A 72,089-nucleotide genomic window follows, 5' to 3' on the forward strand; every position below is an offset into this window, starting at 1 on the left:
ATCAGAAACACCGGAATCGGAAGCTAGAGCTAGAGGTGGAACTGGAATATCAGTTGAAGGGACTGTTGCACCCTCAGTAGGTGTATGGGCAGGTGCGGTCTGATCAGTTGTAGTAGAATCAGGCAGTGCAGTAATTGGGGGAATATCGTCACTCCTTGGGTGCTCACCCGCATTATCAAATATAGAATCAACTGCCACTCCTAGGGTAACATTGGCTCTCTGGCCAGTTCTTTCCTTCTTCTTAGGTGCCATGTACTGAAAATTAGAGCAACGCACGAGTTAAAGAAGGAACAATCTTACAATCAGCTTTATCGCACGATCGAGCACATGAAAGAAGGGTATTATTCCTAAATGCCCAAATAGCATCCAAATTATAGATGTGGTCGACAACACACCGATAAGAAGGACTCTACTAGACATGGCTCCGAGACATCCTAGGACACTTTAAAACCATAGGCTCTGATACAAAATTTGTCATGCCCGAACTCGGGATCCGCGACCGGCGCTCAACCAGTGAACCCGGTCAAGCAAGCTTGTCAGATACTTTCTACCCAAACTCACTTATGAATAAAGAGAATACATATTTTCGTTCATTAGACAATAAAGAGATCATATATACAATATCAAATTATTACCATTAGTTACTTCATTTTAAAGTCTCAAATTTCACACACATTTTTCATCGTCTGAAATGGAACAAGTAATTCAAACATAACATAACATTGTTTGACTTTCCCAACACCAATATACAACCCACACTATGTCTACGGAGCCTCTAATAGATACAGAAGAGTATTATGATAACGCCGGCAACAAGACCCCGGCTATACCTCAAACACAATACACAAGAAACAAATGATACATGACCCCGAAATGAAGTGGTCTCACCAAGTCAGCTGGGAAGAGGGTGTACCGCTATCATTGATCAATTTCTCCTGTCGTGGAACCACCTGCATCCATTGAAGATGCAGTGCCCCGGGCAAAAGGGACGTTAGTACATATGAAATAGTACTACTATGAATGACAAAACACCCTCTCAATAGAATGATAAACAATACAAGTAAGAATAATCATAATATCACTGGAAGCCACAACAACATCAAACCACAAATTAGGATGAAGACAGTGTTCAAATAAATTTACATATCTTAAGTTGGGAGATCTTTAGTACCAATATGCCACCGTTCATAATACCAATACGCCGTACTTTTAGCACGGAGTCCGATCACGATCCGATCGGCTAGGCCATCTCATTCGAGACATCAACCACAATCACAATTTCAATTACAATTTCTAGAACAATCACCACTATATGTGCGGCATGGCATCCGATCATGACCCGATCGGCTAGGCTGTCTCATTCGAGACATAGTCCTTTTATACCAATCATCTCAATTCATACTTCTTTCACGTCTTTTCATTTTATTAGCACTGGTAGCCATAATTATAAAATCATTCTTGGCACGTCGACCGTATTTAGTATTTCATGCTCACCTTTTTCACTTTCAAACATCATCATCATCAACAACAACAAAGCATTACAAATCAAGGTTTCTAGTACAAATGTGAACACTTAAGAATCTTAGACACATAGAGATGTTTCACAAATTTTGGCATAATAGCCTTCGTTTGAACTTGACTTGAAGTTGAAAGATCTTTAATGCACAACCCATACTTGGAACACATTCTCAAATGATAACATAACATGATAAAAGCATTTAGTATACATATTGAACATATATCATCCCAATCACCCATTTTTTTACCCCAAACTCGAAATTGAAGAATTGGGGGAAAACATTCTTACCTCTTTGAAGCCCTAGCAAGATCCTTGTGAAATCTTCAAGCCTTGAGCAAGAATTGATGAACAAATGACTAGGTCTTCTCTTTCTCTCTCTAAGATACTCTTACTTCTCTCTAAAAATATCAGATGAAACCCTTAAAAATGACCCCAATGCCTTTTTATAAAAATGGGATCATGTAAAATTTCCAAAACTTAAACTTGCCGAAATCGGGTCTGCGATCGCAGACCGTACCGCACAATCAGTATGCGGCCTGTATAATGTGTCACGAAAAGGCCCTCCGAAACTGGGCAACACTGCTTCAGTCTGCGGCTGTTATGCGGTCCGTAGACTTATTCTGCAGTCGTATAATGCACCACAGACCTAGTCTGCGATCGCATAATGTACCATATACCTTCCTCCATACTTGCCCAGCATTGCTTCACTCTGCGGCCATTCTTCGGTCCACGGAGTGATTCTGCGGCCGCATAGTGGGCCGCAAAAATGTCTTTTTCTGCCAAAAGTTATCCTTTACTCCCTAGGGCATTGTTCAACCCAAAAAGTCCAAGAAAAATTTCTAAAATCCTCAAACACGTAAGCCTACTTCGGCACCACGAAACCTTAAATTCCTTTACGAACCTTACAACTTTGGACAAGGTTCATCTAAGCGGGTTGATGCGTCAATGACATCTCAATCCATACTCGGTTTAGCATGATGCATGTTTATTTCAAATCAGAGTGTGGTTTCTAGAAGGGTCTAGACCGGTACTCTCAAGTGGACAACTTGAAAGGGAAAGGCACGGGATCATCGACTACACGAATGATCGACTAATCCACCGCTAATAAGCCTTTCCAATTTAAAAGGGTGTTTTTTAGGAAAGCGCGGACACTCATCAAGTATCGCTATGTTGATAATAAGCATGAGTGGAGTATGATGTGGAAAGCATGCTTTATGCAAAAATAGTAACACATTGCCAGATTTTTGCATGATGAAAGTGCGTAAAAATAGTAAATAATATGAACAGGAGAAAAAAAAAAGGAAAGACAAAAGAGAGAAGTCAGTTTTAACTCATGAAAATGTGGGAGAACGTAATTAAATGAAGCAAACAAAGGGATAGGGACGGGAGAGACATGTCATAGCATTTTAAGCAAACGAAGGAAATGGAGAAGGGATGTACAGGTCATAGCCGTTTAAGCAAATGAAGGAAATAGAGAGAGGATGTACATGGCATGGCAGTTTAAGCAAGTAAGGGAAATAGGGAGGGGATGTATATGTCATAGCAATTTAAGCAAATAAAGGAAACTAAGGGAAGGGATGTACATGTTATCAAATAATCCGTTAATCCACATAAGTCGACTTCATAATGGTAATAGTCTAAGTATATCCCCAGTAGAGTCGCCATGTTGTCGCGCCCCTTTTTCCCTCGAAAGCGGGTTTCGACATGTGACAACTCTTTTAAGTGGGTGTTAAAAGAGAAAAGTCGCCTCCTAATAATTTTTAAGGTGTGTTAGGGTACCTATTTGCAAATAACTCGGCTTAAATAGTCTACATCACCAAAGATCGGGTAAGGGCACAAATTACCTCATAGAAAAGGTGTTAAGCACTCTTCGAGGTCCACAACTGTGAGTCCCGACCACAGTTTACACTATGTGGGATTATCGGATTATAATTGTCCTATGTGATCATATAAGTAAGGAAATACAATGAATTTAAAGGTTCTACTATGATGTAAACAAGTGTAAAGAAAATCGCACAAGAATTAAACTATAAAACTAATCAGTATAAGTATTTGGAGGTTATAGGATATAACTTAATTGCTCTAGATTCAAAACATGAAGTGCGAACAATAAATATATAAAGAAAGGGGGGTCCTAAGTTTTTTAGCCTAAAGGATCAACCCGTGCAACATAAATAATACTTCGAAACTCCGTTGAGGTAGGGCTTGCTCATATTATTTAGCGGGCACAGAGTATTACCTCCCGCTACCCGATTACTATGTTAAAGTTGTTTACCTTCAATTCTAGATCGTGTCCTATGTGTGCACTACCCGTCCCATGCCTATGGTCTAGGAGGCTTTGGACCTACTATTTCGGTGTTTCTAGACTTTACTTAGGATGCTAAAAAATGACAAAACTAAGCACACATTCAAAACATATAGGACTACACATAAAGACAATAAATGGCCCAAATTAGCCTCCACACATAAGCAACAAATGCACGCGGATAGATTTTTATATTAGGCAGTCAACAGCTTTAAAATTAAGATGTATTAGAGTCGTTAAGTCCTATAGGCATGGCTTCTATGTGATTCTGATTTCCAGTATCGTACAGGCAGTACCGCAGCTTTAGGCTAATGAATTTGCAGATTAAAGGTATTAGAAACCCTATAGGCATGATCTCTAAATTGTTTGCGCAATGAGGCGGTAAAACAGGTCGAAAAACTCAAAATTATCTGCGTTGATTTTATAGACATGCTTTCTAGGCGAGTGACAGTATCCTATAGGCAGGATTTCTAATAGTTGGTGTTTGAACTTTGAATTTATCACGTTTGTCCCTATATGCACGTCATCTAAGTGGGCAGTATAATGAAAGTAACAGAAGCAGTCAATTAATTAATTAAAACCCTATAGTCATGATATCTAAATGAGCATTAGTGAAGGCATGTATTATTACATCCTATAGGCATGTTGTCTAATAATTAAACAAGTAGTTATCGGCGTTTAATTCCTATAGGCATGTTGTCTATTGGTGCATAGTAGTAGACATGGAAACATGTACAACATTTACTCAAACTAACATGCTTTGGATAGTGTACAGGTATTACACAAGTTAAGTGAAGTGTGAGATTTCCTATAGGCATGATTTCTATGTGTAAGACGTCAAGCGAACAGCAAGCAAGTCAATTAAATCCTATAGACAGGTTGTCTACCCGTTTATGCAAGAATTAGGATACCCAACCCTGTTTTCACTAATTTCCTCATCATTCATTATTACAAATTATTACAGGCCCAAATGGGATAATAAAATAATTACATACTTAATAGGTGACTACAGGCCCAAATACAGGATACCCAGGGCCGCTTTTGGGCCTTCAACTAAGCCTGGAACCTTAGGTGATGAATGGTCTCACACTCCAGGTGGCTATTAATATGGTTCAGTTCTGAGTACCAAACTGGCCCAACGGCTAGGTCCAAACCATAAGATAGTTGCCTTGCTTACCCAGGAAATACTAAATAGCCATAACGACACAAGTGACAAGCTAGGTACTAAGCCAGCCAAACAAACTTCAAGACTTAGGCATTTTATCCCTTAACACCATAACTAACAAAGAGCAGGGATTTCTAGACAAAGACACACAAATAAGGTTACGCAAAATCCCTTACAGGCACATATGGCATAGACAGAAACAGGTTCCCAATAACAGGCTTGAACATCATAGGACAACAAACGCAGAAGTTCAAAGTAGGCATGATTCCAAACTAATCTCAGTAGGACTTTAGACATAGGAGTCTTGACATGGAAGCCCAAAAGTGCCATAATCAGAACAATCAAATAGTGAAACAGTTTCACAAGAAAACTTTGGCAAGAGAGTCTAATGATCACAAAAAACTTGCAGAACATAACATGTGAAATGTTCAGGCAAATATTAGTCACAACACAAAGGTTCTAAATCCAATAGGTATGCATTCATGGAAAATGAGAATAAGCTAACTTCCATATTAATAAGGCAAACAGGAATCACATAAAGAGGGCCAAGACTTATTCCAGTTGACATAGGGAGAATAGGCTAGACATATATTGGAATTTCACCCTAGGAGTCTCAAGAAATCAGTGAGCATACAGCATCAAAGCAGAGAAACAAGTATGCCTCGAAATTGTAACAATATTGGCATATAATCACAGGTTGATTTCAGGGAAGTAGCAGGTTGTACATGAAAGACTTAGCAAAAACACATTTAAATAAATTATGGGCATGCATTAATTCTCTAGGAGAATCTAAGTCATAGATTCATGATAAGCAACAGACCTTAAGTAACCAGTTATACTTAAACATGAAGGTGAGCAATCAATCAGGTTAGACACATATAATGGGCATGCATTAAGGCTAGTAATGTCAGGAAAGCATATTAGGCTAAGTATTTAGACAATGTCATCACATGATTTATAGAGAAACAACAAACTATGCATAAAAGAATCAATAGGGAGACATTTAGGCAATTTTGAGCAAGAACCTAATTTCCTACTAATTTCAATACCAGAAATCAAGACAAGGTGCAATCGATATCAATCAGGTTTTAATTACAAGTCAAGTAGGCATCATGAATCAACTTAGCTAGCCATACATGAGTTAAAATCATGACTTGAATATAATTGATGCTAGTGGAATTACATAGTAGTACTAAACAAGCAGAATTGTATACGAAGTGGCATAATATCGAAATTAACTCAAGAAAATCGAAGTAGCACTAGTGCACATAGCATAAACACAAACAAATGGAATAGAATTGTGAGAGTATAAAGTACTAACCAGTTGCAAACAAAGCGAACAAAGAATGAGAAACTCAAAATCTTAGGAATAGCAGTAATTGCAGGAGAGCAATGAAACCCCAAATCTCCAGCGCTTAAGAGTTCACAAGAGCCTCGAAGTGGGATACGAGCAGTGCTTGCACTGGAGGAGGCTAATGAATAAATTTTGGTGGCCTTGGCTTTCAGCCGGCCAAAATCGAAGTCTCGGAATATAAAATAGGTGAGAGTGAGAGAATTGTGGTAATAACAGTAGTGAAGTAAATAGTCGTTGAGACTTTTAAAGGGGAACGGAAAAGGGGGGTTTATATAATAGTAAAAGTTAAACGAACAAACAGGGAAACATAGTGAATCAATGCAAACAAGGAAATAAAAGCATGCAAAATCAATCCAGAATCAATTTAGGATAAAAATCGGGTAAACCCTAGTTCAAGAAGTAGAACACAATCAGTCAAAGATCTCACTGAATCGGGCCTTTATAGCCTGGTAATGAATATATATATATATATATATATATATAGATGAAACATTGTCTGGATCTTGAATATATGGAGACGATTATACTCGATTCAAGGCCCAGTACTTGCCAAAAATAGGCAAGTACCATGTGATACCATAACTATGTAAGTAACGAAGAGACAGAGCATATATGGAAGGAAAATCACTGAGAGATTCCACATTAGAGTCAGAGTTGGGGAGAATAAGGGAGGCGGCTGCTAGGGTTTGAGAGGAGGAGAAGAGGATAAGGAGTGTTTGGAGGTGGCGTCTCAGGTAAAACAGGCGTTAGGGTTTGGGGTGGGTTAATTAAAGATGGGATATGGTTTGTCGGTCGTTGATCTCTAAGATCAAAGGCTGAGATAGAGCAAAAGAGTGGGGTGGGTCATTTAAATGGGTGTCGATCGAGCTCATTAAAAGGGTTTTCTAGTTTGGTCTTGGGTCTATTGGGCTAGGTTTTGGGGGTCTGGGCTAGTGTATTGGGTCCGAATTTAACTCAAAGATTGGGCCATAGTTTAAATACACAAAAATTATAAAAATAATTTATTAAAAAGTAATTAATAAATAATAAAATATTATTTATGCATTAAAATGCTTGAAAATAATAGCTTAATATTATAAAAATATAAAATGCTATTTTAGCATAAGTAATGTAATAAATATAATTATATATAGAATATAGGCTATAATTGCAAAAATTATGTAAATAGCTCAAGAATACAAATGTAATTATATGAAATGAAGTAAAATATTTTAAAACATACTCGTGGGTGTAAATAATAAATTTGGATGATCAAGTCATCACAAAATAATTTGAAAGAATAATTAATAAATATTTGAACAATTTAAATGTAAGAAAATCAATTTTAAAGTTTTAAAAATTATGGAAAATTATAGAAAATACTTATACAACTCTAGTAAATTGGGTAATAATACAAAATGATATTCTGAAAGTATATATACTATTTTATAAAATACGAGGGCAAAATTGGGTGTCAACAAACGTTTCGGCGCTTATTATCGGAAGTTGGCATTTTGAAGGTTTTAGAGTTTTCTATGTTTGACTTGAAGTAGACTTTGGTGATATCGGATCTTGGCTGGTATTCCGAGCATGGGAGTAGGTTCGTATTGTCATATCAGACTTATGTGTGAAATTTAGGGTCATTCCGAGCCTCTTTACCTTGAGTTTTGGCAGGATATTTAATTGTCAGTAACCATTATGCTTTATCTTGTATTCCTATCCTCGCGTTGTGTTTATGTGATTGGTAGTTATTTGTCTCCTTGACCCGCATGTATATTCACGGGGGAGAAATTTTATCTATTTATATGTATCGGGTCGTATGCCTTGGCAGTGGTATGAAATAGCATTATGGATCGGGTCGTACGACCTCGACAGTATTATGAGATGCATCCACAGATCGGGCCACCTGACCTCAGCAATGTACGCTATTATTATGGATCGGGATGTATGACCTTGGCAGAATTCGTACGTAATATTCTATAAGAGTCAGAATACACATGATTTTTTCTTGACTTGATTTGACATTGTCTTGATTATCTTTGTTCTTTCAAGATAGCATATGATATTTGATGCTTTCATAACTATCTTTATGTTGAAAATCATGTTATTTATATTTATCTATTTCGTTGCTACTTGTTAGGCTTCATACATGTGTACTTTCATATACTTGTTATTGGACCTCTAGTAAGTGTCAATGTCGACCCCTCGTCACTACTTCTTCGAGGTTAGACTAGACACTTACTCGGTACGCATTGATTTACATACTCATACTATACTTCTACACTAATTGTGCAGGTACTGAGGTAGGTACTTTAGGTGGTCACTCGGGCATGTAGATGCACTATCGGAGACTTAGTGGTGAGCTATTTTTCATGCTTCGATCCGCAGCACCCGGCGTCTCTTTTCCCCATGTTTATTTTGTACTTTCTATTTTCATTCCAGATAGTAGTTATAGTGGTTTTGTATATTCTACTATATGCTCATGCACTTGTGACACCGGATTTTGGGAATTTCTAGTAGACGTTCATAGTTATACCTAATATTATCATCATTTCGCTTTATGTTTTATTCATACTTTGTGACTTAGTAAGAATGAAAGTATGTTTCTATGGTTTTAAAATTTAATTGCACTTACTTAATGAAATTCTTGATGTTAAAAGTTTAATAATGGATAACTATGTTGGTAGTTCATTGTTGGTTTGCCTAACAACAGCGTTGGGCGCCATCACGGCCTATGGTGAATTGGATCATGATAGCTTGGTATCGGAGCAATAGGTTCACATAGGTTTCATGAGTCATGAGCATACCTAGTAGAGACTTGAGAATCAGTGCGGAGTCGTCTGTACTTATCCTTAAAAAGGCATAGGGTGTTAGGAAACTTCTCTTTCTTCATATCCTATTGTACATCTGATGTTGCGCTAAGTATGATTCTCTAATAGATGGTGAGAACCTGCATGACGACATTACATAGTTGTAGAGGGGATGCTCCCCCGGTCGTCAGAGGTGGAGGTAGAGGCCGAGGGACGGTCAGAGCTCCAGTTCGAGGGCGAGGGCATCCTAGAGTTGCCCAAAGGTACCGCCAGTGGATCCGGTGGAGGATCCTGTTATGGAGGAGTAGGATGAGGTACCTGCAGCCGAGCAGGCCCCAAAACATTTTATGATAGCACCAGACTTTCAGGAGGTCATGGGCCGTATGCTGCGGTTTATGGATTCTACGCCTCAGGCTAGACTATTTCTAGCAGACCCGGCCACATCTCAGGCAAAAAGGGAGGCACAGACCCCGACCACCTATGCGCCGGGGTATGCTAGCGCTATTTATCAAACCCTAGGTGCAGTATCTGCTGGTGGGGCTCAGCCAGTTACAGCTGCTAAGGCAGAGACCAGACTGGTCGTGACCGTTGAGGAGCAGAAGCGGCTGGACAGATTTACTAGGTTTCATCCTCCCATCTTTGGCGGTGAGCAATTAGAGGACCCACATAATTTCATTGACCGTTGCAGGGAGAGGCTGCATGGTTTGGGACTAGTAGAGTGCAACGTGGTGGACTTGACCATATTTTAGATAGAATGGAAGGACCGTAGATGGTTGCAGTCTTATCTCCTGAGTAGACCAGCAAGTTCACCTACCTTGACTTGGGATCAGTTCATACACCTCTTCTTGGAGAAGTATATTCAAGCTTCTCAGTGGGAGGAGCTCAATTCGAGCGGCTCTAGCATGGTCAGATGTCTATGACTGACTATGAGGTGAGATTCACTAAGTTGTATCGTCATGCATCTATCATACTCCCTGCAGATGCAAAGTGTGTGTGGAGGTTCATTGCGGGCTTGCACTATGGGATTCAGGTTTTTATGGCTCGAGAGGCAGCAATGAAGACTCCTTTCTATCAGGTTTCAGAGATAGCTTGGAGGATCGAGTGTATCTACAACCAGGGCAGAGAGTTCAGGTCGAGGGATAAGCGGCCTCAGCATTCTAGTTGATTCAGTGGTGCCCCATCTACGGGCAGAGGCCAGTTCATGAAGGGCCATCCTACCATGCCCATGTATTCAGCACCACAGCCTATTCGAGGTGCACCAGCGCAGCCTTACTTCAGTGCTATTCCAAAGAGCACCTACCATCTACCAGTTATTCAGGGTTCCTCCAATGGGCACTCAGCTATCCAAGCCAGACCTAGGATCAGTAGTTTTTCACAACGAGAAGTTTCTTCGAGTGCGGGGAGCTTGGTCATGTGAGGAGGTTTTGTCCCAGAATTCGGGGCAAGGCAGTGCAATAGAGCCATCAGCCCACTATTTTTCCCTAAAGGTGGAGGCTGGTCAGGTGGCACTCCAACTAGATTCTATGCCTTTCCAGGCAGACCTGAGATAGTAGCCTCTGACGCCGTGGTCAAAAGTATTATTTTTGTCTGCCATAAAGATGCTTGGGTACTATTTGATCTAGGGTATACCTATTCCTATGTCTATTCTCTCTTTTCTCCTTATCTAGGTGTATCTCGTGAGTCCTTGGGTGTTCCTGTATATGTGTCTATGCAAGTGGGTGATTTTGTTGTTGTGGATAGGGTTTACCGATCTTGTGTAGTGACTTTCTGTGGGTATGAGACCATAGAGGATCTTCTATTACTCGGTATGATTAACTTTGAGGTTATCCTGGACTGGTTATCTCCGTACCATACCATTCTCGATTGCCATGCCGAGACGATTACATTGGCGATGCTAGAGTTTCCTAGGCTGGAGTGGAGAGGTTCATCTATAGTGCATCCAATCAGGTTATTTCTTTCTTGAAGGCTTAACATTTGGTAGAGAAATGTTGTTTTGCCTATCTGGACTTTGTCCGAGATACTGCTATGGAGACTTCCATGATTCTGTACCTGAGTGAGTTTTTCGACGTATTTCTTATTGATTTACCAGGCATGCCACCGGATCGTGATATTGCTTTCAACATTGGTTTGGCACCAGACACCTAGACTATCTCTCTTTCTCCTTATCGTATGGCTCCAGCGGAGTTGAGAGAGTTGAAGGAGCAGCTTTAGGAGTTTCTCGAGAAAGGATTTATCAGGCCGAGTGTGTCGCCTTAGGGTGCACCAGTATTATTTGTGAAGAAGAAGGATGGGAGTATACGGATGTGCATTGATTATCGCCAGCTGAATAAGGTTACCATTAAGAACAAGTATTTGTTGTTGCACATTGATGATTTATTTGATCAGTTTTAGGGTGCTAGAGTGTTATCGAAGATCGACTTGAGATCTGGTATCATTAGTTGAGGATTCGTGCTTCTAATAATCTGAAGATGGATTTTTGGACTAGATATGGTCACTACGAGTTTCTAGTGATGTCCTTCGACTTGACTAATGCCCCTACAGCTTTATGGATTTGATGAATCGGGTGTTCAAGCCATATCATGACGCGTTTGTCATTATCTTTATTGATGATATATTGATCTACTCGCGTAGCATGGAGGAGCACGAGCAGCATTTGAGGATAGTGTTTCAGGATTTGAGAGAACAAAAGTTATAGGCTAAGTTATCCACGTGCGAATTTTGGTTAGATTCTATGGCTTTCTTGGGCCGTGTTGTTCCAAGTGAGGGTATTAAGGTGGATCTCAGGAAGATCGAGGCAGTCCAGAGTTGGCCTCATCCTACCACAGCTTCTGAGATCAGATGTTTCTTAGGGCTAGTAGGTTATTATCATCGGTTTGTGGAGGGCTTCTCGTCTATTGCAGCTCCTTTGATGAGATTGACCCAGATGGGTGCTCATTTCAGATGATTCGATGATTGTATGGCGAGCATTCAGAAGCTCAAGACCTCATTGACTACAACACCAGTATTGGTTTTTCCTTTCGGTTTAGAGATGTACACTGTGTATTGCGATGCTTCACGTGTTGGGTTGGGTTGTGTATTGATGCAGAAGGGGCGCGTAATTACATATGCTTTATGTCAACTGAACCCATGAGAAGAATTACCATGTGCACTATTTGGAGTTGGTTGTGATAGTTCATGCTCTCAAGATCTGGAGGCATTATCTTTATGGAGTGTCCTGTAAGGTTTACACCGATCACCGTATTTTACAATATTTGGTTAAGCAGGGGGATCTTAATATGAGGTAACGCATGTGATTTGAGTTACTGAAGGACTATGATATTACCATCCTTTATCATCCAGGCAATGCGAATATGGTCGCGGATGCCTTGAGCAGAAAGGCCGAGAGTATGGGTAGTTTGGCATTTATTTTAGTAGAGGAGGGGCCATTGGCTTTGGACATTAGCTAACCGACTTGTGAGATTGGATATTTCTGAGCCTAGTCGAGTTCTTGCATGTGTGGTGGATCAGTCTTCTTTATTCGAGCAGATTAAGGCTTGTCAGTTTGATGATCCATACTTGCTGGTTCTTAAAGAGATGGTACTACGAGGTGATGCCAAGGAGGTTACTATTGGGGATGATGGTGTTCTGTGACTCCACGGCCGCTTATGTGTTCCTAATGTTGATGGCCTGAGGAAGTCGATACTTGAAGAGGCACACAGTTTGTGTTATACCATTCATCTAGGTGCCACGATGATGTATCGTGACCTGAGGCAACATTACTGGTGGTGGCGGATGAAGAAGAACATAGTGGAGTATGTGGCGAGATGTTTGAATTGCTAGCAGGTTAAGTACGAATACCACAAGCCAAGTGGCTTACTTCATCAGATGGTTATACCGGAGTGGACATAGGAGTGCATCACTATGGATTTCGTGGTTGGTTTGCCGCAAAGGTTGAGGAAATTTGATGTCATTTGGGTCATTTTCGACAGACTGACCAAGTCTGTGCTCATTATTCCGGTGATGACTACATATATTTTGGAGAGGTTGGCCCAGATTTATATCCTGGAGATTGTATGGTTGCATGGCATGCCTATTTCCATTATTTCAGACCAAGGTACTCAGTTTACTTTGTATTTTTGGAAAGCAGTACAGAGTGACTTGGGTACCCGAGTAGAGCTCAGCACGACCTTTCATTTGCAGATCGACGGGCAGCCGGAGCGGATAGTACTGATTCTGGAAGATAAGCTCATAGCATGCGTGATTGACTTCGGAGGGTAGTGGGATCGATTCTTACCTTTGGTCGAGTTTGCCTATGACAACAGCTATCAGTCCAGCATCGATATGGCTCCATTTGAGTCCATGTATAGTCGACGATGTAGTTCCCTTCTCGGTTGGTTTGAGCCCGGCGAGGTGATAAGTGGGAATTTTGACTACTTATTAGTGCCTTTTAGCTTTTGTTTTAGTCCAAAAGTGTTTAATTGTATTCCAAAAAACTGATGAAATATGCTCACCTGCAGGAGTATTGGAAAATGAGCCACTACGATGAAATCCAACTCAAGGAGGAGTAATCTGAACAAGGACAAAAATCAGGCACAGAAGCTCAAGTGCGGACCGTAGATTTCTATCTGCGGCCGCAGAATGTGAAGAAAATCAACAGAGCCCCAGTCTAAAGTGCAGACCGCACAATTATTGTGCGGCCGCAGAAGCTAAGTAAGAGCCAAGGTTCAAAGAGTTTCATTTCAAGCTCAAGAAGAAATGCGAACCGCACAATAATTGTGCGGCCGCAGAAACAACTATGCGACCGCACTCAGAAAATGTGCGGTCCGCAGAAGAGCCCAGTGCAGCCGCACCGAGAACTGTGCGAATCGTAGAACATGAGAGATGCGGCCGCAATCAAGAATTGTGCGGCCGCAAAATCAACTCATGTCAAGATCTGAAGAGAAGTGCGGACCGCACATATAATTGTGCGGCCGCAGAACCTCTGAAAGGGAAACTTTGTCCGAAACTTCCAGCTTTGTATAAATAGACTACTTTCATGAAATTAGGTCAAGTTTTGAATATTGAAAGTCCTGTAGTAGTTTTTCTTTACCCCTTTAGGCAACTTCAACTTACTTTGGTGATTTAACATTGGATTTTTATCTTTTAATCTTGCAATATGAGTTTTATCATCTTTTCTTCTCTATTTTCTTCTATACCCATTATGAGTGGCTAGATTTTTATCTAGGGTTGTGACCCAATCCTAGTGTGTGAACATAATGGGTGTTTGATTTATGGCTCGTTTATGGTTGGATGTTTATTATTTATCCTTGTTCTTGCCTTTAATTGTAGAATTAATGGTTGTAAACTTTAGTTTATGCCTATTTGACTTGGTCTCTACTTGAGAAAGAGAGACTTAGTTTAGGAAAACTTAGCTAACAAGAATTTGGGATAAAATCAAGAGATTAATAGTCCCAATTAAAGGGTTGAACCTAGAGATAGTAAAACCCGACTTGAGCATTTTATCAATTGTTTTGTTCAATACCCATTTGGACTTGAGAAAGCCATATTGGGCGAAATCAATCTCTTACCAAGAGGTATTGAGTGGGTATTTAAGTGTTGATTGCTATAATACACCCCGACCAACAAAACAAGCTTTAAAGTTTACAACCCGTTAGGCAAACACCTAGGTGAAGGTCATACCCCTAGGACTTTTTATATATTTGAAAACCATTGAAATAATAATATTCTCTAGTTTTATATCTTTAGAATTGTAATCCTTAACGTAATTTTATAAGTAAAAACAAAACCCTATTTGAGAAGTGCAACCAAGATACTTCACGTGCTTTATCCAAATATATACCACTAATCCCATCTAAGCTCCATGTGGATTCTATCCCGACTCCTTGTTGGGTATTATTATTGCAATCGACCGTTTCACAACCCCGAATAGAGGTGTGACTTGGACGAGATCAATTTTTGGCACCGTTGTCGGGGAGCATAAAAACGGATTTAGCTATATATTTGGTTTTGTGTGTGAATTGTCTTCTTTTCCTTTCGTATTACTAATCTTTTTGGTTAAACAATTGTAGGTGAAACAATGGCTCTCAACAACAATGATCCTCTCGGAAACATGCCTTTGGTAGATATAGACGTGGAAGATGACCAAGTTGAAGAGGTTCCTCTTGAACCTCAAGCAAATAGATGAGGCCAACCTCCTCAAGACAATATTCCCGTTCCACCCTCACCTCCACCAAGAGTGGCTCCACACCCGGTGTTGCCGAATGAAGGGTATGCAAGTGTCATAGTCCCGCCCCGCATTAGGGCGGGTAACTTTCAAATCACAAATGTTATGCTCACATTGCTAGAGCAACGGGGATTCTTCATCGAGGCTCCGAATCAAAATGCGTATAAATACTTAAAAGGGTTTGTGGACACTTGCTGGGGGAGTAAACAAACAAACGTCTCCGAGGATGCTTTAAGGTTGAGGCTATTTCTTTTCTATCTACGGGGGAAAGCTTTGGATTGGTTAGAAAGGTTTCCAAACCATTCCATACATACATGGAATGAATTGGCGAAGAAATTTATTTCCAAGCTCTTTTCTCCCGGGCCTATGGCTACTCTCAAAGACGAGATTCTAGCATTCAAACAAAAACCCTATGACCCTTTGCATGAGATATGGGAGAGGTACCGAACTATGGTGAAAGAGTGCCCAAACAATGACATGACAGAGGCTATGATTCAACAAACTTTCTATAGGGGGATCAATACTACCAATCAATGCATGGTCAACCAACTTGCCGGTGGAAATTTCATGACAACACCATATGCAGAAGCTTGTGAGATCTTAGATAAAATGGCAGATACTTCATCGGCATGGAAAAGTAGAGCAAATGTTCCTCAAGTTGATCCAAACGCGATTCACCTACATAAAGAATTGTATGATCATGGGCAAGCAATTGCCGAGTTGACCACCACAATGAATCAATTAGCCAAGGCTCAACTTCAACAAGTGCAAGGTCCTAAGCAAGTAAATGCAATGGAGGGAGTTAATATGATGGTAAACAAGAGAAGGCAAAAGGGTCCTCAAATGCAAAATCGTGTGGAACATTATGTGCAAGAAGATAGTGGGTTTGATCAAGATGAATCTTACAATGACCAAGAGGAGGAAGTACAATATATGAACAACTTCCAAGGGCAAAGAAACAACTCTCAAGGCCCGAATCAACAACAATGGCGACCTCATGGTAATCAAGGGAATTGGAACAATCAAAACAACTAAGGGAATTAGAATGGTCAAAATAACCAAGGAAATTGGAGTGGCAATAGTCAAGGATATTAGGGAGGCAACAACCAAGGGGGATGGAACAATAACCAAGGAAATCGGGGGTCGGGCTTTCAAAGGCCCCTGGTATATCAATAACCGAGCAACCACCTCATTATCCTTCCCATGGTCCAAGCTCTTCCAACAGTGAGATGGGACGAATTGAGAACATGTTCAAACAAATGATGGAGAAGAATGCCGACTATGATGCTCAACTAACCTCTCACAACACTTCAATTCGCAATTTGGAAGTTCAATTGGGTCAAATTTCGCAAGCTTTAAACAATCATCCTAAGGGTGCCCTCCCAAGTGACACGGTGGTGAACCTAAAGGGTGGGAACAACACGGGACACACCATGGACGTGACTACAAAGAGTGGAAAAGGTGGGGATGCACCCACCTCAAGTCAAAGGAAAATTATGGATGATGAGCAAGTGGTACAAAAATATGAGATCCCGAACAATGTGGTGCAATAAAATGATGAAGTAAGAATTGATATTGATGACAATGTGGAGGAGACTCAAGAGGAAGTGAACCCGTCTAGGGAACACATTGTTGACATACCGGAATCGGTAGTTCCAAAGTCTAAGGCACCAATGTTAAGGCCTCCTCCTCCATACCCTCAAAGGCTTGCCAAGCAAAATTATGAGAATCAATTCAAAAAGTTTATTGACATGATGAAGAGTCTATCTATTAATGTACCATTGGTTGAGGCTTTGGAGAAAATGTCCGGTTATGCAAAGTTCATGAAGGACTTGGTGACAAAGAAGCGGTCGATGAATTGTGAAACTATAAAGATGACTCATTAAGTGAGTGTTATTGTGCACTCAATGGCTCCTAAATTGGAATATCCTGGCGCTTTCACAATCCCTTGTACCATTGGAAGTGCTGACTTTGCTAAAGCTCTTTGTGATCTTGGGGCAAGTATCAATTTGATGCCTTATTTGGTTTTCAAGACTTTGGGAATTGGGAAACCAAGACCCACATCTATGAGATTACAAATGGTGGATCGTACCATGAAGAGACCGTTGGTTATAATTGATGATGTGTTAGTTCGTGTTGATAAATTCATTCTCCCAGCGGATTTTGTGATTCTTGATTGTGAAGTGGACTATAAGGTGCCGATTATTCTGGGTAGACCTTTTCTTGCTACGGGGAAGGCTCTTGTTGATGTGGAAGCCGGTGAACTCACTTTCCAGGTGGGTGATGAAAAGGTGGTTTTCCATGTGTGCAAATCTATGAGGCAACCGAACAGAAATGAAATGTGTTCGTTTGTGGACTTGATGACCGATGTGATTATTGATGATACTAGTGCCATGATGAATGTTGATGATACTTTGGAGGCTATTTTGCTTAACCTTGATGATGACGAGACGTGTGGCTATGTGAAATGTGTGAACGCATTTCAAGGAATGGGGTCGTACACTTATGGACCCCGCAAATTGTCCTTGGATCTTGAAAATTGGAAGACTCCTACAACAAAGCCCTCAATCGAGGAGCCTCCCACTTTGGAGTTAAAGCCATTGCCTCTGCATCTCAGGTATGAATTCCTTGTCCCTTGTTCTATTTTACCGGTTATTCTTTCCTCTTCTTTGTCTAACGTGCAGGTAGACTCCACATTGGCGGTGCTACAAAAGAGGAAGAAAGCTATTGGATGGATATTGGCGGATATTTGGGGAATAAGCCCCGCATTTTGCATGCACAAGATTAATTTGGAGGAAGATTCCAAACCCTCCATAGAACATCAAAGGAGGCTAAATGAAGCAATGCAAGAGGTGGTCAAAAAGGAGATCATCAAGTGGTTAGATACAGGGGTTATTTACCCCATTTTCGATAGTTTGTGGACCTCTCCAGTGCAATGTGTCCCAAAGAAAGGGGGCATGACGGTGGCTACCAATGACAAGAACGAGTTGATTCCTACAAGAACGGTGACCGGGTGGAGAGTGTGTATAAACTATCGCAAGCTCAACAAAGTCACAAGGAAGGATCATTTCCCACTTCCCTTCCTAGATCAAATGCTTGATAGGTTGGCCGGCCGTGCTTTCTATTGTTTTCTTGATGGGTATTTCGGCTACAATCAAATTCTTATTGCTCCGTAGGATCAAGAGAAGACTACTTTCACATATCCTTATGGTACTTTCGCATTATTGCGGATGCCATTTGGGTTATGCAATGCACTGGCGACTTTTCAAAGGTGTATAATGGCTATCTTTACGGACATGGTGGAGGATTTCCTTGAAGTCTTCATGGATGACTTATCGGTGGTCGGGAATTCTTTTGATGATTTCTTGAAAATTTTGGATAAGATCTTGGCAAGATGTGAAGAGACAAACTTGGTGTTGAATTGGGAGAAATGTTATTTCATGGTTGAGGAAGGCATTGTCCTTGGCCACAAAATTTCAAAGAATGTCATTGAGGTCGACAAGGCAAAAATAGAGGTAATTTCTATACTTACACCTCAAACATCCATGAAGGGAGTGAGGAGTTTCTTTGGTCATGCGGGGTTCTACCGGCATTTCATCAAGGATTTCTCCAAAATGGTGAACCCCTTGTGTAAGCTTTTGTAGAAAGATGCCAAATTCCATTTCAATGAGGATTGCATGAAGGCATTTGAATTGATCAAGTTCAAATTGACAATGCCCTGAATTGGAGCTTGCCTTTTTGAGCTCATATGTGACGCTAGTGATGTGGCAGTCGGAGCAATTTTGGGGCAACGTGTCAACAAGATCTTTCATCCAGTCTACTATGCTAGTAAGACTATGAATGATGCCCAATTCAATTACACTGTGACCGAAAAAGAGCTCCTTGCTATTGTTTTTGCTATGGAGAAGTTATGCCCATACTTGATGGGTACAAAGGTGATTATCCACACGGATCATGCGGTACTTCGGTACCTTAAGAGCAAGAAAGATTCAAAGGCTCGGTTAATGAAATAGGTGCTTTTATTACAAGAGTTCGATCTAGACATCCAAGACTGCAAAGGCAGTGAAAACCAAGTAGCGGACCACTTGTCTCGCTTGGAAGAGGAAGGGAGGCCATATGACGGCCTTGAAATCAATGACTCCTTCCACGATGAGCAACTTCTAGCCATTTCAATGACCGAGATGCCATAGTTCGCGGATCTAGTAAATTTTCTTGTGAGTGGTATCATCCCGGATGAGTTCTCTTCAAATCAAAGGAAGAAGCTCAAACGGGATTGTCAAGACTATTATTGGGATGAGCCGTACCTCTTCCGGATTTGTACCGATGGAGTGATTAGAAGATGTGTGCTGGAGGAGGAACAAGTTGAAATTCTTGGGGCTTGTCATTCTTCAACATATGGTGGTCACCATGGTGGAGCAAGAACGGCGGCCAAAGTGTTGAGTTGTGGATTCTATTGGCCAACTCTCTACAAGGACGCAAGTGATCTAGTCAAGCGTTGTGATGAATGTCAAAGGGCCGGTGGGATTTCAAAGAAAAATGAGATGCCCCCCACCACCATCTTGGAAATTGATATTTTTGATGTGTGGGGTATTGATTTCATGGGACCGTTTGTAAGCTCTTGTAGAACACCTACATTTTGGTAGTTGTAGATTATGTGTCAAAATGGGTTGATGTCGTTGCTCTACCCAACAACAAAGCTAGAAGTGTGGTGGCATTTTTGAAAAAGAACATCTTCACAAGGTTTGGTACTCCGCGGGCCATTATAAGCGATGGGGGGTCGCATTTTTGCAACAAAGCTTTTGATACCTTGCTTAGCAAGTATGGTGTCACTCACAAAGTCACAACCCCCTATCACCCTCAAGCAAGCGGACAAGTGAAAGTCTCCAACTGGGAGATCAAGAGTATTTTGTCAAAAACAATGAATTCCAACAGGACAAATTGGTCAAAGAAACTTGATGATGTTTTATGGTCTTATAGGACGGCTTACAAAACACTAATTGGGATGTCTCCATACCGATTAGTGTTTGGGAAAGCTTGTCACCTTCCGGTGGAACTTGAGCACAAGGCCATGTGGGCTTTGAAGAAGCTAAATCTTGAGTGGGATGTCGCCTCCAACTTAAGGGTGGGACAATTGAATGAGCTAGATGAATTTCGATACAAGTTCATCCTTGTACAAGGAGAAGATGAAATACCTCCATGACAAGTACATTCGGAACAAAGAGTTTAAAGAAGATGATCTTGTGTTATTGTTAAATTCTCGGTTACGGATATTTTCGGGAAAGTTGAAGTCTAAATGGAGTGTCCTATTTGAAGTTGTGAGTGTGACACCCTTTGGTGCATTGGACTTGAAGAATAAAAATGATGAAGTGTTTATAGTCAATGGCCACCGGGTGAAGCACTATCTCAGAAAAGTTGGTGATGGCCACGTAGTGGCAGTGATTCATTTCAAGTGATTGATGGTAATCTGCTTCGTGCCGCGACGTTAAATCAGGCGCTTCTTGGGAGGCACCCATGTTTCTTTTTCTTCTTCTTTAGATAGGTCTTGTTTTATGCTAACTGGTTTTGAAGTGTGTTGTATGAATGAGTGTGCTTTGCAGGAACTGTGCTCAGAAAAAGTGGCTAAGTGTGAAAAAAGTGCGGACCACACATTTATTGTGCGGACCGCACAATTTTGAAGGCCACAGCAGAAAGGGATCTGCGGTCGCACAATTCTTGTTGTGGCCGCACAACTGGAGATAAGAAATTGTAAACTCTCTAAAGTTGTGCATGTCAGAGAAATGGCCAAAGTACGTCCGCACAAGGAAATGTGCGGTCCGCACAAAATTCTGCGGCCGCACTCAAAAATGTGCGGACCGCAGATCATCAAAAGGGTAAATTGTCACAGGTAAAGGAGTGCGGGCCGCACACAAAATTGTGCGGCCGCACTCATCTCTTAAACTTTTTCCCTAACTGGTCAAGTATAAATAGTAGCCTTCTCACTACTGTTGAGACTTTATGAACTCTGAACAATTAACACAAAGGCAAACACAGTGCAATCAATTGATTCATACATCCACACGCATTTCATCATCTTTGATTCTTCCTTAGCATCACTACATTACTGGTATGTTCAATTCATCTTTAAATTTTTCAATCTTCTTAGTTTTGTTAATAATTAATTTAGTTATTTTTAGGCCTAATGTCAAATTCATCATCATGTGAGCTTATATTTGTGTGGGTAACTTCCTATTTTCTATTTGGGGATGGGTAAACTATGTATCATGTCTAAATTGCTACTACCATGTCTAAATTGTGCGTGAATTAGAAACCCTAAGAATCTGCCTGATAAATTTTTGAATTGTGCAGCCGCACAAGAAATTGTGCGGTCCGCAGATCAGTAGGCTAGGGCATTTGGTGTAGAATTATTGTGCGGACCGCACTTGAAATTGTGTGGTCCGCAAAAATTCAATAGCGGCCGCAGAAAAGTGTGTGCGGCCGCAGATCAAGCAATTCTCTGTCTTCAGAGAGTTGTCATTTTTTAAGTTTCAATGTGCGGCCGCACCCAAAATTGTGCGGACCGCACTTCAGATGTGCGACCGGACTTAAAATTGTGCGGACCACAGAATCATCACTGCGACCGCACTTTTAAATTGTACGATCCGCACAACCCCATCTGCAGCCGCACTCAAAAATGTGCGGTCCACACTTCCCCAATCTGCAACATGTTTTGTTCTGCAAATTTTATGCATACCTGTACTTAACTATAACTGATTCATGTTGCTATGTATTGCAGACAATGGTTAGATCATAGGGATGAGGTGATACATCCAAGGGGAGAGGTGAACCCTCCCGAAGCCGAGGCAGGGGTACCATACCACTCTCCATGCAAAAAGTGATCAGTAAGAAGGCAATAATAGGCTGAGGTAGACAGTCGGAGCCCTCCGAATCAAGTTCATATGCCTCGTCTAGGGAAGCATCGGAGGGCGACTCAGTGCAAAGGCAGCTGATATCACAACCACAGCTGCCCCAGGACAAATACCGACTGAGAGATGAGCCTACCTCTTCTGAGAGTACTTTTGAGGGGTCGGAAGGGAACAATCAGGCTTCAAAACCCTCATCTACTCATGCCCCCGCCGCACCAGTCACGGTTGATGATGATATTTCGGATGATAGTCGAGGGGGTGATACCAGAGTTGTAGCCTTGGAGAGGTCAAAGAAGAAGGAAGTTTGGGAAGATAGGTTTGTGAGCCTGACTGCATTCAACAGGTTCCGAGAGTGGTGGCCGCAGAGATCGCTCACTCTTGAGTGGCAGTTTGTGTTGAAAGATTTGGATAGATACAACCCAAATGTGTTAAGATAATTTCGGGAAAGAAAAAGGTGGAAATGGTTCACGAAAAGTGTATCGGATGCCAAGGAGCACTTAGTCTAGGAGTTCTACACCAATGTGGCGCACATCATGAAGGGGAATAAAGTGACTAAGGTGAGGAACTTGAAAGTACGATTTGATTAGACCACCCTGAACACTTATTTGGGGTTCGAGGATATGGAGTCGGTGTAGTATTTAGAGAAGTTCGCACTGGGTGATGTAGCTGGCCCTTGTCTAGCTGAGATACTAGCAGCTCCAAGACCACCACCACCATGGATCACAGCAGGGGTTCCCATTCTACGGAACACCCTCAACTTTAAAGCAAAAGGGTGGCAAACATTCGTGTGCAGTCGCATAGACCCAAGTCAGAATGAAAACAATCTCCCAATCCCTCGGTCAGTCCTAGTTGCTTCCATCATGGCCGGGTACCCAATCAATGTGGGTGCCATCATGTCGGCCAACATGTCTCTGGTTGTCAGGTAGGGTGAAAGCTCCTATCTATATCCCGACACTATCACAGAGTATCTCACAGATGCGGGGGTGGAGCCCAAGAACTTTGATACGAAAGTTAGGGCTAATCAGCCCTTTTCCTGGTACTCTCTAAAGGACCCAAGGAACCCAAAGAACAAGGGTAAGTCAACTACTACCGTAGGCTAGTCTGATGAGACGTCGGTGGTAGTTGCAGATTCAGCTGCCATGCCTTCCACAGCAGTCGTGCCTTCTACCGATACAGCTGCCATACCTCCACCTCCACCTTCAAGACTATCAGTATCAGTGCCTTCCTCCTCTACTTATCCACTCTCTGCGTTGCAAGTCTCCCAAACACTGGCGAGTCTCAACAACTGGATGCAGACATCTACTGCAAAGTTGTCTGACCTATCCAGTGTTGTTGCAGCTCAGACTTCTACCCCAGCACCCCAGATTCCTCCGTCAGTGGAGAAAACTTTGAAGAAAATATTGGAGAATCAGAAGACCATCATGGACACCTTGGTGGCACATGGGGAAGAAATTGAGGAGCTTGGGAAGCAGGTGAAGAAGATGAGGAAATCTCAGGCTTCGAGGAAATCAGTTGACAAATTGAGACGAGAGGTGACCAAGATAGCAGCTGCTAGAAATCTTCCACTTGACTTACTGATGGAGATAGATCCATCAGTACCAGTAGACCCAGCAGCACCAGTGGCACCAGCAGGCCAATCTAAGGAGCCAGACCTTGCTACCCACATTGCTGAGGCGGTGATACAGATGTTCACCAACCCAGCTACTCCCCGAGCAGGGGATGATGAGATCCAGTTGGAGGAGCCTGAGGGAGGTGATGCTACTATGGACACTGAGACCACATAGGGAGTCCTCTCTACTCTTTTCCTTCCTTGTTTTTATTTTGTTAAGCATTGAGGACAATGCTTATTTTTATTCAGAGGGTGGAGTCTATTTTGATTTGACATTTGACGTTGGCCTGTAATAACTGATAACATTCTCTTTTTATTTTTACTTTCATTATGTACATATTCTTCTCTCTCTATTGATGTATATATTCTCTTTCCCTTTCTCAGTTTGTATATTCATTTATGCTTTCAGCAGTTTACTTCATAGCTTCTTTATTTTGTTTTCTCAATAGTCAATATTTAGCCTAATAGCTTCTTATTTACTTTAATAGATTCTTTTTAATTTAGTAGTTTCTTTTCATGTTTAAGTGATCAATAAACCTTTGGTTTTTTAAAGCCACGGTTCTTTCCAAAGGTAGTTTTTGTGTGAACCGGGTGACTCTTCCCAATGATGGATGGCGAGATAACCTTCTTAAGGGATTGATTCTGTTTTTGATATTTAGGTAAGAATAGTAGTAATAATGAATAAGAGTACCTAATTGAGTCAAACTAGAAGAGTCAAGCATGCCTCGCTTGGTACCAACACACTTAACTATATGCTTATGATTAAAAACAAGTTCTTAGAGAGAAATAGGTCTAGTTAGTGACCTTTTGACTCTTGTGTTGACTTAAGCAATCATCGAGTGGTTTAGTTGAACCATTAGTGATTTTCAATCTCGAATATAGTTGTTGTGGGCCCTCGACTCTATCCTCTTGAACAATCTAGTTGTGTGAGAGGTGAGATATTTTGTTGCAAGTCCAAGTACCCGTGCGAATGGTCTAGAACTTGCCCCGAACGTTACAAGTCCAAGTTCCCAAAAATTGATGAAATATGCTCACCTGCAAGAGTATTGGAAAATGAGTCACTACAATGAAATCCAACTCAAGGAGGAGTAATCTGAACAAGGACAAATATCAGGCACAGAAGCTCAAGTGCGGACCGCACATTTCTATCTACGGCCGCAGAACATGAAGGTAAATCAACAGATCCCCAGTGCAAAGTGCGGACCGCACAATTATTGTGCGGCCACAGAAGCTACGTAAGAGCCAAAGTTCAGAGAGTTTCATTTCGAGCTCAAGAAGAAATGAGGACCGTACAACAATTGTGCGGCAGCAGAAATAGCTATGCGACCGCACTCAGGAAATATGCGGTCCGCAGAAGAGCCCAGTGCGGCCACACCCAGAATTGTGCGGACCGCAGAACATGAGAGATGCAGCCACAATCCAGAATTGTGCGGCTGCAAAATCAACTCCTGTCAAGATCTGAAGAGAAGTGTGGACCGCACATATAATTGTGCGGCCGCAGAACCTCCGAAAGGGTAACTTTGTCTGAAAATTCCAGCTTTGTATAAATAGACTACTTTCACAAAATTAGGTCAAGTTTTGAATATTGAAAGTCCTGTAGCCGTTTTTCTTTACCCTTTTAGGCAACTTTAGCTTACTTTAGTGATTTAACATTGGATTTTTATCTTTTAATCTTGCAATATGAGTTTTATCTTCTTTTCTTCTCTATTTTCCTCTATACCCATTATGAGTAGCTAGATTTTTATCTAGGGTTATGACCCAACCCTAGTGTGTGAACCTAATGGGTGTTTGATTTATGGCTTGTTTATGGTTGGATGTTTATATTTAGCCTTGTTCTTGCCTTTAATTGAAGAATTAATGGTTGCAAATATTATTTTATGCCTATTTGACGTGGTCTCTACTTGAGAAAGAGAGACTTAGTCTAGGAAAACTTGGCTAACAAGAATTTGGGATAAAATCAAGAGATTGATAGTCCCAATTAAAGGGTTGAACCTAGAGATAGTAAAACCTGACTTGAGCATTTTATCAACTATTTTGTTCAATACCCATTTGGACTTGAGAAAGCCATATTGGGCAAAATCACTCTCTTACCGAGAGGTATTGAGTGGGTATTTGAGTGTTGATTGCTATAATACACCCCAACCAACAAAAAAAGCTTTAAAATTTATAACTCGTTAGGCAAACACCTAGGTGAAGGTCATACCCCTAGGACTTTTTATATATTTGAAAACCATCCAAAAAATAATATTATCTAGTTTTATATCTTTAGAATTGTAATCCTTAACGTAATTTTAGAAGTAAAAACAAAACCTTATTTGTGGAAGTGCAACCAAGATACTTCACGTGCTTTATCCAAATATATACGAGTTATCCCATCTAAGCTCACTGTGGATTCAATCCCGACTCCTTGTTGGGTATTATTATTGCAATCAACAATTTCACAATCTCGAATAGAGGTGTGACTTGGACGACATCACGAGGCTAGGTTATATGATACTGATTTGGTAAAGGATGCCTTGGATAAGATAAAGTTGATTCATGAGAGGCTTTGCACAGCACGGTCCAGGCAAAAGAGTTACATGGATCAGAAAGCACGTGATTTATCATTTATGGTGGGCGAGAAGGTACTTTTGAAGGTCTTACCGATGAAGGGTATCATGAGGTTTGGAAGAAGAGGAAAGTTGAGTCCGAGGTTCATCGGTCCATTCGAGGTTTTAGAGCAAGTTGGTGAGGTTGCACACAGGCTTCCTTTGCCTCCTAGCCTATCAGGAGTTCATCTGGTATTCCACATTTCTATGCTTCAGATGTACCATGATGACAGGTCCCATGTGTTGGATTACAACACAATTCAGTTGGATGAGAGCTTGGGTTACGAGGAGGAGCCAATTTCCATTGTTGAAAGGCAGGTTCACACGTTGACGTCTAAGGATATTTTAGATGTGAAGGTTCAGTGGAGGGGTCAGACATTCGAGGAGGCGACTTGGGAGGCCTAGGAGGACATGCGAAGCAGATATCTACACTTATTCGGCACTTCAGGTGTGATTCTAAACTCGTTCGAGGAAGAACGTTTATTTAAGAGATGGAGAATGTAATGATCCGACCCAACGTTTTGCTTTCAAAATCCCCGTTACCCTATTCAAGACTTCTCGTATGTGTTTTTCCTGTTTTATGACTTGCGGGGTCGATTGGTCTGGTGTTGTAAGGGTCCAGGTTGAATTCGGAACACCTAGTTCCATAATAGTGGCCTAAGGTGGCCAAGTTTGACTTGAGCCAATACTTTGAGTAAACGATATCTGGATTGGAATTTAAAGGTTCCAATAGGTTTGTATGGTGATTTTGGACTAGACCATATGTTCGGATCGAGTTTCGGGTAGACCGGGAGCATTTTAGCGCGTATTGTTGGAAGTTGGCATTTTAATGGTTTTAGAGTTTTCTAAATTTGACTTGAAGTAGACTTTGGTAATATCAGATCCCGTTTGGTATTCTGAGCCTAGGAATAGGTTCGTATTATCATATCAGACTTGTGTATAAAATGCAGGGTCATTCTGAGTTGTTTAGGCATGTTCGGCGTAGTTCATTAATATTGAATTGAGGTGCGATTCATGGTTTAGATATTATTTTGTGGGATTTGAGGCCTTGAGTAGGTCCGTGTTATATTTTAGGATTGGTTGGTGTGATTGGACGGGGTCCCGGGGGGCTCGGGTGTGTTTCGGGGTGGTTTTAGACCATTTTCTTCATATCTGGAGTTGCTGGTTTTCTGGTGTGTTGTGTTCATCGAGATCGCGGAAGAGCTATCGTAATCGCAGAGTGTGTTTTGGAGGCAGGTGATGGTTGCTCTTTATGTTAGCAGTTGGGAGTCATGTTTGCGGAGCTTTGGGGGTAGTGGCTCTCACATTCGCGACCAGGGAGTAGCGTTCGCGTAGAGGAAGGTCGGCTAGGGGATGGCAAACCTTTGGCCATCGCGTTCGCGAGTGTTCTACTACGTTCATGTAGGTAAGCATCGCATTCATTACTGGGCACTCGTATTCACGTAGAGGAGACAGCAGCTGGGCATGAGATGTAGATCTCGCGATCACGAAGGGTAACACCTGGGTAGAATACAAGTTTTAATACGGGACTTAGGTTCATTTCACCCATTTTTCTCTTAGCTTGAGCGATTTGGGAGCTCTTTGAAGGGATATTTTCGTCAAGCATCATAAGGTAAGTGATTTTCACTTATTATGAGTTAAATACATGGATTAGGTATAGATTTTAACATGGAAATTAGTAGAATTTTAGGATTTTGTTGAAAAATCTAAAATTTAGTAAAAATAGAATTTGACCACAAAATTGATTATGGAATTGGGTATAAGTTATATATTTAAGTTCGTAATACCATGAGTAACATTTATCTTCAAATATTTCTGTAATTCGGGCATGTGGGCCCGGGGTTGACTTTTTGTTAACTTTCCGAATGGGGTTGGGAATTGACTCTAATAATTAAATTATGAGTTTTTTAGCATACATTGATTGGTTTGTATGTCCCTTGGCTAGTTTCGAGTTGCTCGACATCAATTTGAAGTGACTAACCGCATTAGCGTCTTGGAAGACAGGAAACGGGCCCTCCTCCAAGAACAGGAAGACATAATTATGGGTATTGTCATCCGTGGTCGCCAGGGAGACTAGAATATAAGAGAGGTGTGGGAGCCAATTAGTGGTCTTGGAAGCAAGGTAAGTCTCTTGCCTAATCTTATAAGAGAGAATTATCCTCGTAGGTATTCTATTTGCTATGTGCTACGTATTATGGGTGCTATGTACGTATAAGGTGACGAGCGTCCGTGCGTAAGCTATATTTATGTTTATGTTCGGGTAGACTTAGACCTACATCATGCCTTAACCGTACTACTTGAATTGAACTTGCTTGGTGATTACTTGAAATTAAACTGAGACTTAGACTAGAATTTATGTTTTGATTGAGCCTCTTTACTTTGAGTTTTGGCGGGATATTTAATTGTCGGTAACTATTATGCTTTTTCTTATATTCCTATCCTCGCGTTGTGTTTATGTGATCGGTAGTTCCGTGTCTCCTTGACCCACATATATTTTCGCGGGGGAGAAAGTTTATCTATTCCTTATGGATCGGGTCGTATGACCTCGGCAGTGTAAACTATTATTATAGATCGGGTCATACGACCTTGGCAGAATTCATGCGTAATATTCGATGGGAGTCAGAGTACACATGAGTTTTTCCTGACTTGATATTTGACATTGTCTTGATTGTCTTTATTCGTTCGAGATAGCATATGATATTTTATGATTTCATAACTATCTTTATGTTGAAAATCATGTTATTTATATTTATCTATTTTGTTGCTACTTGTTGGGCTTCATAACTGTCTACTTTTATATACTTGTTATTGGACCGATAGTAAGTATCGATGTCAATCCCTCGTCACTACTTCTTCGAGGTTAGACTAGATACTTATTGAGTATGCGTTAATTTATGTACTCATATTATACTTCTGCACTAATTGTGTAGGTAATGAGGCAGGTACTTTAGGTGGTCACTCGGGCGCGTACACACACTACCAGAGACTTAGTGGTGAGCTTCTTTCCATGCTTTGATCCGCAGCACATGGAGTCTCTTTTCCCCTATATTTAAATTATTCTGTCTATTTTCATTCTAGACAGTAGTTATAGTGCTTTTGTATATTCTACTAGATGCTCATGCACTTGTCACACTATATTTTGGGAATTTCTAGTAGATGTTCATGGTTTTACTTAATATTATCACCATTTCGCTTTATGTTTTATTCATACTTTGTGACTTAGTAAGAATGAAAGTATGTTTCCATGGTTTTTAAATTTAATTCCACTTACTTAATGAAATTTTCATGTTAAAAGTTTTAAGAATGGATAACTATGTCGGTGGTTCATTGTTGGCTTGACTAACGGCAGTGTTGGGCGCCATCACAACTTATGGTGAGAATTGGGTCGTAACATCCTCGGGACCAACAACAACTCTTTTACTCCTTGCCGCGATGGTAAATATACCGACGCAAAAGAGCTTGGGAGAATATAAGTGAAGAAGGTGTTGAAAAGTAAAATGAGCAAAAATTAAATTTGACAAGTAGCATAAACACGCCACTTCACTCCAAACTATCGGGCATATTTGGCCAAGGCATACGTTGAAGTATCGGCAAAATTCAATGATCAGCAGGTATATTGCTGGCTCAAATCTAAGGGTAAAAGAATAAGTGTAAACGAAAGAATAACTTTCATGGTAGGTGGTTATTCGATCGTTTTCCCCAGGAGTCACAATGGGTAGATCAGATCTCCATTGACATTCTCTGTGAATAAGAGGAACACGACCAGGTTTGATAAGAGATGTACAAAAGATTAACATATTCATTACGACCTTCTCTCTTGTTCACGTCATTGTTCCGTACAACAGAATTAGCAAAAAAAAACTCTTGAGGAACAATCTTAGAAACTAGAGAATCTGCCAAAGGTTCACATATGCCTTTGTCTTTGCCTTTAGAAGAAGATCTAGGAGTAGTAATTGCCTTAGTTCTAGAAGAAAAAGTTGATTTTAAAGAACATCCCCGGGTAGAAGAGGAAGTATTTATGTTTGATATAGAGCCAAGGCTACAAAGAATTCCACTACCTCTTCTATTCCTAATCGGAGCCATCATAGAGGGAAGATCATCGACTATAATAGCATGAAGAGGAGAAGCAGTAGAGGTTGAAGATTTGGAAGCCATTGAAAACAAGAAAGAGAGGTTGAAAGCAAGAGTGAAGAATTATAGAAAGGGTTTGAGGAAGACGACGAAGGCGAAAGAAAGAAGAAGGAGAATTTTGAGAATGTAAAGTTTTATATTTATAAGGAAAAGATACGCCATCATAGACCGTCATTATGAAACTGTCATCTCAAATTGACAGAGATGTCTGTGCTTGAAAAGCCGCTGCAAACTTCTGAACCAACAAGACACGTGTCTCAAGCATTAAATGAAAGGAGTGCATGTCTCTTCACTTTTGCATCACGTCATAATGATCTTGGGAAGAGTTGGCAAAATATTTCTGCCATAAATAACTCTCCACTTCCCGAATATTCAGAAAGTGGGGGGAACTATCTGTATAGTGGAAAATAAACTTGCCACGTGGATTTATATGATGATGACAGCTGTCATGTGAGTTATTGCGACAAAAAAGAATAACATGTTCAAAAGATATAAACAACACCCTCGGGGTTGCTCTATATATATATATATATATATATATATATATATATATATATATATATATATATATATATATATTGTGCCTATTACTTTTGGGGTTGAACATAAGAGAATAGTCACGGGACTGATGATTATAGTCATTAATAGCTACTAATATAGAAAGATTCAATACACGCGATTCGCTTCCATTATCTCAACTGTTACAAATCAATCATGTAACTGGTAATTAATACAATAAATGATAGTAACATGCAGGCGCTAAACAAGGCAAACAGCTACGAGTAATAGTACTATTTAAACCCCTCTTCCATAACTTATATCCCCATCGGAAATTTCACTAAGTCATATTGTCAATCATAGAATTCTCGTATTATTCTTTGTTATCAGAAGATTATCTCTTTCCTTCTGGAAAAAGGCTGCAATAATCAATAATATTTTATTTCCTTTATTCTCTCAATTTATTTCTTTATTATTATTATTCCTTTTTCGCATCAATATATTTGAAAACGTGAAGTAAATCGGTTGTTAGAAACCTGAATTATTTTATTTAATTGCTTTGACTTTAAAAATTATTTTTGGGGGTTAAATAATGAAGCTCGAATAAATGCACTAGTATCACTAGCATCATAATAAATTCCTATGACAATTCTCATGTCATAGGGGTATGACATGGTTCTTTACCTAAAATTAATTAAAGAATATCATAATATACTACAACAAATGTATACGACTTTACACATTTAAAGTGTCAAAATATGACATGCATTTAACATTTTAAGTTCACACACTTTAGTGTACTAAGAGGATGGTAAACGCCACTTAACTTATTTGTCGTGGAATTGGCCAATCATTGTTGATAGAAGATTCTTAAGCATCAATAATTGACTATTTAATGTAGTTAATCACTATCTTCCGTTCATTTTAATTAATTTTTTGATTATTTTATATATATTAATAAATCCATCTTTTATAATTAATTAATAATAAAAATGATCATATTAATTTTAATTTGTTCACTGAAAATATAACAAATACTCTTAGGCTCTTTATTCCAATGGTAACTTAAAAAAAAAAAGAAATTAATTTCTACTTTGAAAAAAAGAAGTTAACTCTTTTTTAATATTTGAAAAAATTAAATATTATGGACCACAAAAAAAAGGTCAAAAAATTAATTAAAGTGGACCGGAGGGAATACTGATTAATAAGACAAGGAATTTTAAGTTTTCTAAAGTTTAAAAGTGCTTATTTGTAATTTTAAAGTTTTCTAAAGTTTAAAAGTGCTTATTTGTAATTTTAAATTTGAACAGTATTTCAAGTTAAATAAGGCTTTTGTTTACAAATTTATATCCAAATACTCAAAAGTTTCAACATCAACTTTAAATACTCATTTTGTTTTTTCCAATTTCATTCAAGTATTGTTCAAACTTCAAACCTGTAATTGCAAATGCTCGTATGGTGACCGGTAAGAAAAGATGGAAAGTACTTGGTAAGCATTCCGAACACCCCTCTGTTTTTCTCTTTACATAAAAATAGCTGAAGGTTCAGCTCATCTGGTGGAGCAACTTCTGCAGGAATATTGCAATACATAATAATGGACTCTCTAGTAATCCACGAAATTTTCACTGATTCTGGTATTAATCTACTGTGTCTTCAATATTTTTTATACAATTTTGGTGGGTATGCAGAGTTCGAGCTCGTTGACATTTTCGGAGAAAATCTGTGCAGCATTTTCCCCCATAATTGCAATTATTGAAGCTTTAATCTATGCTTCATCTGGTTGCTTCGGATGTCAGCAGCACTTGCACCGTCCCAAGAGGTTGCGGTATGATTACAGGGACTTCGCTCGACTTGCTAACGGATCTCGATGTAAATTTATTCACATTTACTTATCTCCAACTTTATTATTTCTGTTAAATTCTGTGGCCAATTCATTTAAAAAAGAATTAAATTGTTAGAACATGGACAATTTTTTTTTTTTTTTTGTAGGGTTAACTGACGATTTTGTTTAATTTACTGTCATACTGCTTTCTAGGAGTCTTTTAGCTTACTAGGTTTTTATGACACTAGAAAATAGGGCAAAATACAAAATTGGCAGGTTGACGGAAACTAATTGCATTCACTAGCCAAAAAGTGTATAAAAATATGTACTCCATATGTTTTGTATAACACACACACACACACACATATATATACATTTCTCTAGAAAATATCGAGAACTTCTAAGACATCTCATATCATGCTAAATTAGGTGGCTAAAGGGCTATGCAACTATTTATGGGTGATGTAGTTACATAATTCGATACTGTTTTGGAAAGTGAAAGTTTGAAATTTTATGAATTTTGATTTCCAGTTACAGTAAATGAAGTGGAAGCATTGTATGAAATGTTTAAGAAGTTGAGTAGTTCAATCATTGATGATGATTTAATACATAAGGTAAGCAGTATTTTTCGGTTGTGCTCTTATAATCAGTAGTTGACAGCTTATAATTGATATTATTCAACCTCTATTTTGTTGCTGGGCAAACCTTTCGATTTCGACGAGTAGGTCTACCAGGAGGAACTTTTAGAATTAGAGAAGTTGTCAATTAGGGGTTTGAGTTTGTTGTCTAGGGGCATATCAAAAGCAGAAAAGGGAAGAAGAAGAGAAATACGTGCTGTGCCATTTATGTTTCTGAAGTACTTTCAACCACATCTTTCTCAACCTTTAACTTCATTTTCCATGTATAGTCTCTTACCCTTTTAGTTTCACATTAGCTGGACCAAAGATAATAGTGACACCATTTGCTCTCCAATTTATTTTTTACAATGGTAGTGTCCGGGCTATTTGTGCTCCAACTTTCCTCTCTTTGTTTTGTTTTTCATTTTATGTGTAAGTTGGGGACATCAATCTTCAGATTTGTACTATAATTGGGAATTTCTATCCCCTTTATCAGATGAAAATATAGATATTGCAAATTGTAAAATCTTGGAGTGCCTTTTTTTTTTTCTCTTCGATTTTAGCTGTTCTGCGTGAAGTAATTCGAAGATGTGATTATAACAATTTTTTCTTTAAATGGTAGGAAGAGCTTCAGCTGGCATTATTCCAAACTCCACATGGGGAGACCTTTTCTTGGACAGGGTAAGTGCTCTAACATTTTATATTTCTTACTTCATCTCATATTATGTCTTGAAAAGTATACTGATTACTGATTAGCAAACATTGAAGTAGAAAACAAAGAAATAGTCATCTATGTCTCTGTTAGCTAATAACAATGATCGCATATAACATAACTGGTTTTTCGATGGAGTTAAATTTCCTATATGCCATTGCATTTGTACTTTATGCTTCAGCAGGAAAAAGCACCTTAAGTCATATAAAAATGTTGCAGAATGAGAAAAATGGCTTCTCATGATCCTTCTGTTTTCCCTTGTATGGAACTAGAACCAGTTCCTAAATCTGTATCTAAATAGGTACTCTTATCAACCTAGTAATTTCATTTGTTTTTCTCCAAGTTCATCACACTGCAAATACTTAAAGGAAAGTTAATCAATTTATATCTTGTTGTTTTTCTTAGTGGTTCTTTTATTTGTTGCATCTTATGATGCAATGCTAAAAACACTCTTCTTGTTATGGTTGAAGAATAAATTGAACAAAGTTTAAAATGAGGAAAGAAGTTGTCAAAAGAATCTGGCTAGTGTCAACTTTGCCATATGCTATTTACCAGAAAATAAGAGCATATTCCATTGTCTAGAATCCTCTTCAGTTTATCTAATGATAAAATTCCTTTTTTTCTACTTTCTGCAGATTTTTTATCTTTTCGATGAAAAGAAAAATGGAGTGATTGAGTTTGAGGAATTAATCCATGCACTTGATGTCTTCCATCCATATGCTCCAATTGAAGACAAAATAGACTGTAAGGGGGTCAAAGGCATTCTTTGGATTCAGAAATTTCAGGTCAATTGATGTGTGTACCTCGCTACTCAAGTGTTTCTTTTGCAGATGCTTTTAAACTGTATGATCTACGACAAACCGGTTTCATAGAGCGAGAAGAAGTGAGTAAAATCTTATAACTCCAAAGACAGAATGCTACCATATGCCTTCTTAACAACCTTACTCTTATATTTCTACTCTATCAGTAAGGGAAAATACTTAAGTTGTCTCCCTAAACTTGTCCCGAAAAGTGAGTTTCCATCTAAACCTTTACGGGTGTCGTTTTTCCATACTATACTTGTTCATATTGAATTTAATTCCCACTTAAATGATGATGTGGTACATCAAGTGAAGTTACTCTATTCAAAGCGCGTAAAATGACAAAAAGCCTTAAAACAAGCTTAATTGTCCAATTTGTCAGACTTTCTTGGCTCCCTCCTCTCTCTTTTTGGTAACTTTTTAGTACTCTTCTTCTTTTACTTTGCTTCTTCTCCAAATTTCTCCTGTCACTCTCTCCATCATTTCTTCTTCTATCACCAAGTGACCCTCTTTAATGTCTTTTCTATAAAATCAAAAGCTAATCAACTCTATAAAAAATATTTTCTTAATTCATACTGCTACTGAATATTAACCATAACAGGGAGAAAAAAGGAATAAAAATGAGCGTTGTTCTGTTGGGTCCTTTTGCTGGGTCTGTCTATGGTGGAAGTTGTGTTTTGTTGGTGGAAAGGAATTTTGGGGCCTGCTATGGTGGTCCAACAATTTAATTAACTATACTTCAATTCAAACTCAAATAACAACACTATTTGATCATTTTATAGGTTTTTCTTCTTGGCTTGCTGGGAAAAATGGAGATGGCAGCAACCGCGACTATATGTGTCGTAGGGTAGGGGGAGAGAACAATTTGTTTAAAAGGGGGGGGGGAGGGGCAGAGGCGGACCTACCTTGGAGGTAGGGGGGTCACCGGAACCCGTTAGCCTCGGCAAAAATACTGAAAAAATATATTATGCACATTTGTATATACACTGGGGACCCCTCAAATAATTTATTTGGCCCCCTTAAGTAATAAAAGCCTGACAGAAGCGCTGGTTTTGTAGCCTGCTCAAGTGCTTCAGTTAGTTGATGGATCCAGGTTCAAAACTTCACTCCTTCCCTTTATCTTTTTAATTCAACGATTGTTACTTAGTATACTAATCTACTATTTTTTTTATTTTATCTTTTCTGATTTCTTTAATGCGTGTACCAATACTCAACCTAAATTTTTAACCTTTTTAAAAATCCCTCGCTCACCCCTTCTTCACTCCTTCCCTTTATCTTTTTTAATTCAACGATTGTTTACTTAGTACTAATCTACTACTTTTTTATTTTATCTTTTCTGATTTCTTTAATGCTTGTACCAATACTCAACCTAAATTTTTAACCTTTTTAAAAACCCCTCGCTCACCCCTTCTACTTAAAAACAAATATTCTTTTTCAATTAATTGTTTTAACCTTTTTCTGCATTTGCTGAACTCTGACTATGCGAATCAGCGACGGTGACTCAGTTTGAGACTCTTCTTCAGCTGAAACATACCCTTAATAAGTTTTTTTTTCTTTTGAAGATATTAACTTAGCAAAATAATCTGCTATCGAACTTTTGCTTTCTGCAAAGAGCGGAGTTAAAAGAGAACGCCAAATTAATGTCGTAGCTAGTAGGCATTTGAAAATTGAGTGCTAATGTTAATTTGAAATATTCTTTCAGTGAAGTGTTTGTCTTCAAACAAAATTGTGTTTGGAAATTAGTATAAAAGCAGAACTTCGAATTAGGATATCTTTTATAGGACTAGGGTGAAATTTTAAACTTGTTTAATTTAATTAATACTTGTTCCCATAGTAGTTAGGTTAAGTAGTAAGCCTTAAAATCTTATTATAACTTGAACATTGGAACTGTTTTTATTAACAAAGTAGTAAGCATTAAAATCTTATTATAACTTGAACATTGGAACTGTTTTTATTAATAAAGTGTGTAGTATAATAATATTCATTTCTTACAAATGGATTTTGGTCATGGGATAACTTTGTTGTCCACTTGGTAACAATATGGTATTTACGTATATAAGTAATGATATTTAATAAAATTAAAGTTTGTATTTTGCTGATAATTTATCATAATTATATGTATTTATACTATGTATTGACTCCCATTAATTTTCTGATATGTTTACTTTTATATATTTGGAAACCCCTTAACGAAAATTATAGATCCGCCATTGGCCAGTAATTTGGTACGCTTAATATAATAGTGCCCCCGTAATGCTCAAATCCCGGGTACGCCTCTGGGGAGGGGGACATTAAAAAGGAAAAATACTCTGACATAGTTTTGGCGTGGCAGAGCGTGTAAAACACTACTCTCCACAAGATTGGTTATATATATTTGAGGAGGAATTAAATTCAGTATGAACAAGTATAGGATGGAAAAACGACACCCGTAAAGGTTGAGATGAAAGCTCACTTTTCTTTACAAGTTCAGGGAGCAACTTATGTATTTTCCCCTATCACTAACTGATAACTAACACACTTTGTATGTTAACTTAACTTTTTACTTATTTTTTGTCAATAATGTGATAATAGTACATTGACTTAGGTGATGCAGAACCAAGATTTAGGAAGAAGTTCTCCCGAGATACAGTTAGGACTTGGAGACGGATGTGAATATGTCCCAGAAACTATTTTTTTGAACTTCTTTTTATCACAATTATCCCAGAGACTATTCTGTGCGCTTAGTTATTGGAAAGAAGTAGGGGTGGCAAAACTAACCCAAACTCATTTGACCCGTCCAACCCGGCCAAGTTTTAATGGGTTTGGGCTAGAAGGATTTTGAAAATGGGTTGTTTTGGGCTAGCCCAAGTTAACCCATCAAAAATCATCAGCCCAAATGGACTCATGATGATGCCCAACATTGACTCATGGAAACTCTCAATCTTAGAGCTCTACCTTGACCCATGTTCTGAAAAATATTTTTTAATTTTTTCTATATCATGAAAAGAAAGTACTCTTTTTGTTGAAACAAAAAAAAATATTTTTTTTACAACATGAAAACAAAGTACTCATTTTATGAAAAAGAAAATACGTTTTTTACATCATGAAAAGAAAGTGCTTATTTTATTGAAATGAAAGAAAATACTTTTTCTATATCATAAAAAGAAAATTTTCATTTTGTTGGAATGAAAAAGAAAATACTCTATCTACAACATTAAAAGAAAATACTTTTCTACAGAAGGAAAAGAAAGTACTCATTTTATGAAAAAGAAAATGTCTTTTCTACATCATGAAAAGAAAATACTCTTTTTAATGAAACAAAAGAAATACTTTTTCTATAACATAAAAAGAAAGTACTTATTTTGTGAAAAAGAAAATACTTTTTCTACCTCATAAAAAGAAAGTACTTATTTTATTGTATCAATTTGGGCGGGTTGTGTTACAACCCATTGTTTAGCCCATCTTGACCCAGTCCATCTTAACCCAAGTGAACTTTCGGCAGGATTGGGCAATGACCCATTTAATGAGTCCGTCCATCTTGATTAGCCCAAATACAGTCCAAACATCCCATTTGCCACCCCTAGAAAGAAGGAAGCAAAGAGGGAAAGAAGCGGAAGTTGCTTGGACTCTTCATTTTCGATGCCGCACCCATGTCAACACGACGTGAGTATGGGTGTGGATGTGGGATCCGTACCGGATCGGGTCAACCGATTTTGGGTATTTTGACCAAAATCGTCAGAAAAAGTTAGGATCGATATAATGATTTTTGAAATCAAAACAAAAGTTAGGGTAAAATTAAAGAAAATGGAATATCTTGTATATAGAAATTTCTATGTTAGTCTTTTTCCGTTTATCTCCTTCTCCGATTCTCCTCTTGATCAATATAATTTTTCCTTCTTAAAATACCTTGTAAGTTTTTCACGTAATGTCTCATAATTTAGATATATTTGTATAACTCTATTTTTAGATTTTTCAATTATTTTTAGCCGAATCCCCGCATCCGTATCCATACTTGGATCCATACCCCCGAATCTTAAATTTTAAATTATGAAGGATCTGACCTCTAAATCCGCACCCGTATCGGACACCCGCACCCGAGTCCCAGCAACTTAGGCGGAGAGAGCCCCAACAAAGGATAAGAAAAAATCATCTCCCGTAATTCATCAAACTCAACTAATTTAATTTTTTTTTAGAGCTGATACATGTAAAGGATGAGACTTCAAATGGAGAATTATATAACAACAAATAAGAAGTCATGAAGACAACTTCTCGATTGCATGACATATACTCTAGTTTATTTTAAAAGTTTGTTTGGACCTGTTAAACTCCCTTTTGATGTGATCAAATCCCTATTTGGTACGGTGATAACTTGTTGAATCCTTGCGTTTCGGTAACATCTGCTTCTTTACTGAACACATTAATTTTTTTGCAATAAGTCCTTAGCCTTCAGGTTTATGGTGATTGAACAGACTGGGCATTTTATCTTCCTTAGGCCTGATTACGCAGAATTATTCATTTTTTTACTCATTCAATTTGACCAATATAGCTCAGCCTATCCTTGTAATCTCTTTGATCTGTTCTGTTTACGAAAATTGTATCTGCATTGTTATTCCTTATATCGAAGAACTTACTGGAACAACTTCTTATCTAGCTTAAGCAAATGCTGATTGCAATTTTGAAGGAATCTGGTATTAAGCTGTCGGAAGAACCACTGGAGGAAATTATTGATAGAATATGAGTTTGTCCAACTGAAGGTCATTTTGTTAAAGCCATGTCTGCATATTATAACTTTTGTGTCCCCATTCTTTTGACAGACATTTGTTGATGCTGATGCCGATAGGGATGGTAAGATCAATAAAAAAGACTGGAAAGACTTCGCAATTAGACACCCATCACTGCTGAAGAACATGACACTTCCTTATTTGAAGTATGCCACTTGTATTTTCCTTCTCTTTTATTTACTTTGCTAATTCTACCAACTGCAGGCTCCCACATATTAGTTCTGAATACTGAATATAGTCTTCCTTTTCAGCTTTCCCTTCTTTATTCTTTCCATTTTTCTCCGCCTCAACCTTGGTTTGTTGATTAAGGAAGAACGTGAGGGGGAAGGAAGTGAAAATTAAAGGATCGGTAATGAAGGATAAACTAAAAACCACAAAAAGAAAAATCTTCTCTATTTGGTTTTGGGACAGAAGAAATAAAGGTTAAAAGGAAAATAGTTTTCCTACCAAGCTTTGCATCTTCTTGATCAGTGAAAACCTTCACATAGAATTGATTTATTGTGTGTGATCCATCATCTTACAGGGACGTCACTGCTGCATTCCCAAGTTTTGTTTTCAATACACAGGTTGAGGACTAGGGTTAGGGTAGCCACTAATGCTTGCATTAGGTTAGGTTGTCTACATCACACCCCTTGGAGTACGGCCCTTCCCGGGACCCTGCGTGAACGGGAGACACTTTGTGCATAGGGCTGCCCTTTACACAAGTTGAGGACTACGATAAAAGCCATTTCTTCTTGAAGTTTTTCTGTACTTAAAAGTTCCATTCTTCAGGTAAATGCTTTCAATATTTGCTGAGAACCACAGCAGCCTCCTTCAGTTCTTGTGATAAGAGTTTAATAAGTTGTAGGCATTTCTTCATTTTTCAACAACAATCTGAACCCTCTTTTGGTATTATGGTCTTTAGAAAGATTGATATTGGGAAACCTCAATATCTGCCCAAAGATAGTAATAGTGTCTAGTAAAATTAGCCTTGTAGATATGTGTTTTATGTTCCAATTTTAGGCTTCTTTAGTTTTACTGTGTAATGCTCACTTTTCTTTTCTATTTTATTGACATGCATAGATATTTCTTGCACTTCAAACATGCTCTTTGTTTTTTGTCTTCAAACTTACGACGCATATGATACAAGGAGAATACAAGTAAAGAACATAGCAGACTATTACCTATAGTTGGAAGAAAAGAATAGAATATAGGTTAGGAATTAAAATTATCAAGTTCAAATTTTGGATCTGCCACTGCAAGTAGTATAGTGTGCTAATAAGTTTTAAATTCATATATAAGAAAGATTTAGAGGGAAGGTTATTTATATAATATCAAAATCACCTGAGTCAAAATATCTCCAAAACATAGAAAGAGAATACAATATTGCTTTAATCCTATTTCTCGAGATAAATTTTAAATAAACACTCAATTTCACCTAAAAAAAATTAGTAGTTAAATATGTTATTCAAAGTTTAGGTATATGTAATTCAATTCATGTACATTTATTACATTTGGTAGGAGAAATGCAACCATATTTTTCGTACAAGGAGAACTTTTGCGTAGTTATTAGGATTTCTCAACATCTTCCATCATAAATGGGTGTAATAAAAAGCACACAAAACGTAGGTGAACATTAGATAAACAATGGGTAATTAATATGAGATTTTCGGGAGTTGGAGTCAAGAAGTATCCCAAGTCTCTAAGTGTGTGTGACTAGAAGTATTTATGTTATGAAAAATAATTTTTTTATGTAACCATTGTAATCTAACATATTTAGTAGGTTATTTATCATTTACTTTAGTAGAGTTACCTATAATTAAATTTTAAATGGTTGATCGTGTAAATAATTTTTCGGCATCAATGTGTAGATAATAGGATCCAGGTCCCCTATGCACAAATGCATTTTGTATTTGTAATTTATTTTATGTTAACAACTAATGCTTATCAAATAAAATTAAACGATACTATTGTATTATTTTTGAATCACTCAGTTCAATTTTATCAGTCTAGACTTCACACAACACGTGTATTTCACACCGCTAAAAGTGTATAATTCGCTTTAAAAGTTTTTCAAATAAATTAACTTTGATAAAACCAAAAGGGGAAAGCAGAGAGAAAATAGAATGAACGCTAAGGAAAAGAAGTGAAAAGAGAAAGAATAAGGCAAAGCAACCGAAGCCAAGCTAGCCAAGAGATTCCCAACTTTTTGGTAACTTGTGAAGGTGTAAGTATCAATTTCCTTTATGGTTACATTAAATAACTCTTTCACCATCCTCTTATGCTAAAAACTTATTTCTGTTATTTGCTTATACTAAATCAATAAATATATGATAATATTTATTTAGTATGGTAATCATTAAATTACAGTTAATATTATATATTTTTATCTTAATTTATCACTTAATCATAATAAGTTAATATATATATATATATATATATATATATATATATATATACTGTGCGAATAAATATCCATTTCCTTTGTGGTTTCTTACATTACATCTCCTCCTTTTGTATCAACCAAGTTATTATTCAATTAGTTTTGTCTTTATTTTATGTAACTTATTTTCCTTTTTAACCTTTTATAAAAATAATATTTTTTTATTTAGAAATAATTTAACTTTAAACTTCATATTTTACCTTTAAAAAATTATTTTTATAGCTATCAAAATATCATAACATATTTAAGACGACGAGTTTTAAGTTTTTTCTTTCATAAATTTCTTACCTAACTAATTTAACACTTTTTATTGTGCAGTACCTAACTAATCCAGATTTGTGTGACATAAAACTCATACGAAAAACTCCTTATTAAGAATTTCGTTTTTCTCATAGCTGGAAGAGACTAAAAAAATTAAAATGAATAGATCCTACCTATCTAATGCACCACATCCCTCAATGTTCAGTCAAACACCTTACAACTTGTTTGGATGGTTGTTACCTATTATTATTATTTTAAATACAAGATAATATTGTTACTTAAATTTTATTATATCGTATCGTTAAATCTATTGTTACGTAACGACAAAAAGTGTCACTTTATATAACGACATATTTGGTGTAATAGCATCGTTACCTTATTTTTTTTTCTCGTTTTATCCTTCCTTATTATTAAATAATTATAATTTATCTTTTATTCTATTTTTTATATAATATTTCTGATTGATATTCTATTTTTTTAATAATATTACAAGTTTATTTTTTTATTGGATGAGGTAAGAAGACAACCATCCAAACAAGCTAGTATAAAAATGAAAACGAAAGGCAGTATAAATTCTATTTTTCTTGTGCTAAATCTAAGCTCATTCCACTCTGTAAAATGACTGACAGAGTTCATCCTTCAGCCAAATCGAATGGCACTACCACTGCCACCACCAATCCCACTGCTACCACAGCAAAACCACCTCAATTCCCTCCGGTCAAAAACCAAATGTACAACCCAAATCGCATTCCTTACAGACCAACTCCAACCGCCTACCACCGACACAACCGTCGCCGCTGCAGCTGCCGCCGCTGCTTCTGCCTTAGTTGTTTCTGGTCACTCCTCGTCATCTGCACTCTCCTCCTCCTCGCTGCCATCGCCGGCGCCGCCTTCTACTTCCTCTTCCGCCCTAAACCTCCAACATTCTCTGTCTCCTCCCTCAAAATCACGCAATTCAAACTCATAACCAGCTCCGACGATGCCACGCGCCTCAGTACAAAACTCAACCTCACGCTCTCCGCGAAAAACCCTAATAAGAAGCTTATTTACAACTACGACGATATTTCCATGACTCTACAGTCAAATAACGTCGTAATTTCGAACGGATCATTCCACGGATTTAGTAATGGTCCGAATAATGTTACTATTATTCACTCGACTTTGTCAATGGCGTCTGAAATCCTCGATGCGGACTCTGTTACGTCTTTAAAATCAGATCTGAAGAGAAAACATGGATTACCGTTGAAGATATTTTTGGATACAACGGTGGTAGCGAAAATGGATAAGTTGAAAAGCAAAAAAGTTGGGATCAGAGTTACTTGTGAAGGCATTCATGGAGTAATTCCAAAGGGAAAAGCTCCGGCGGTGGCTTCAATTACGAATGCTAAATGTAAAGCTGATCTTAGAATGAAGATCTTCAAATGGTACTTTTGATTTCTTCTCATTTTGTTTTGGACAATCTACTTCATTTTTTTTCTGGCTATTACATTTTGTATATTAAAGAGGGAAAATTTGGATGGAGAAAATTATTTATCTATAATTGTGAAGAAACAGGGAGTTTGATATTTTTGCAAGTTTTGATTTTCTTTTGCTCCTCAAATTTTCATGTTACTATAATTCTTCTTTTAAGTGACTTATTATAGTCATACTTAAATTCAATGTGGATCAGGGAATTAATTCAGTTGGTTTACATATATATATATTTATGTTTTGTGTTAGAAATACGGTAAAAGTTAGTATCCTACATCCGCCACTATATTGTGGATCTCAATCATGGAATAATTATTTCCTTTCACATTTTTTCCTTATACTATATACTACTACACTAGTAGTAACTCTTTCTATTTATTACTATTACTTTTTTCATTGCAATTCAAATAAATTACACTGAAGAAAAGCTGGATAAAGTAACCAGAAATGGGCCCTGGAAAATGGAACTTAAGATATACTGCTAATGTTTCAGTTCTATTTCCTTTTTTGGTTTTGCTAGCTGCCTCGCTTCTAGGATCTCGTAATTGGTAGATCTAACATTTAGCCTTTAACCCTTTTGGAGTAACTTGAAGTTATTGAGGAATCACTGATAATGGTTTGCCCTTGCTGCGAAAACGGTGTAATTTCTTGTATGTCATAATCATGTTACTTATTAGTTATTCTTTCCCTCCTAATTTATGTGAAAATATTCGAATTTTAAAAGTCAAACATGTTATTCTTTGATCGAGATTTTTTCATACCTTTTATATATTATGAATTATTGATTATTGTGATTTATACTATCGCGTACTGTGCAGTACAGTGTTGTGTTACTACATCTCTAAGGTTTTCTTTGCTGGGCACTTTTTTTTTTTTTTCCCTCAACAGGTCTTGGAATGTAATATTAGTAATTTGGTAGAAGCAGGGAGCACTTTGCTATCGCGTGTTGTACAAGATAGTGTTGTCCTTATCACTTTTATGAAAAAATTAAGCATTTCACATAGTCACAACATATCAAACACATTATTTTCCTTTGGGCTTCGATCTAGAGATAAAAGCACAACACATGTTAGGTGCACTAGTGCATGTCACGAGTTTGAACCCTAGAACAGGTCAAAGTCTAGTATTTAAGTAGAGAATGTTAAAAAGACATGTTATCCATTGAATTTCGAACCATGCACCATCTAGCCCTTAGGATTTCTCGATTTTTTATAAATGAAAATAAAACATGTGTACTGTGATATAAATTTACGAGTATCTTGTGCTAATTCATTGCCTAGGCAAAAAATGCATCCACCTAACCAGAAACAAAGGAGACGAAGTGCAAAAACGATGCATCAGCTAGGGCAGAAAACAATGAAAGAATCTGCAATGTGCAGGGCTAATATAGAGGTGAAATGTATTAACTTGAAACCAAGCAACTAAATAATTTGTTCTCACCAGCATCTGGATCACATACAAGTAATAAAGCCTTAAAAAGAACGACATAAATACGAATTTTCTTTTCTTGACATTACAATGGATCCCCAGCAAAACTAAGATCAAACTAATCATTGATTAGAACAGATGAACAATATCATAACTAACACTCAACCATGAGTATTAAATCCCGCGCTTGCAAAGCTGCAGTTCTCGAATGTCAAGAATGGTGCACGAGGTAAACCATGTTTTTTGCAGAGTTCCTTCACAAAGGGAGAGATTTTTCTAAGTTGGTAATCTTGGAAACAAATGATGTTCAACTTGAAACTGCAATCCACACAGTGGATACGAAATCCGAAAAACAAGCAGCCCGAGAAGCTCCTGAATTCGAGTAGGTACGTTTTTCTTGGACAACAACAATATGAAATTATGAATGATGGTGCAAACAAAACAACCATATACACTCACAGCAAACAACATTGCCATAAAACACCATGGCCTTTCTTTTCAAACAAACCCAACTTCAATTTCGAGAACTCAGAAACAGAGTAATGTTTAAGGTAATATCCATTAGAGAACTTGTTAAGATAGTGCCAAGCAGTAGCTGGATGGTATGCAATAAAGGCATCAGTAACATCTTGGCGTGCAAGATTCAACAGTGGGAATTCACCACCAGGATGTTTTTTTACCCAATTTGTTACATCATACACTTAACCCTGAATGGATATCTACAAATCTCCTAGTTTGTGTGGTTCTTGAGCTCATCAGTTGTAATGTACTTCCTGGTTTCTTCTACCATAGATCTATGAAGACCCTTTTCAGTTTTCTATGTTCTCTCTGTTTCAACATGAAAAAAGATTCAAGATTTATTAGTGTGAAAAAAGATGTAATATGCTTCTCTTTGTCATGTGATAATATATTTGTGGGGATATGCAGGGATTTAAGATGCGCTACCGAATATTCTTTTTTTCCTTTCTTTTTCCAAATGGGAATCTGTTATCTAAGTGTGTCTGTGTGAAGTGCTGAGTTGTAGAAAAAAAACTCTGTTTAACGTAGAATCATCGGTGACGTGAGGCAAGCATATAGCTATCAGTGACGTGCAAATTTACTACTACTACTACTACTTTGTAACTTGTTAGTAATTCCGATTGTTTGAAATGGTTTAGAAAATGCACTCTAAAGTTGTCTCAAGAAATCGAAAAATCCAGGAAATGATCTCCTGTGACCATTTATATAATATTGTTCTGCGGGAATAGGGAGGACACTAACATCAAAAGCAAACTACATAAAAAACTGGAGTACGAATATAGCATCAAAATGAGCCAAGAAATCACCAGCAAAAAGCTTTCCCTTCCAGAGAAAAATAGCTCTGCTAAACTCAATATAGTCAATTCAGACAGCAACAAAATTTTAAGTCATTAGACGCTTAAACATACAAACTGACAAAACCAAACAAAATTTGCAATAGTCGACTCAAAGTTCTACTAAATTGGGACAGCAGCTGGTGCTTTGGCAAAATCAAGGATCCAGCATTTCCCAATTCCAAGTCCAGCGCAAAGTGAAACTAAGCCTAAGAATAAATATATTAAACTACTTCATGTAAGGAAAAATTCCCCGCACCATAACCAAAATCGCATCAAAGGAGATCAGCAACATTAGCTGGCAGCTCCTCAATCACGACATTATAAAACTTTTGTATGTCAAAAAGCATCCTTTCATCATCCTTGGTGACAAAGTTGATAGAAACACCCTTCCTTCCAAATCGGCCACTACGACCAATACGATGCAGGTAGTTTTCTGGTTGAGTCGGCAGATCGTAGTTAATAACAAGGGAGACTTGCTGGACATCAATACCACGAGCAAGGAGATCAGTAGTGATAAGCACACGAGATGAGCCAGATCGGAACTCCCTCATAATGATATCTCTTGTGTTCTGATCCATGTCTCCATGAGTTGCAGATACTGTATGATCACGGCCACGCATTTTATCAGTGAGCCAATCAACCTTTCGCCTAGTGTTAACAAAGATGACACTCTGGGTGATGGCCAAGGTCTCGTAAAGATCACAGAGTGTTTCAAGCTTCCACTCTTCCTTGTCAACATTGACATAAAATTGCTTAATACCTTCAAGAGTGAGCTCATCACGCTTCACAAGAATCCTAACGGGCTTGTTCATGAACTTTCTAGTAATCTCAAGGGCCTCTGGTGGCATAGTGGCAGAGAAAACACCCACTTGGATTTTTGGTGGCAAAAGTTGGAATATATCATAAATCTGGAAAAAATAAAAAGTAACTTGCACATAAGATACTATTTGTGTGTCAAAGGACAAGCTAAATCATCAAACCAAAGAAGGGAAAGACCAGCAAAATCCGGCAGCAATTCTTAAAAGAAGTTAGAGCACAACAAGGCTGCAAAGAGAGGAGGAGAAGAAGATTCACCAATAAACTGATCCATAACGTATAGTAGTACATACTTCCAAGCAAATCAAACTTAATGAAAGAAAGAGTGAGGCCTACACAACCTCTTGAAATCAATGCAGACTTGGCCATGAGAATGCATGTTGGGCCTCTAAGACCAAACATATCCACAAAATGAGTGTCGTGGAGATCCAAAGGTTATCAGAATGAATGTTGGACCTCTAAGACCAAACATATCCACAAAATGAGTGTCGTGGAGATCCAAAGGTTCTCAGAATGAATGTTGGACCTCTAAGACCAAACATATCCACAAAATGAGTGTCGCGGAGATCCAAAGGTTATCAGATGTGCACTCATATATTAATTGACAAGAATCAAGATTACACATGATTACATATGACGGAGAATATAAATAGCACATATATAAGATAACTTCATAAAAATATCGCCAGAGAAGGTTTCTCATGTCTAATGCAGACCTTCAAATTGACAAGAATCAAGATTACACATGATTACATATGACGGAGAATATAAATAGCACATATATAAGATAACTTCATAAAAAATCGCCAGAGAAGGTTTCTCATGTCTAATGCAGACCTTCAAATGTTCTGGTTCACAGGCACAAGACTATGATAATTGAAGATGGAAAGAGGGAATAAGGTAGACCTAAAATATCATGGAAGACTAATTAGTTCACTATCAAATAAGTAACCACAGTTAAGAAGTGAATTCCACTTTACTTTATCACAAAAAGAAAAGGTGAATTCTACTTTGATAGTAAAGAAGGACGGGCAATAATCGACTTCTAATTTGTTAGTTAACCTTCAAACCCAGAAACATCACTGAGTAACAAGTAAAAAGGTAAATCCTACAACTAGAAAAAAATAAAACAGCAAAAATTAAAGCAAAAGGGCAACCTGATCCTTGAAACCTCTAGAGAGCATTTCATCGGCTTCATCCAAAACAAACATCTTGATGTTGTCAGGGCGAAGAGACTGCCTGCGCAGCATGTCAAAGACACGGCCTGGAGTACCAACCACGACATGAACACCGCTCTGAAGGATACGCTGATCCTCACGGACACTGGTACCCCCAACACAAGCATGAACCTTCACACCCAGATAGTCACCAAGTGCCCGCATAACCTTCTCAATCTGTTGAGCTAGCTCACGGGTTGGTGCAAGAACCAGAGCCTGACATTCAACTAAACTATAATCAAGCTGCTGGAGAATTCCAGAGCAGAAAGTTGCCGTCTTTCCAGTTCCAGATTGTGCCTGCTGGATAACGTCAAGGCCCTTGCAAAAGGGAACAATGCCCCTTTGCTGAATAGCAGATGGCTTCTCAAAACCTTCAAGAAATTCAAAACAATGTTCAGTGCCATGCTAAAGCTGGGAAGGGAGAAAAGAACACCAGAATTATCAGGAGATGTGAATTTACCATAGGCATAAATGCCCCTCAGAAGGTTTTCTTGCAAACCCATGGCATCAAAACTTTCGTAAACCTCATCGTATGATGTGAAGAATTCTTGCTGTTCAGTACCAAGCCTTTTTTTGGCATATCACAACAACCACAGAAGTCTCAATGAGCAATGGCAAAGTAACAGTATAAAGAGATAATCAAAGACCTATTAAGAAAAAGAGCAGGAGTGCTTTCTGCAACCAGATTACGATGACTACAATATAGGACAGAGAAGAGATAACTTACAGCTCTGTCATTTTGGCGTCATACTGACGAGCATCAAATTGAGAACCCTCTGGTGCCAAGCCTGCCATAACTGCAGGAAATAAAACAACAAATAAATCAATCAATTAGTGGTATCAGCAATTTTTTTGATGCCATTCCCAAAACTACTTTTTAATTAAAGAACAAAAAATCTTATCAGTCACATGGCCGTTCATTGAACATCTTATAGATGATAAAAAGGAAAGGTCGAAGCTTAACCCATGACATATAAAATAATATGTAAGGTAGCTGTAGACCTAAAACACTTCAACAAAATCACAAATAAAATTTTATTCACAGAGTATCAATAATATTATCTGTTCTTCCTTCATTTATTAGAACGCAAGCACACGAGTCAAGATGCATCCTTGCTCATTTTTCTTTTTTGAAAAAGTAAAAAGAGCAGAATACAGATAGAAATAACTGTTTGAAACTGGCTAGACAGCAGAACCAATATATATAGCTATGACACTTGGTCAAGCTAAGAAGGAAGGGGAATGAGGAAGTGTTGGAGGAGGTGCGGTGGCCCTAAACAAACAATGGGTACTCACTGCTGGTTCAATAAAGTATCAACAAGTGCAGAAGGGATTCCAAGTCAGACACACATGACACATCAGTCGTCGAGAGGATATAGTCTCAAGCTTAGATAGAAGAGTCTAATGAGTCCACCCGTCCATCAATGGAATTTCGACAGAAAGCTCAAGTGAGAAAATCACAATCTGTTGAATAAGATCAGCTCAAGCTGAGAGCTCAAAAAAGAAGGAAAACTCGGCGCTTTTAAGGCCTAGTGGCTAGAACGGATGGAAAGCAATTCGTCCTACATTCAGTGGCTGGTGTGGGTTTGCACAACGGCAAGAATGTTAAGTTTTACAAGGCATATATATAAAGAACACATGGCACATCTAGACATTATATTCTCCTTGCATGTGCTTCCCAAACTACCCCACTTCTAATATTTGCAAAGCTAACCCCTTTTGTAGGCCACTCAACTACTTCCACCATTCCTGTTTATGTGAACTTTTTCGCTTTTGGAGAGTAAATTTAACTAACCTTTGAAGCTAAATTAGATAAGATTAACTCAATATCTTAAAGATAAAATTTAGATACTCAAAATCAATAAAATTATAATAAGTTGCGATTCTTCTCAAGTCAATGTGATGAAAAAATTCATTTCAGAGTATTGGTCAAAGTTTACATAGTTTGAATCTCAAAAGGCAAAAAGGTACACATAAAATGGAACGGACTACTAGTTATATGAATTCTCAACCCCAAGCTAGTTGGGGCCAGCTTTATGAATCCTCAATTGTCATAAAAAATTATGAATCCTCAATATCCATTTCGCTTTATTGGACCTGTTTCATTCCAATACTCAATAATTTTGCACACTACTCCCAAACACAAAAATGAAAGAAGAATCAATAGATCGCTCGTTTTCCAATAAATTAAGTCACAAATCAAAATTAAACCCAAATTAGAGAAGAGCAAAAACGTCAAAAACAACAAGACCCAGTTGCAGAAAAGCATTACTCAACACCGACGAATCATCAAAACTCAAACTTTTAATTAAACCAAAAATTAGCGATACGAAACCCTAGGAAATACATGTAAAATCAACAAACAAACAAGAAAAAGGAAGAATAGAGTTACCTGATAAAGATATGAAGTGTGTTAAAGGAAGATCTGAAGATTTGAGAGGGATTATTGAGGATTAGGGTTTTTCAAAGACTGCTGCTTTTTTTTTTCCAAAAACTCCTCGGATCTACGCCGCGGAGTTCAGGAAACACTATCTGTGAGAGAGAAAAGAGTTTTAAGTCACTCTTGTCTTTTTTATGTTTTCCAAATAAGTTTTTTACCTTATATACACGAATTTGTAAAATATTTTGCTTTTACCTGTTACACCAGGTAATTTATTACTTTAATATTATTAAATTATTTTTTGTACAAAATTATATGTAAATATTATGATAGTATAATATCAAAGTTAAATTTACTTATAATCTAACCTGTTTTGGGGAAAAACATTTAAAGAAAAAACAGGTTGTGTATTTTGGGGGTCTTGGACCGCTTCAATTGGGCTTGTAGTCACTGGTGATATATTCCAACTTTGCATTGCCAATTTGGTTAGTATTCACAATCACCGACGTGGATTCCACAAATTGAACAGAAAAAGAAAAAGAGATACTTTATCAAGAAAAAAGAAAGGAAAACAAGAAAAGTGTTATAAATAAAATTATATTTAAGGTGAATGTCTATATTTTATATAAATTTTAGAGTTTATTATTTGGTGGCTAAGTTACGTTTCCCCTATAAATAAATAGAGGAGTTCTATTCCATTGTAATTCATCTATGATCAATAAGAATTCTCTCTCTATTTTTTTCTACAATACTATTCTTCTTTTTTTATTGTTTTATAACATGTTATCAGCACGATACGTCAACCAATTGAGTAGAGGCTTTGGGATATGTGCATGGTGCTTAACATATACATAATATTGAGCATAATGATTGTCAATTGTTCCATGAGTTTGTAAGAAATTATAACCACCAGAAGTGGTAAAATTTTTCTATGTCTTGCCATTATCAAATTCACAAGAAGTGGAAACTCGTCCCATTGAATTTGCTTTAATCTCGTTCCCTCAAGAGAATGTGGTAGCAATTGTAATAAGTCTGAAAGAAGACAAAATTATTACCGTGAAGGTATCAATGAATGTGGATGTAGAAATAGCCGAAATTATAATCGTCATCATTGTAGTAATGAGAATAATAAGGATTCTTAAAATAATTCTTCACTCTGTGAATGTAATATATGTCATCGATTTGACATGAGATTTTGTAAAACACATATAGATGGTTATGGTCTATTCATGATATGAATGTGATAACATGTGATTCATGAATATATATTCATTCTTGGAAGAATATGAACGTGCTAGTGGTAGTGAATATATCACACTCACCTCTAAAAGGAGGTTTGAGATGAAATAAGAAACTAATTTCATTATTATGGCATGAATGATCATTGATCACGTACCTATTATGATTATGCCAAAATATTAAGGGAATGTGATTATTACAGGGCAAAAGTAATAGAAGCAGCATATCTTGCCTATAAAGATTTTAACCATGACCGTAATGATATAACTTTCTCCTTGAAAGAGATATTCACCATATAGATGTTAATAAATATGTGGTAGTACAAAATTAATTGAGAGCTCTTAGAAAACCAACTATACTCTTTTGGAGAAATAAAATCGATTATCAATAAGGTATTGTGTTGTAGTAAGTCTCAAAGAAACTTATTGAGTTTCTAAAGTATTCGCGAAAACGGTTGGTTATATTGAGACTATAAATAAATAAAAGATTTAATATCTTCTATTACTACAACTTGTGGCGGGGTAATATGTATGTGAAAAGCTACCCACTTTATTCTCCAGTTTATATTACACAAATAAAAAAAATACCACAATAAAGTAGAAGTTTATTGATTTAAAAACCCATATCATAATAAACTTGGAGTTTATTGATAATTGCACATGTCATGGTGTAAAACTGAAGTTTATCAATATTGATAATTTATTTAGTTAGCATAATTGGTTTAGCCATGTTAATTTAAGTATGATGTGCAAAAATAAAAGAGAATTTACATGGGTAAATATTAAAGAACTAGAAAGTTCTGTATGAATTCTCTTATGTTGTTTGTTCTCATTAATTAATAGACCAACTAAAATTGAGATTGAATCCCATGAATGCTGGAAATTTCAAAGGTGAATATGGGCTCATTCACCTGCCATGTGTATCATATAAGATGCATCTATGGGATAATTACATGTACGATTATTATTAACCCGCAACCTAGTATTTTACGTGGTAACTTGCTCAATAATTTAATTTAGAGCATAATTTTCAGATTTTCTATTCAGGACAGTTCATCTTGATAAGCTGGTTTACACCACTGTTAGTTTAGCAAAATGATCTGTTGAGTGCCTTCACTTAATAGCTAAACTATTTCTTGTGAGAACAAAGTTATCTATATCAGTTTTATATACATTATATACGAAAGTATATTACATTCTCCCCTCACATGTGGTTCAGGGTCAGGAACCAAATAATTTCATCTTATTATTATTGATGTGCAATGTATATTTTGATAACACCATAACGCACAAAGGTGGATTTCCAAAGTTGAGGAAGCAAGTTAGTTTTTTTTAACATGAGGGGAAGACAGAATAAACAATTGAGAAAAATTTACGTGGAATGAATTATCATTTGTACATCTCAATACTCGAATAAGATAATATGAACTTGAAGTTCATAAAAAGATAATTCATCTGTAATATATTGCAAAATATGTCAGATGCATTTGCTCACCCAAAGAAAATAATTATATCCTCATTGTAAATGCTCCTATTAGATTAAGTCCTAGAAGGACAAAATCTATGGTACGCCCAAAGCTTATAGATAAATCAGTTTCAAATAAACTTCTTGATACAGAAGATGAGCAAATGATCAAAACGATCACAATAAGGAGGCAAGTGATCTAGAAGATCACATAACATAACACTTCATAAAATCTCAGGAGAGGTTCACGTATCTGAAAATATGAATGGAGAGATCTCTATGTTATGTCTTTATGAAAAAATATTGGAACCAATATAAAATAGTCGTCAACGACATCTATCATAGCGCTGAGTATAAATGAGGATCTTAAGTCTGTCGAATACAGAAATATTGGCCAAATGGAAGATACACAATTCAAATAGAATTAGTTTCATATAAAAGACATATAGTTTTAGATATGACCCTGCAATCACTTCTATCTATCTTATGTCTAGCATGGCATGAAAACTTGACATGAATCTAAAGTCGATTTGTATGGCTTGTATGACTTAGCTTATATGACAATCTCTGAAGGATTTAAATCGTTTAAAGCATATATAATTCTTGGTCCTGAAGTACCACATTTTAAGTGTAATTTGTGCACATATATATCTTGCTATAACTATACTCATGATAATATGATAGCAATAGTTTTTGCCCCTATGTGATGATATTGAAATGACAATTCCAACAAGATCATATGAAGGCAATAAATCTCTATCATGAATGATGATTTTAAAGTGCAACATATTAATTCAAGTTAATATGTCTGATTTGCTTATCAAATCTCTACCAACAATCTTTTGAAAATGGTGCACAAGAATGGAATGTGATGGTTCAAAGATGTGAATTAATTGTCTCATCAGGGGGAGTTATTCCGCGTTGTACTCTTTTGCTCTTATAAGGTTTGGTCCCACTGAATTTTCCTTGCAAGGTTTTTAACGAGGCAACCAAAAGGCATATTTCTAAACATGTGTACTCTTTTTTCTTCTCTAGAATTTTTTTCCCACTGAATTTTATTTTAGTTAAGGTTTTAACGAGGAACATTATATGTTGAATAGACATTCAAGATGAGTGTTATAAATAGAATTATATTTAAGGTAAATGTCTATATTTTAGAGAGATTTTAGGGTTTATTACTAGGTGGCTAAATTACTTTTTTCCTATAAAAAGAGGGGTTCTATTCCATTGTAATTCATCACTGATCAACAAGAATTCTCTCTCTACTTTTTTCTGCAATACTCTTCGTCTTTTACTGTTTTATAACCAAAAAAAAAAGCAGAAATAGACAATCAGACTTTAATATTTCTTTTTCCACTTTGAAGATCATTTTGGGATAGAGTCACCGTTGGCCCCTAATGGGCCTAGTTTTGGTCTGTGTCCTAGACATCCGTCACGAGTGCTATGTGCTCGAATTGATCAAATCACGTAGGAATAAGGTTCAAGTCTACCGATTGGTTAGATTGCCTAAGCTATGTATATTACTATGCTTTTAATTGACACCTATCATAATGATAAATGATTTATTTCTGTTAGCTTCATCTCCTAATTAGGGCTGTTTATTTGGATCGGATATCCGAAATCCGAACCGATCCGCTCAATTTTGAATTTTGAATATTTGAATCGGATTTCGAATGGTGTTTATTAAAATTTCGGATATTCGGATCGGATTCGGATTGGTATAATTGTAATCCGATCCGAAAATCCGACATTATTAGGGCATTTATAAATATTAAACTTTAATTTCGGATAGTCAGTACTTCCTTTACATCTTCCTCCAAGTTATTACATTTACAATTGTTGAAATTAGCTATATTTGCATCATAGTACTCTCATAATTGCACAAACATGATTTTTTCTTAATGTATTGCCTCTTTTACAAAGAAAATATACATATGAGTTTGCAACTTTGAGGCATAATAATATGATCCGAAAATCCGATCCGATCCAAATTTTAAAATCCGATCTAATACGATAATAATTCGGATCAAATTCGAATTGCATTTTATAGAATCCGAAATTCGAAATTCGAATCCAAAATATGCTAAATCCGATCCGATCAATACACAGCCCTACTCCTAATAGCATAGAACCCGTGGTTGTCTCGATCGTGCTACCAAACGCTTTTTATATATTTTATAAATTTCACCCTTTTTGGGCACGGTGTTTAGTAAATGGCACCAATTGTTTTTTTTTATGCTAGATGGATCACCTGCTTCTTGCTCCTCCTCAATCCTCATGGATCACCTGCTTCTTTCTTCTTATTCTTCCCGGGCAGATCCATCTTGCGACCTACGTATTCACGTGAATCCGATAGTTTTTGTTCAAATAGTATAATTATGTTCGAATAATTCACTAAATATCTATAAATATTTGAATGTGAACCCAATTACTATTGAAAATTTACTCGAGATTTTTGTAGGAACCCATAAACATTAAATCCTGAATTAGCCTCTATTCCTTCTTATTCTTTTTTTTTCCTTTACAATTTTCTGCTCTCGTTTTAATTATTGAATAAGCTTCTGGTCCAGGAATGATTATTTGGATATTCTATTGTTCCTGTATCTTTTGGCTCTTATTCGGTACTGTAGAATCGTGGACTAATATGATTTTACTTCACAATTTCTTTCGAATACGTCTCTACTTAGAGTAGCATTTTACGTGTATATTTCAATTCTAGTTTTTTTTTCCTATCATGCACTTAAAGTCTGCTTTTGGTATTAACATCGCTCTCAAATGGGTGAAAATTATTTGTAAAGTTGAATTTACACAAATTTGGAAACTTCATACCACAATCTAAAGTTGCAAAAGAAACTGAAAATTTTGTGATCCAACTTTAATCCGAAGTTGTCTCTAAGGTTCACACAATTTCATGGGCAGTCCTCATTCTTCCGGTTGTATAGGGTATGTGCTGCTATGTTTGCTAAACTTTTTTAATACAGGACAAACGAATGTTATCACAAGTGGAATTTGGGGAAAGTGAGGTGTACACAGACTTTACCCCTACCTTGTGAGAGATAGAGAGATTTATTTCAATAGACTCTCGGCTCAAGAAAAATAATTTCAAAACCGATCTGAAAAATACAAGGATTTAACAACGAAATAGTAAAAATAACCAAAGTAAAAGAAACAACAATAATAATAAATCTAAAAAAGTAAAATAATTATAATAACAATAGTATTAAAGAGAGGGAGCAGATGAATGTGCTTTAAACTAGAATCAATAAACATTGGCCCAAAAAGAGTAATTTGAATAAATCAACCTTTCTATTTAAAGGCAATCATTAAAGGGCTACTTTCATTAATAGCAAACTATTAAAAACATAATACAAACGATTAGCATTAATTAATGATTAACAAATATGGCAGTAAAATATTTATACATATAGCATATTTTATTCAATTCAAATCGGCAAGAATGAAGCTGCTGAAAAAGGCAGTCCTAGTATTTAATATCTTTCCTTATTTTTTCTCTCCATTCCATAACATGTTTTATGTTTTCGTTGGAAACCAATCCATTCCATAATAGAATTTTTTCTTTCCATACATGGACCTTTTTATACAATGTAATGTAGTGAAATTATATACCTTTATATTCTGATGAAATAAAATACATATATTTTATGAAAAAAATATAATGTATGTTTGTGGCATATATATATATTATAAATCATGTATTTTTAGGAAAATTTATGTATATATGCATATGTTGTTTATACAGTTCTTTATATTTAAATATATATCATCGATCCATTCCATAACAGATATTTTTTCTTTTTATACATGGACCTTTTTATTCAACTTAATCCTAGCAAAATTATATATCTGTATATTCTATAGAAATAAAATACATATATTTCGTGAAAACAATATAATGTATGTTTGTGGTATATTATAAATCATGTATTTTTTAAGGAAAAATCATGTATATATGCATATGTTATTTATACACTTGTTTATATTTAAATAGATATTATTAATATACCATTTATATTTTGCACTAATATAACGTGCATATTTGTATAAATTATCTGTATATAAACAGTATATGTGACATATTTTTTCTTCTTCTATATACTTATTAGTGGCATGTTAATATTTTAGATTAAATTTTATGTAAGGTATTTTCTAGCAATATACTTTGAATAATATCATTATAATAATGTATTATGATGTATCTCTCTCTCTCTCTCTCTCTCTCTCTCTCTCTCTCTCTCTATATATATATATATATATATATATATATATATATATATATATATATATATATATAAGTTATATATGTGGTATAAATATATATGACATATTGATGGAATATTACATTGTAAATTATCACAATATAATATACTTGAAATATATTAAAGGTATATTTTGAGTTAAAATGTAATTGTACAGAAAAAAGTTAAAAACTCAACACAAAAAAAAAAAAAACAACTAAATTTCTCATTGTGGAGAGGGAATTATTTTTGAGATGTTCTTCTTTCAGAATCTTTGATATATTTGGGTAAGTGTTATTTATGGAAGAGAAAAAAAAATTATGGAAGAGTGAGGGAAAAGGAAATATAGTAAAAAGTGTATTAATGTAGAGGAATCCTTAGTTAATGGAGTTATCAACATGAAAGTGCTAAAATAGTTTTAAAATAAATGTAACCTTTTTGGAATAAACAAAACCTACTATCATTTATGAGAATAATTTTTAAAAAGGGAGCAAGCATGTAAAAATCTCATGATTGATTTTAAAATACATACCACTTGCAAGTAGTCAGTACGTAAATACCTGTATACCAATGATCTGCATCCCACTCTTATGCGTTTGGACTTTGGACATATGGTTGAAATTTAATAAAAGAATATCTGAAATTAAAGGTGGCACATTTTTTAACCAAGGAATTTGAAATTCGAGACACTAACGAGAGAAAGCGCAATGAAAAGATGCAAAATTTAGACGTAAGAAGTTCTACCCTACGTGAAAAGAACTAAAATTAATTGAGAGCTCTTAGAAAACCAATTATACTATTTTGGAGAAATAAAATCGATTATTAATAAAGTATTGTATCGTAGTAAGTCTCAAAGAAACTTATTGAGTTTTTAAAATATTCGCGAAAGCGGTTGGTTATATTGAAACTATAAATAAATGAAAGATTTAATATCTTCTATTACTACAACTTGTAGCGGGGTAATATGTATGTGAAAAGCTACCCGCTTTATTCTCCAGTTTGTACTACATAATAAAAAAATACCACAATAAAGTAGAAGTTTATTGATATAAAAACTCATATCATTATAAACTTGGAGTTTATTGATAATTGCACATGTCATGGTGTAAACCTGAAGTTTATCAATATTGATAATTTATTTAGTTAGCATAATTGGTTTAGCCATGTTAATTTAAGTATGATGTGCAAAAATAAAAGAGAATTTACATGGGTAAATATTAAAGAACTAGAAAGTTCTGTATGAATTCTCTTATGTTGTTTGTTCTCATTAATTAATAGACCAACTAAAATTGGGATTGAATCGTATGAATGCTGGAAATTTCAAAGGTGAATATGAGCTCATTCACCTGCCGTGTGTATCATATAAGATGCATCTATGGGATGATTACATGTACGATTATTATTAACTCGCAACCTGGTATTTTGCGTGGTAACTTGCTCAATAATTTAATTTAGAGCATAATTTTCAGATTTTCTATTCAAGACAGTTCATCTTGATAAGCTGGTTTACACCACTGTTAGTTTTGCAAAATGATCTATTGAGTGCCTCCACTTAATAGCTAAACTATTTCTTGTGAGAACAAAGTTATCTATATCAGTTTGATATACATTATATACGAAAGTATATTACATTCTCCCCTCACATGTGGTTCAGGGCCAGGAACCAAATAATTCCATCTTATTATTATTGATGTGCGGTGTATATTTTGATTAACACCATAACGCACAAATGTAGATTTTCAAAGTTGAGGAAGTAAGTTAGTTTTTTCTAACACGAGGGGGAGACAGAATAAATAATTGAGAAAAATTTACGTGGAATGAATTATCATTTGTACATCTCAATACTCGAATAAGATAATATGAACTTGAAGTTCATAAAAAGATAATTCATCTGCAATATATTGCAAAATATGTCAGATGCATTTGCTCACCCAAAGAAAGTAATTATATTCTCACTGTAAATGCTCATATTAGATTAAGTCCTAGAAGGACAAAATCTATGGTACGCCTAAAGCGTATACACAAATCAGTTTCAAATAAACTTCTTGATAAAGAAGATGAGCAAATGATCAAAACGATCACAATAAGGAGGCAAGTGATCTAGAAGATCACATGACATAACACTTCATAAAATCTCAGGAGAGGTTCACGTATCTGAAAATATGAATGAAGAGATCTCTATGTTATGTCTTTATGAAAAATATTGGAACCGATATAAAATATTCGTCGAAGACATCTATCATAGCGCTGAGTATAGATAAGGATCTTAAATCTGTCGAATACAGAAATATTGGCCAAATGGAAGATACACAATTCGAATAGAATTGATTTCATATAAAAAGACATATAGTTTTAGATATGACCCTTCAATCACTTTTATCTATCTTATATCTATCATGGCATGAAAACTTGATATGCATCTAAAGTCGATTTGTATGGCTTGTATGACTTAGCTTATATGACAATCTCTGAAGTATTTAAATCGCTTAAAACATATATAATTCTTGGTCCTGAAGTACCGCATTCTAAGTGTAATTTGTGCACATATATATCTTGCTATAACTAATACGCATGATAATATGATAACAATAGTTTTTGCCCCTATGTGATGGAATTAAGATGACGATTCCAACAAGATCATATGAAGACAATACATCTCTATCAGGAATAATGATTTCAAAGTGCAACATATTCATTCAAGTTAATATGTCTGATTTGTTTATCAAATCTCTACCAACAATCTTTTGAAGATGGTGCACAATATTGGAATGTGAAGACTCAAAGATGTGAATTAATTATCTCATCAGAGGGAGTTAATACGCGTTGTACTCTTTTGCCCTTATAAGATTTGGTCCCACTAAATTTTCCTTGCAAAGTTTTAACGAGGCAACCAAAAGGCGTATTTCTAAACATGTGTACTCTTTTTCCTTCTCTAAAATGTTTTTCCACTGGGTTTTATTTTAGTTAAGGTTTTAACGAGGCACATTATATGTTGAATAGACATTCAAGAGAGAGTATTATAAATAGAATTGTATTTAAGGTGAATGTCTATATTTTAGAGAGATTTTAGAGTTTATTATTTGGTGGCTAAGTCACTTTTTCCTTATAAAATAAGGGATTTTATTCCATTGTAATTCATCCCTGATCAATAAGAATCTTCTCTCTACTTTTCTCTGCAATACTCTTCTTCTTCTTTTATTGTTTTATAACAAAAAGAAAAAGCAGAAATAGACAATCAGACTTTAATATTTCTTTTTCCACTTTGAAGATCATTTTGGGATAGTCTCACCGTTGGGCCTTAATGGGCCTAGTTTTGGTCTGTGTCCTAGACATCCGTCATGAGTGCTCTGTGCTCGAATTAATCAAATCACGTAGGAATAAGGTTCAAGTCTACCTATTTGTTAGATTGCCTTAGCTATGTATATTCCTCCTCCTCATGTCCCTTCTTTCTTCTTATTCCTCCTTATTCTTTTTTTTTTTCCCTTTACAATTTTCTGCTCTCCTTTACAGTGATGATTTGGATATTCTATTGGTATCTTTTGGCTCTTATTCGGTACTGCAGAATCGTGGAATATTATGATTTTACTTCACAATTTCTTTCGAATATGTCTCTACTTAGAGTAGCATTTTACGTGTATATTTCAATTCTAGTCTTTTTTCCTATCATGCACTTAAGTCTGCTTTTGGTATTAACATCACTCTCAAATGTGTGAAAATTAATTGTAAAGTTGAATTTACACAAATTTGGAAACTTCATACCACAATCTAAAGTTGCAAAAGAAACTGAAAATTTTGTGATCCAACTTTAATCCGAAGTTATCTCTAAGGTTCACACAATTTCATGGGCAGTCCTCATTCTTCCGGTTGTATAGGGTATGTGCTGCTATGTTTGCTAAACTTTTTTAAAACAGGACAAACGAATGTTATCACAAGTGGGATTTGGGGAAGGTGAGGTGTACACAGACTTTACCCCTACCTTGTGAGAGATAAAGCGATTTATTTCAATAGACTCTCGGCTCAAGAAAAATAATTTCAAAACCGATCGAAAAAATACAAGGGTTTGACAGCGAAATAGTAAAAATAACCAAAGTAAAAAAAAAAATAATAATAAATCTAAAAAAGTAAAATAATTATAATAACAATAGTATTAAAGAGAGGGAGCAGATGAATGTGCTTTAAACTAGAATCAATAAACATTGGCCCAAAAAGAGTAATTTGAATAAATCAACCTTTTTATTTAAAGGCAATCATTAAAGGGCTACTTTCATTAATATCAAACTATTAAAAATATAATACAAACGATTAGCATTAATTAATGATTAACAAATATGGCAGTAAAATATTTATACATATAGCATATTTCATTCAATTCAAATCGGCAAGAATGAAGCTGCTTAAAAAGGCAGTCCTAGTATTTAATATCTTTCCTTATTTTTTCTCTCCATTCCATAACATGTTTTATGTTTTCGTTGGAAACCAATCCATTCCATAATAGAATTTTTTCTTTCCATACATGGACCTTTTTATACAATGTAATGTAGTGAAATTATATACCTTTATATTCTGATGAAATAAAATACATATATTTTATGAAAAAAATATAATGTATGTTTGTGGTATATATATATATTATAAATCATGTATTTTTAGGAAAATTTATGTATATATGCATATGTTGTTTATACAGTTCTTTATATTTAAATATATATCATCGATCCATTCCATAACAGATATTTTTTCTTTTTATACATGGACCTTTTTATTCAACTTAATCCTAGCAAAATTATATATCTGTATATTCTATAGAAATAAAATACATATATTTCGTGAAAACAATATAATGTATGTTTGTGGTATATTATAAATCATGTATTTTTTAAGGAAAAATCATGTATATATGCATATGTTATTTATACACTTGTTTATATTTAAATAGATATTATTAATATACCATTTATATTTTGCACTAATATAACGTGCATATTTGTATAAATTATCTGTATATAAACAGTATATGTGACATATTTTTTCTTCTTCTATATACTTATTAGTGGCATGTTAATATTTTAGATTAAATTTTATGTAAGGTATTTTCTAGCAATATACTTTGAATAATATCATTATAATAATGTATTATGATGTATCTCTCTCTCTCTCTCTCTCTCTCTCTCTCTCTCATATATATATATATATATATATATATATATATATATATATATATAAGTTATATATGTGGTATAAATATATATGACATATTGATGGAATATTACATTGTAAATTATCACAATATAATATACTTGAAATATATTAAAGGTATATTTTGAGTTAAAATGTAATTATACAGAAAAAAGTTAAAAACTCAACACAAAAAAAAAAAAAAACTAAATTTCTCATTGTGGAGAGGGAATTATTTTTGAGATGTTCTTCTTTCAGAATCTTTGATATATTTGGGTAAGTGTTATTTATGGAAGAGAAAAAAAAATTATGGAAGAGTGAGGGAAAAGGAAATATAGTAAAAAGTGTATTAATGTAGAGGAATCCTTAGTTAATGGAGTTATCAACATGAAAGTGCTAAAATAGTTTTAAAATAAATGTAACCTTTTTGGAATAAACAAAACCTACTATCATTTATGAGAATAATTTTTAAAAAGGGAGCAAGCATGTAAAAATCTCATGATTGATTTTAAAATACATACCACTTGCAAGTAGTCAGTACGTAAATACCTGTATACCAATGATCTGCATCCCACTCTTATGCGTTTGGACTTTGGACATATGGTTGAAATTTAATAAAAGAATATCTGAAATTAAAGGTGGCACATTTTTTAACCAAGGAATTTGAAATTCGAGACACTAACGAGAGAAAGCGCAATGAAAAGATGCAAAATTTAGACGTAAGAAGTTCTACCCTACGTGAAAAGAACTAAAATTAATTGAGAGCTCTTAGAAAACCAATTATATTATTTTGGAGAAATAAAATCGATTATTAATAAAGTATTGTGTCGTAGTAAGTCTCAAAGAAACTTATTGAGTTTTTAAAATATTCGCGAAAGCGGTTGGTTATATTGAAACTATAAATAAATGAAAGATTTAATATCTTCTATTACTACAACTTGTAGCGGGGGTAATATGTATGTGAAAAGCTACCCGCTTTATTCTCCAGTTTGTACTACATAATAAAAAAATACCACAATAAAGTAAAAGTTTATTGATATAAAAACTCATATCATAATAAACTTGGAGTTTATTGATAATTGCACATGTCATGGTGTAAACCTGAAGTTTATCAATATTGATAATTTATTTAGTTAGCATAATTGGTTTAGCCATGTTAATTTAAGTATGATGTGCAAAAATAAAAGAGAATTTACATGGGTAAATATTAAAGAACTAGAAAGTTCTGTATGAATTCTCTTATGTTGTTTGTTCTCATTAATTAATAGACCAACTAAAATTGGGATTGAATCGTATGAATGCTGGAAATTTCAAAGGTGAATATGGGCTCATTCACCTGCCGTGTGTATCATATAAGATGCATCTATGGGATGATTACATGTACGATTATTATTAACTCGCAACCTGGTATTTTGCGTGGTAACTTGCTCAATAATTTAATTTAGAGCATAATTTTCAGATTTTCTATTCAAGACAGTTCATCTTGATAAGCTGGTTTACACCACTGTTAGTTTTGCAAAATGATCTATTGAGTGCCTCCACTTAATAGCTAAACTATTTCTTGTGAGAACAAAGTTATCTATATCAGTTTGATATACATTATATACGAAAGTATATTACATTCTCCCCTCACATGTGGTTCAGGGCCAGGAACCAAATAATTCCATCTTATTATTATTGATGTGCGGTGTATATTTTGATTAACACCATAACGCACAAATGTAGATTTTCAAAGTTGAGGAAGTAAGTTAGTTTTTTCTAACACGAGGGGGAGACAGAATAAATAATTGAGAAAAATTTACGTGGAATGAATTATCATTTGTACATCTCAATACTCGAATAAGATAATATGAACTTGAAGTTCATAAAAAGATAATTCATCTGCAATATATTGCAAAATATGTCAGATGCATTTGCTCACCCAAAGAAAGTAATTATATTCTCACTGTAAATGCTCATATTAGATTAAGTCCTAGAAGGACAAAATCTATGGTACGCCTAAAGCGTATACACAAATCAGTTTCAAATAAACTTCTTGATAAAGAAGATGAGCAAATGATCAAAACGATCACAATAAGGAGGCAAGTGATCTAGAAGATCACATGACATAACACTTCATAAAATCTCAGGAGAGGTTCACGTATCTGAAAATATGAATGAAGAGATCTCTATGTTATGTCTTTATGAAAAATATTGGAACCGATATAAAATATTCGTCGAAGACATCTATCATAGCGCTGAGTATAGATAAGGATCTTAAATCTGTCGAATACAGAAATATTGGCCAAATGGAAGATACACAATTCGAATAGAATTGATTTCATATAAAAAGACATATAGTTTTAGATATGACCCTTCAATCGCTTTTATCTATCTTATATCTATCATGGCATGAAAACTTGATATGCATCTAAAGTCGATTTGTATGGCTTGTATGACTTAGCTTATATGACAATCTCTGAAGTATTTAAATCGCTTAAAACATATATAATTCTTGGTCCTGAAGTACCGCATTCTAAGTGTAATTTGTGCACATATATATCTTGCTATAACTAATACGCATGATAATATGATAACAATAGTTTTTGCCCCTATGTGATGGAATTAAGATGACGATTCCAACAAGATCATATGAAGACAATACATCTCTATCAGGAATAATGATTTCAAAGTGCAACATATTCATTCAAGTTAATATGTCTGATTTGTTTATCAAATCTCTACCAACAATCTTTTGAAGATGGTGCACAATATTGGAATGTGAAGACTCAAAGATGTGAATTAATTATCTCATCAGAGGGAGTTAATACGCGTTGTACTCTTTTGCCCTTATAAGATTTGGTCCCACTAAATTTTCCTTGCAAAGTTTTAACGAGGCAACCAAAAGGCGTATTTCTAAACATGTGTACTCTTTTTCCTTCTCTAAAATATTTTTCCACTGGGTTTTATTTTAGTTAAGGTTTTAACGAGGCACATTATATGTTGAATAGACATTCAAGAGAGAGTATTATAAATAGAATTGTATTTAAGGTGAATGTCTATATTTTAGAGAGATTTTAGAGTTTATTATTTGGTGGCTAAGTCACTTTTTCCTTATAAAATAAGGGATTTTATTCCATTGTAATTCATCCCTGATCAATAAGAATCTTCTCTCTACTTTTCTCTGCAATACTCTTCTTCTTCTTTTATTGTTTTATAACAAAAAGAAAAAGCAGAAATAGACAATCAGACTTTAATATTTCTTTTTCCACTTTGAAGATCATTTTGGGATAGTCTCACCGTTGGGCCTTAATGGGCCTAGTTTTGGTCTGTGTCCTAGACATCCGTCATGAGTGCTCTGTGCTCGAATTAATCAAATCACGTAGGAATAAGGTTCAAGTCTACCTATTTGTTAGATTGCCTTAGCTATGTATATTCCTCCTCCTCATGTCCCTTCTTTCTTCTTATTCCTCCTTATTCTTTTTTTTTTTCCCTTTACAATTTTCTGCTCTCCTTTACAGTGATGATTTGGATATTCTATTGGTATCTTTTGGCTCTTATTCGGTACTGCAGAATCGTGGAATATTATGATTTTACTTCACAATTTCTTTCGAATATGTCTCTACTTAGAGTAGCATTTTACGTGTATATTTCAATTCTAGTCTTTTTTCCTATCATGCACTTAAGTCTGCTTTTGGTATTAACATCACTCTCAAATGTGTGAAAATTAATTGTAAAGTTGAATTTACACAAATTTGGAAACTTCATACCACAATCTAAAGTTGCAAAAGAAACTGAAAATTTTGTGATCCAACTTTAATCCGAAGTTATCTCTAAGGTTCACACAATTTCATGGGCAGTCCTCATTCTTCCGGTTGTATAGGGTATGTGCTGCTATGTTTGCTAAACTTTTTTAAAACAGGACAAACGAATGTTATCACAAGTGGGATTTGGGGAAGGTGAGGTGTACACAGACTTTACCCCTACCTTGTGAGAGATAAAGCGATTTATTTCAATAGACTCTCGGCTCAAGAAAAATAATTTCAAAACCGATCGAAAAAATACAAGGGTTTGACAGCGAAATAGTAAAAATAACCAAAGTAAAAAAAAAAATAATAATAAATCTAAAAAAGTAAAATAATTATAATAACAATAGTATTAAAGAGAGGGAGCAGATGAATGTGCTTTAAACTAGAATCAATAAACATTGGCCCAAAAAGAGTAATTTGAATAAATCAACCTTTTTATTTAAAGGCAATCATTAAAGGGCTACTTTCATTAATATCAAACTATTAAAAATATAATACAAACGATTAGCATTAATTAATGATTAACAAATATGGCAGTAAAATATTTATACATATAGCATATTTCATTCAATTCAAATCGGCAAGAATGAAGCTGCTTAAAAAGGCAGTCCTAGTATTTAATATCTTTCCTTATTTTTTCTCTCCATTCCATAACATGTTTTATGTTTTCGTTGGAAACCAATCCATTCCATAATAGAATTTTTTCTTTCCATACATGGACCTTTTTATACAATGTAATGTAGTGAAATTATATACCTTTATATTCTGATGAAATAAAATACATATATTTTATGAAAAAAATATAATGTATGTTTGTGGTATATATATATATATTATAAATCATGTATTTTTAGGAAAATTTATGTATATATGCATATGTTGTTTATACAGTTCTTTATATTTAAATATATATCATCGATCCATTCCATAACAGATATTTTTTCTTTTTATACATGGACCTTTTTATTCAACTTAATCCTAGCAAAATTATATATCTGTATATTCTATAGAAATAAAATACATATATTTCGTGAAAACAATATAATGTATGTTTGTGGTATATTATAAATCATGTATTTTTTAAGGAAAAATCATGTATATATGCATATGTTATTTATACACTTGTTTATATTTAAATAGATATTATTAATATACCATTTATATTTTGCACTAATATAACGTGCATATTTGTATAAATTATCTGTATATAAACAGTATATGTGACATATTTTTTCTTCTTCTATATACTTATTAGTGGCATGTTAATATTTTAGATTAAATTTTATGTAAGGTATTTTCTAGCAATATACTTTGAATAATATCATTATAATAATGTATTATGATGTATCTCTCTCTCTCTCTCTCTCTCTCTCTCTCTATATATATATATATATATATATATATATATATATATATATATATATATATATAAGTTATATATGTGGTATAAATATATATGACATATTGATGGAATATTACATTGTAAATTATCACAATATAATATACTTGAAATATATTAAAGGTATATTTTGAGTTAAAATGTAATTATACAGAAAAAAGTTAAAAACTCAACACAAAAAAAAAAAAAAACTAAATTTCTCATTGTGGAGAGGGAATTATTTTTGAGATGTTCTTCTTTCAGAATCTTTGATATATTTGGGTAAGTGTTATTTATGGAAGAGAAAAAAAAATTATGGAAGAGTGAGGGAAAAGGAAATATAGTAAAAAGTGTATTAATGTAGAGGAATCCTTAGTTAATGGAGTTATCAACATGAAAGTGCTAAAATAGTTTTAAAATAAATGTAACCTTTTTGGAATAAACAAAACCTACTATCATTTATGAGAATAATTTTTAAAAAGGGAGCAAGCATGTAAAAATCTCATGATTGATTTTAAAATACATACCACTTGCAAGTAGTCAGTACGTAAATACCTGTATACCAATGATCTGCATCCCACTCTTATGCGTTTGGACTTTGGACATATGGTTGAAATTTAATAAAAGAATATCTGAAATTAAAGGTGGCACATTTTTTAACCAAGGAATTTGAAATTCGAGACACTAACGAGAGAAAGCGCAATGAAAAGATGCAAAATTTAGACGTAAGAAGTTCTACCCTACGTGAAAAGAACTAAAATTAATTGAGAGCTCTTAGAAAACCAATTATATTATTTTGGAGAAATAAAATCGATTATTAATAAAGTATTGTGTCGTAGTAAGTCTCAAAGAAACTTATTGAGTTTTTAAAATATTCGCGAAAGCGGTTGGTTATATTGAAACTATAAATAAATGAAAGATTTAATATCTTCTATTACTACAACTTGTAGCGGGGTAATATGTATGTGAAAAGCTACCCGCTTTATTCTCCAGTTTGTACTACATAATAAAAAAATACCACAATAAAGTAAAAGTTTATTGATATAAAAACTCATATCATAATAAACTTGGAGTTTATTGATAATTGCACATGTCATGGTGTAAACCTGAAGTTTATCAATATTGATAATTTATTTAGTTAGCATAATTGGTTTAGCCATGTTAATTTAAGTATGATGTGCAAAAATAAAAGAGAATTTACATGGGTAAATATTAAAGAACTAGAAAGTTCTGTATGAATTCTCTTATGTTGTTTGTTCTCATTAATTAATAGACCAACTAAAATTGGGATTGAATCGTATGAATGCTGGAAATTTCAAAGGTGAATATGGGCTCATTCACCTGCCGTGTGTATCATATAAGATGCATCTATGGGATGATTACATGTACGATTATTATTAACTCGCAACCTGGTATTTTGCGTGGTAACTTGCTCAATAATTTAATTTAGAGCATAATTTTCAGATTTTCTATTCAAGACAGTTCATCTTGATAAGCTGGTTTACACCACTGTTAGTTTTGCAAAATGATCTATTGAGTGCCTCCACTTAATAGCTAAACTATTTCTTGTGAGAACAAAGTTATCTATATCAGTTTGATATACATTATATACGAAAGTATATTACATTCTCCCCTCACATGTGGTTCAGGGCCAGGAACCAAATAATTCCATCTTATTATTATTGATGTGCGGTGTATATTTTGATTAACACCATAACGCACAAATGTAGATTTTCAAAGTTGAGGAAGTAAGTTAGTTTTTTCTAACACGAGGGGGAGACAGAATAAATAATTGAGAAAAATTTACGTGGAATGAATTATCATTTGTACATCTCAATACTCGAATAAGATAATATGAACTTGAAGTTCATAAAAAGATAATTCATCTGCAATATATTGCAAAATATGTCAGATGCATTTGCTCACCCAAAGAAAGTAATTATATTCTCACTGTAAATGCTCATATTAGATTAAGTCCTAGAAGGACAAAATCTATGGTACGCCTAAAGCGTATACACAAATCAGTTTCAAATAAACTTCTTGATAAAGAAGATGAGCAAATGATCAAAACGATCACAATAAGGAGGCAAGTGATCTAGAAGATCACATGACATAACACTTCATAAAATCTCAGGAGAGGTTCACGTATCTGAAAATATGAATGAAGAGATCTCTATGTTATGTCTTTATGAAAAATATTGGAACCGATATAAAATATTCGTCGAAGACATCTATCATAGCGCTGAGTATAGATAAGGATCTTAAATCTGTCGAATACAGAAATATTGGCCAAATGGAAGATACACAATTCGAATAGAATTGATTTCATATAAAAAGACATATAGTTTTAGATATGACCCTTCAATCGCTTTTATCTATCTTATATCTATCATGGCATGAAAACTTGATATGCATCTAAAGTCGATTTGTATGGCTTGTATGACTTAGCTTATATGACAATCTCTGAAGTATTTAAATCGCTTAAAACATATATAATTCTTGGTCCTGAAGTACCGCATTCTAAGTGTAATTTGTGCACATATATATCTTGCTATAACTAATACGCATGATAATATGATAACAATAGTTTTTGCCCCTATGTGATGGAATTAAGATGACGATTCCAACAAGATCATATGAAGACAATACATCTCTATCAGGAATAATGATTTCAAAGTGCAACATATTCATTCAAGTTAATATGTCTGATTTGTTTATCAAATCTCTACCAACAATCTTTTGAAGATGGTGCACAATATTGGAATGTGAAGACTCAAAGATGTGAATTAATTATCTCATCAGAGGGAGTTAATACGCGTTGTACTCTTTTGCCCTTATAAGATTTGGTCCCACTAAATTTTCCTTGCAAAGTTTTAACGAGGCAACCAAAAGGCGTATTTCTAAACATGTGTACTCTTTTTCCTTCTCTAAAATATTTTTCCACTGGGTTTTATTTTAGTTAAGGTTTTAACGAGGCACATTATATGTTGAATAGACATTCAAGAGAGAGTATTATAAATAGAATTGTATTTAAGGTGAATGTCTATATTTTAGAGAGATTTTAGAGTTTATTATTTGGTGGCTAAGTCACTTTTTCCTTATAAAATAAGGGATTTTATTCCATTGTAATTCATCCCTGATCAATAAGAATCTTCTCTCTACTTTTCTCTGCAATACTCTTCTTCTTCTTTTATTGTTTTATAACAAAAAGAAAAAGCAGAAATAGACAATCAGACTTTAATATTTCTTTTTCCACTTTGAAGATCATTTTGGGATAGTCTCACCGTTGGGCCTTAATGGGCCTAGTTTTGGTCTGTGTCCTAGACATCCGTCATGAGTGCTCTGTGCTCGAATTAATCAAATCACGTAGGAATAAGGTTCAAGTCTACCTATTTGTTAGATTGCCTTAGCTATGTATATTCCTCCTCCTCATGTCCCTTCTTTCTTCTTATTCCTCCTTATTCTTTTTTTTTTTCCCTTTACAATTTTCTGCTCTCCTTTACAGTGATGATTTGGATATTCTATTGGTATCTTTTGGCTCTTATTCGGTACTGCAGAATCGTGGAATATTATGATTTTACTTCACAATTTCTTTCGAATATGTCTCTACTTAGAGTAGCATTTTACGTGTATATTTCAATTCTAGTCTTTTTTCCTATCATGCACT

At 35.6% G+C, this 72,089-nt stretch overlaps 3 protein-coding genes and 1 pseudogene across 3 annotated transcripts; 3 read left to right on the top strand and 1 right to left on the bottom strand.

Moving 5' to 3' along the window:
* The first annotated feature begins 26,424 nt into the window (after positions 1-26,424).
* LOC138903155 (uncharacterized) lies at positions 26,425-26,838 on the top strand. The gene has a single exon (XM_070191075.1). It carries the CDS (start codon positions 26,425-26,427, stop codon positions 26,836-26,838), a length of 414 nt encoding a protein of 137 aa, XP_070047176.1.
* A 5,591-nt stretch (positions 26,839-32,429) lies between these two features.
* On the top strand, positions 32,430-40,856 carry LOC104097832 (calcineurin B-like protein 10; annotated as a pseudogene).
* Positions 40,857-43,074: 2,218 nt separating this feature from the next.
* Positions 43,075-43,890, top strand: LOC104097833 (NDR1/HIN1-like protein 6). Its single transcript, XM_009604452.4, has one exon. The coding sequence runs from the start codon at positions 43,075-43,077 to the stop codon at positions 43,888-43,890; it is 816 nt and encodes a 271-aa protein (XP_009602747.1).
* A 2,785-nt stretch (positions 43,891-46,675) lies between these two features.
* Positions 46,676-51,287, bottom strand: LOC104097834 (eukaryotic initiation factor 4A-11). The gene is made up of 5 exons (XM_009604453.4): positions 51,135-51,287; positions 49,470-49,539; positions 49,203-49,309; positions 48,683-49,113; positions 46,676-47,617 (listed from the first exon to the last, which is right to left on the bottom strand). The coding sequence occupies exons 2-5, from the start codon at positions 49,535-49,537 to the stop codon at positions 46,982-46,984; spliced, it is 1,242 nt and encodes a 413-aa protein (XP_009602748.1). The 5' UTR covers positions 49,538-49,539; positions 51,135-51,287; the 3' UTR covers positions 46,676-46,981.
* Between the last annotated feature and the right edge of the window lie 20,802 nt (positions 51,288-72,089).

This window comes from Nicotiana tomentosiformis, chromosome 12, assembly GCF_000390325.3.
Source record: "Nicotiana tomentosiformis chromosome 12, ASM39032v3, whole genome shotgun sequence".
In the NCBI taxonomy this organism is placed as follows: Eukaryota; Viridiplantae; Streptophyta; class Magnoliopsida; order Solanales; family Solanaceae; genus Nicotiana; species Nicotiana tomentosiformis.

Excerpts from the sequence above, each read along its gene's own strand:
- LOC104097834 (XM_009604453.4), bottom strand. The coding sequence starts at position 49,537 with ATGGCAGGCTTGGCACCAGAGGGTTCTCAATTTGATGCTCGTCAGTAT. Across the intron at positions 49,310-49,469 it reads GACGCCAAAATGACAGAGCT|GCTTGGTACTGAACAGCAAG; the intron begins GTAAGTTATCTC and ends TGCCAAAAAAAG. Across the intron at positions 49,114-49,202 it reads GAGGGGCATTTATGCCTATG|GTTTTGAGAAGCCATCTGCT; the intron begins GTAAATTCACAT and ends AATTTCTTGAAG.
- LOC104097833 (XM_009604452.4), top strand. The coding sequence starts at position 43,075 with ATGACTGACAGAGTTCATCCTTCAGCCAAATCGAATGGCACTACCACT.
- LOC138903155 (XM_070191075.1), top strand. The coding sequence starts at position 26,425 with ATGGATCAGAAAGCACGTGATTTATCATTTATGGTGGGCGAGAAGGTA.